The sequence below is a fragment of the Triticum urartu genome, chromosome 4, assembly GCF_003073215.2.
Source record: "Triticum urartu cultivar G1812 chromosome 4, Tu2.1, whole genome shotgun sequence".
NCBI classification, from domain to species: domain Eukaryota; kingdom Viridiplantae; phylum Streptophyta; class Magnoliopsida; order Poales; family Poaceae; genus Triticum; species Triticum urartu.
The window spans coordinates 523,611,340-523,682,688 of record NC_053025.1 but is presented as its reverse complement, the minus strand read 5'-3'; the positions used below and the strand labels follow the sequence as shown (position 1 = coordinate 523,682,688).

Below are 71,349 nucleotides of genomic sequence, written 5' to 3'. Positions count from 1 at the left end.
AAAGAAAGAAAAGGGCGTGGGGTTGCCGAGTCAAAGTACGACCCGGAGAAAGACAGGGACGTGGCCGCAGATTTGGCCCTGGCCCACGATGCTCAAACTTTTTCCTGTGAGCCGGCCGAGCGGACATCTGACTCGCCCGCGCTAAATCACCGCCTTCACCAATCACCACTAGTCGGGGCTGCCCCCGATGTGCCTCCTCTGCCTCGGCCCACACACCTCGTCGCTGCCCCATGGCTGCGCTGCTGCCTCGAGATGCCTCGCCGTTGCTGCTCCTTCTACAAGCACTATAGCTGCACCTCCAGGCACTAGTCAAACTGATGGGTCAAGCCAAGCACGACCCGGAGGAGATCTAGGTCGCACGGAGTCGGCCTCGTCTCCACGCGCCGCATCAAGATATCGCCACGTCTCCGGACTGGGTCCTGCCGTCGCCGCTGCTGCACTTCTGAACCGCCGCTGCACTGGGTCATCTTCTACCATCGTCATTGACCCAAGGGTGCCGCTGCTGCTGCTTTGAGCCGCCGGCCCCCAAACCTCCCAAACCGCCGGCCTCCAAGTGTTGCGAGCCGCCCCGACGGAGTTGCCATTGAGCCACCCCGGCCAAAGTGACTTCGTCTACGGCCTTCACACCTCTGAACCGGCCAAAGAGTATACTACAGTTTGCACGCAGTGGAGATTATACAAACTACGACGAACTCTCGCGAGGCCTTTGAAAGGATCAACACAAAAGTTCTTGGTTACCTACAGATGCCATATGGTGATCATCTGTTGCCTAAAATCAGGTGATATTTATCTTACATATATTGTTAAGTATATGTTGATTTCCTTCGACAAACAACTACTCCGCCCTGTTGTATGTTTTGTACGCAGGACAATTGTGGTTTATACCATGGGTACGGAGCACGTACTTGCAACATTGCGCCCGGTGTTCGTCCGTGCCTCATTACCCAGTAAATGGACGCGCAAGCCGCCACCCTTGCGGCCCGGACTACTTCAACTCACCGGAACCATCCCTGTGATTTACTCATCTGTCCGCGTTGTCTTACAACGCCACGGATGACTCGCCCATCCGCCGTCGTGGCCGGTTCACGTGTCCACGCTAGTTTACAACGCCGTGGCCGACTCGGTCGTGATTAATTTCAGCTTCACCATGGTGATCATCAACTCCATGGTGGATAATCCCTGGCATGATATATCAGGTGAAATCCATCCAATATATTTTATATTACATATTGCCTTCTTTAAAAGAGCAATTACTCCAGTTTGCAAAGTTGTTTAATGCAGGACCCTAAACCGCCATATTGGTGCAAATTTAAAGGCCGTCAGAAAATTTCCGGCTTAAAAAGAAGGATTTCGGTTTAATATCCGGCTCAAGGGGAAGATGTCTCCCACAAAGCTTTGAATCTCTCAATATCCGGTTTAAGAATTTCCGGTTCAAGAAGAATTTATCTCTTGCAAAAAGTTAAAGGTTGCCCAAGAGGACCTGCTGCCCGGACGCGCGGTTCAAACATGGGTATCCTGCCTTATGGGTTCATCTTCATATGATTACTTGGGGGCTTCCTGTTCAAACATAGGTGTATTCACCAAAGAGAACATGGCGTTACTACCTTCTTGATGCGGCTATCAAGATAATATTATCATCAGGGGCCAAAGAGAGTTTGTTGCACATCACAACTCAAACATAGGCACCCGGCGAGCATAGCTCAGAAATATATCACATGGGGGCTTCAGCTTACAAAGCGGAGTCCTATCCATTAATCCGGCTATCACGCCACAACAAAGCTTGGGAGCTTCACACCCAAGGGGCCAAAAGAGTCTTGTTGATACGCACAACTCAAACATAGGCACCCATTGAGCACAGCTCACAAAGTTACTTGGGGGCTCTTTGTGTCAAATACCAAAGAGTTTGAAAGGACCCTTGTAGCTGGGTATCGACCCACGGCTTGGAAGCCTGGTGTATTCACCTAAAACCCCGGGTTAACCTGCCTTCATCAAGTAAGCCACTCCTATCCAGGTAATCCTGGCACGACCCGTCGAACGTTTGACAGTTACTCTCATTGAGACCCTGAACTTGTCAAAGTTAAAATGATGATTGGTTAGTTGGAGGGTCATCTTAAAAGTCTTTGTCAAATGGTTTAACTCAGCGGCCTGGCAGCCCATGAAAAGCCTCGATTTTGGGCCTGGCAGCCCTTGAAAAGCCTCGACTACAAGTTTTCATTTGCTTTTTGTCAAAGTTTTTTCTCCTTTGATATGGTTTTAAGGTAAACCGGCGTCCATTGACCCGGCCAGACTATAAGTCATTTCATCAGTCCGGCATTTCTTAACCCGGCACAAGCTTTCAACTATCAGTTGTTAGTACAAACTCAATTATAAACCGGAGTTTTCTCAACCCGGTTAGGCTGTCAACTATAAGTTGTCAGTACAAGTTACAATCCGGAGATTATTTAACCTTGCCTGGTTTCGACTACAAGTCACCAGCATCGAATATGGATAATCCGGTGTTTATCACAACCCGGTACGGTTTTATCCTAAACTGGCACAATATGGAAGGAGTCATCAGTACTCAAAATTGGGGTTATCACCTTTACTACAAAAAGTTGGTAAAACCAACAATGTGATTCAATGTCACAGGTATGATATATTTCATATTTGATTATTCTTAAGTGCAGCCTTGGTTATAAACCCGGGTTATATGTTGGGCATTATGACCCGTCCGGCGGTAAACCGCCAGGACACTTTAAACTTGTTGTATGCAGAAACAGGTTTGTTAAACCGGCCTGGCTTTGGACCATAAGTCGCCAGTATATATATTTGGATTGCGCCATTGGAATCATGCGCTTATAAATCATTGGGTTATATTATTCAAATAGCCAAACTTGGCTGAATTTTCATTATGATATTCAATGAATAAGGTTTTCATACCGGATTATATTATCTTGAATAGCCAACATGACTGGATTTTTATGGTTATTAATAACCGGTATTATTAAATTTTCAAAGTCGCTTTAGCGCAATGGCTATTATTTTATCAAAGGATATGATTTATTCTACAATGGAAGGAATAGTCCCGAGTCGCTGCAAGCTTAAAACCCGGCACTTGGGGGCTACATTATTCAAATTGAGATTACATGCAAGTCTCATGTCGCTGCAAGCATGCATCATGACACTTGGGGGCTAATGCAAAGTCATTTTTACTAGTCTTATTGAAGACCCGACTCATCATATTATAATGAGCCGGCCCTCGGGGGCTACCAATTGCTCCTGTCAACAATTCAAGGTACACAAGTTTTCGTCCATAATATTGAAGGATCCATTGCTCAGTTGGTAAAGCACAAAGCTCTTAACCTTGTGGACGTTGGTTCAAGCCCTACGATGGAAGCTACATTATAAGATGTTATTTTCATTGAAGTATATATCAAGTCCTGGTTCAGTATTATCTTACTAAGCCGGCCCTTGGGGGCTACACATCACTGCTAAAATCTACATAATTATATTTACAAAGTTCCTGCTCATTATTGAATAATGACACGGCCCTTGGGGGTTACACTGATTGAAGTTTTTATAAGCAATTACAAGTCCCAGGTTGCTGCAAGCATGACAACCCGGCACTTGGGGGCTACATATATGGAGTATTCAGTTTTTAGATGAACAAACCAGATTTGTTCAAGGTTGAAACACTTATTGGAGCAAGTCTTAAGTTATCATTATGTTCTCCTCTTAAGACTTGGGGGCTACAGGTATTATGCATATAAAGGAGGAACATCTTCATTTTATCAGTTTTGAGCAAATCAGGAAGATCAGTTACATGACCCGGCGTCGACAACAATTATGACCCGGTGCCGTCAATATTTGTAAACCGGTAATGATAAACCGGCAAGTTCAAGTCTTAAACCGGCACAGTTTAACATTCTCAAACCGGCAACTTTTACATCTTCAAACCGGCTGAATATCAGATAAGTATTTCAAGACCCATATTTCTTAAACCGGTGCTTTGGGAGCTGAATCAAAGGAGTTATTCTTCACAATATTTCTGTGACAAACCAATGTCGGCAAATTGATTATGAAGCTGGTCTGTTGACCCGGACTTCCCAGAAGGAGGAAATAACAAGGACTTAAGGGTGATCAGGTACCGGTTTACAAGAATTCTTAACCCGGAGCACAACCTGTCAAATTTGTTCTTGTGTTTCTTTTGCAGCATAAGTTTACCATGGATAAATCCAAGCTAAACTTGGGGGCTAATGTCGGGGATATACCCCGCGGCATAAACCGGCCGGAAGTATAACCCGGCCGGACTAGGCGTTTCATTGGTAAACCGCCAGAGGATTGGCGGTTTACGTGTCTGGCGGTTCACTGGTATGACGATTCACGAGCCTGAAGACTCATTGGTGACCTGGCGCGTGTTCCAGATGGATGACAAGGCCCAAGGCCCAACATGCCGGTTTATGATAATGGTGGGCCGGTTTAATAGGAAAGGCATGAGGAACATTTATCTTACAAGGAGTTAAGACCCGGACTTGTATCCGGTTTGTATTAGAGATAGACTAGTCCTAATCCTAATAGGACTCTACATGTAACCCGCCCCTCCAACATATATACGGAGGGGCAGGGCTCCCCAAAAGGGACAAGTTTTACAAGTTCCACAAGTTGGACAAGTTAGGTTTAGACAATAGCTCTCAAGTTAGAGCACTCTTGTAACCGTGATCATCATCATCAATATCAATGAAGCAGGATGTAGGCTTTTACCTCCACCGTGAGGGGCCGAACCTGGGTAAAACATCGCGTCTCTCGTCCCGCTCAACCCCTCTCAAGCTACCACATAGATGCGTTGGCCTCGCGACTAAGTCCTCACACTAGGACATCTGTCGTGACAAATCCACGACAGAGGCCATATCTGCATATGCTAGGCTCGTCAAGTGTGAAGCCCTTAATTCAATCATGCACTAATCATACACGCAAATGTGTATGATCAGGATCAAGGACTCACGGGAAGATATCACAACACAACTATAGACACAAATTAAAATAATGCAAGCTTTATATTACAAGCCAGGGGCCTCGAGGGCTCGAATACATAAGCTTGAATACACAAGTGTCAGCGGAAGCAACAATAACTGAGTACAGACATAGGTTAGGCAAGTTTGCCTTAAGAAGGCTAGCACAAAAGCTACAACGATCGAAAAGGCAAGGCCTCCTACCTGGGAGCCTCCTAACTACTCCTGGTCGTCAGCAGTCTCCACGTAGCAGTAGGCACCCTCGGGGTAGTAGTAAGCATCGGTGGTGGCATCTGGCTCCTGGACTCCACCATCTGGTTGCAACACCCGGAAATAAAGGAAAAGGGGAAAAAGAGGGAGAAAAGCAACCATGAGTACTCATCCAAAGTACTCGCAAGCAAGGATCTACACTAAAATGCAAAAGTATCAAAGGATGGGTTGTATATGTGGACTGGGCTGCAGAAAAACCAGAATAGAGAAAAGGCCTAGTCCTATCGACGACTAGCATCTTCAGCATCTTTGGAGGTCTTGCCGCATTAGAAGAGTGCATATTAGCATAATGTAAGTAGTAGTAGTGTTAACAACCTCGGCCAGAGATCCTTTCTCGACTCCCTACGAGAAAGCTATCCCAGAGCCATACTATCCATTTCTCATATCCATGTCTCATCTCAAGTATCCGGTTCTAGTTGTATCGATCGGGATACAACTCCAAGTGTCTGTTACCGTAAGGCAGGCTATCGATAGATGTTTTCTTCCCTGCAGGGGTGCACCAACTTACCCACCACGCTCAATTAACTCCGGTCGGACACACTTTCCTGGGTCATGACCGGCCTCGGCCAAACAATACGCCGCAACCCGACCTAGGCTTGATAGAGAGGTCAGCACGTCGGACTAAACCTATGTCCCCAGGGGTCTTGGGCCATCGCCCTGGGAACTCCTGCACGTTGCATGGGCGGTCGGTGAGCAGACCTAGCCTCCCTTATACAAGGCGAGACGTTCCAGTCCAACTCGGCGCGCGCCGCTCAATCGCTAACCTCTATTAAGCTTCGGCTGATACATACGACGCAGAACGCCCATACTATGCCCACGTGATGGTTAGTGCTATCAGGCCAGAGGCCCCTCGGATCAAATATCCAAATCGTAGTGGATTAGGAACGCGCGGTAACAAGCAGAGACTCATGAAAGATGTGACCCTGTCGCCCCATCTCGAGGACTTGCGGCAAGGGCTAAGAATGCCCGTCCACGCCTCGTAATTATCTCGCGGGCACCCTCAAGGTCAACCCGACTCCTCATCACTCGCAAATATGCTCGCGCGGGTACCCCTCAGGGCCGACCCGTCTTTAGTAACAGGGTTCAGTGTAAAGTCATAGTAACCATAGTAACCGTGTGTCTAACACCAAGGGGAAAACCCAAGGAATAACCCCCGGTGAATTCCACTCGATGTAATCATCAAGGTGAATGTAAGAGGATCCACCCTCGAGGTTCACACTTGAGGGGTTGCACGACAAAGTCGTATCGGAAGTGGTTAAGGAGGAAATCACCCTCGATGACCTCGACCGATTAGCTACACTACAGAGATCTCATCAGGAGTGATATATGAGGTTCCACCCTCAGCACTCGAAGGTAACTCTGCAGAGTCGAGCAACAAAAGGGGAAGGTGATGTGCGGTGCCGGGGCCTGGTCTTCGATCCCGTTGATCGGGTCTTCGATGATGAAGCAGGGGCAACAAGGACAGGGTGGGGTCACTGATGGATCACTAACCAACCTATACTAAGCAGTTTAGGATAAGCAGGTAAGGTACAATGAGCATGTTACAAAAGCAGGCTATGCATCAGAATAGGAGCAAACAATAACAATAGCAAAATCTAATGCAAGCATGAGAGAATGGAATGGGCGATATCGGGATGATCAAAGGGGGGGCTTGCCTGGTTGCTCAGGCGAGAAGGAGGGGGTCATCGTCGAAGCAGTCGATCACAGGGGCATCAACAGCGGTCTCGGGGTCTACCGGAGAAGAAGAGGGGGAAGAAACAGTAAATACAGAGCAAACAGATGCATGACAAGACAAAAAGCGGTGCTAGGAGTGTTCTAACGCAGTACTACGCGATATAGGTGAAGGGGGAATTCAACCGGGAATGTTTTCCCAGTTCCGGACCTGTGTCGCACAGATGGCCTGAGGGGGAATGTTACATGTTCAGATAGTTGGAGGCATCTGACAGGTAAACGGACTGCGTATTCGGATTCACCTTGTCATTCTGAGCAACTTTCATGTATAAAACTTTTTCATCCGAGCTACGGATTATTTTATATGATTTTTCAAAGATTTAAACAATTTTTGCATTTATTACTAATTCGAAAAAAGGTGAAATTGCTATGTGCACCCAGCAGGGTGCACATAGCAGGGTGCACATAGCAGGGCCACGAGAGGCTGACAGTGGGCCCCGTTGACCAGGTCAACTATTGACCAGTTGACTGGTCAACTGGGCAGGAGACCCACATGTCAGTTTCTGTTAGTGCTAACTAATTAACTAATTAGACTAATTGTGTTTAAATTAATTAAATAATTTAACTAATTTTTTTGTTTCTTTAATATTTAAAGGGGCTGGGCCCCTGAAGTCAGTGGCCCGAGGGGGGCGGTTAGCAGGCGGCGGAAGCAGGGTAACGGGGCGGGTGCCCGCACGAGGGGGCAGACCCGGGCGCAATCGGGCGTACGGGCACCGGAGCGTGCTGGCGACCACGGCGCCTAGCCGGTAGGCAGCACAGCGGGGTCGGGCCGGAGGCCATGCCGGATGCGACCGTGACAGGAAAGACGGGGCAGCGCGAGGCGGTGCAGCAGCAGCTATGGCGGGGGGCAGGGCGCCGGCTGGCGCGCGGCTAGGCACGAGCAACGGGGCGCAGCAGGCGCGGCACAAGGGGCCAGGCGGGCGCGCGGGGAGTGGCAGCATGAGGAGGGCAGCGTGGAGCGGGGCGTGTAGGGGAGGACAGAGGGGGGTAGGTGGCAGCGCGGGCGCGTGGCCATGAGAGGAGGCGTGGGCGGACGAGCAGGGCTGTGGCCGCGGGCGCTCGTGCGGCTGTGTGAGCAGGGGCAGCAAGAGTGTCGCCGACGGGCCCGTGGCCAGGGTTGACAGCAACCAGTAGCTAGGCGCGGAAGAAGGAGTAGCGCAGCAGGGGCGGAGCCAGGGCGTGGTAGAGCACGGGGAGGGGGCCGGACGGGGAAGTTACGCGGTGGTTAGCGCTTGGGCGTGCGGGAAAGTTACGAAAGTAGCTACGACGCACAATGGAAAGCAAGGAGGAGTCAGGGGTTGGCCAGAGGCTTACAGTGGGGCGGCAGAGTAGACTAGCGGGCTCGGAGGAGCACCGAAGACGATGAGGCGACCGTAGCGATCTCAGCCGCCCAAAGTAGAAGACGACGGCGTAGGCGACGCAAGACAACTCCATCGGTCGGTCACGGGCACGTAGAGGACGGAGACGACACCGGGGAGGCCGTAGAACAACCCGTCGAGCCCCGGGGAGGCCGTTGGCCATGGCCACGATGACATGACGGAGGCGGCATCGCTCTATGGCGCGAGTCAAGAAGCGGGCAAAAGGGGATCTGGGCAAGGGGCTAGGCGGAGGAGGAGAGAGGGGAGTGGGGTGTGGGAGAAATATCTCGGGGAGAGGCCTCGGTGGAGGCCTTATCGCCTCCAGCATCGTCGGCGAGGTGGCATGGTGCCGACCGCAGGCGGGAGCGCCCTGTAGCGGCCGAGTCCAAGGAACATGAAGGAAGGGGGAAGCGACGGGGGGGGCTTGGTGGGCCGGCTGGGCCGACCTAGTGGGTCTGGTGGCCAAGCGGCCAAGGGTGAGGGGGGAGGTTTTTCCCTTTATTATTTTCTTTAAACAGTTTTATTAATTTTTGTGCACTAAAACACTTTCAAAAAGTTGGTTCACCACCATAATCACTTATGGAAAAATTTGCCACAGTTTGAACATTTTAGTTTGACATAAGAAAACTTTTATTTTTGACTTTATATAAATTTGAATTTGGACCGGATTCGAACCAACGTGAGTTTAACAACAGTAACCACGGTGACGTGGCATCATTAGCAGAGGATTACTATAGCTTAATTATCCGGGCGTCACAAATCTCCTCCACTACAAGAAATCTCGTCCCGAGATTTAAGGGTTGGAGTAAGGGGGAAAGACTCGGGAAGGACGAAGGTCAACACAAGATAGGTACCTCAACATGGTATAGAGGCATCTCTTGAGTTGAAAATCAAGAAAGTCATCGAGAGCAAGGTAAGAAGGTGCAATAACAGCTTCAACCGGGTGGGTAATCGTTCGATGTCTAAAACAAAGTGTGAAAGGGGCTCAAAGCATCGAGAATAAATAGTGTCTGATACCAGAACAGAATAAGTGAGGGAAGGTGGCTCGAAAAATACATACAAAACCAAGTGTATAGTATACTTCAGAATCAAGGTTGTACAGGAGAGTGAAGTTTCGATCCTGTGGAACTATGGGTTATGGGCCCACCATGTGGGTTAAAAAGTAGGAAGGGTGCTGACATCTTGCACGGTCATGATAGCAAGGCATGTCAGAGGATAGCCTATCAGTTATGTTGGCAACAACGTTGGTACCAAGGGCGAGGGACGAAGAGAACCATTTTCCTGCTCGTTGAAACGAGGCAGACCAATAGGCAAAGTTCTCGTCCATCGGTGGTTACCGGAATGTCAACAGCAACAATAACAGGGTCTTACTGCCAAATTGTGCACCGAAGTGTTTACATAAGCAGGGAATTATCACTGGTCAGGTATGTCAGATTACCAGAAAGGTTAAACAGGAAAAGAAAAGTTATTATCGGATTTAAACAGAACAATGGAAAGGAAAATGGGTATACCCAAGTATTAGGTGTATCTCCTTCCCAAAGCAAGCAGAGCGGGAATAATCTTGACGGGACTACAAGTAGATAACCATCGAGTGAGGGGGGCGAGGAAACTCATGATGTTACCCATACCATGGTGTTTGGATAATTGATCAAGAAACATTTAGCATTGCGCTTTCAATGTTCTTGTTGACAATCGGAGTACCACAGACATGCTTCGGGATATCATTGACATGGTCATCAGGTAAGAGTCAGACTTTTGAATTCGCAAAGGATCCCGCGGGAACTGCTAGAATAGTTTGTACAATTTCATCATTGAAAGATGAGGATGTGGCTGATGGGTTCAGCAGCAATACATCGACATGTCAAAAGGATGTAATGCCAAAATGATATGAACAAAATTGTGTTAGGGGGAAGGCAAGAATGTTGTCGATGATAACCCAAATCATCGAGGGTCACGGGTGGTATTTATCATCATGAATTAAATTGATATCCTGGAGGATCATCAGAATGTTGATGATGATCACGACACATTTGTCGAGAGGTTTCATGAAGATGTAATCGACCAGTGATGGCATCAAGTCAAAGGAATGATGAAGCGAAAGGTTATCGGAACCATGGGTACGACACAAACTTGAAATCAAGATTGTTGTTCAAGGAGAAATGATATGATGAGGAAGATCAACGTAAGCTTAGCTCATCGTCGAAAATTGTGCTCCGGGAAGAAGGAATAGGTAGCGCAGTTAAAATTTAGCACGATAATGATATAGCCGATCAGGCTAGGAATAACTTGAAGGATTATTAAACTCATAAGCAATGAAAATTACTTAGAGTTATTGAATCAGAGTGTGGAATCGATTCACTTATCGACGTTCTCGAGTGACTAACAACTCAAAACCCCGGGAAATCTGAAATTGATGAGAAGCAATACCAGATGAAGACTCGTAGGAAGCAACACGGTTCTTTGTTATTCTCGAGATACTGGAGGGTAATACTCGATGGAAGATCAAAATAGAGGTTACGAAGATGCATTTATCTACAGAAGACAAGTGCTTTAACTTGTCCCAGAAATGGAATCAAAGGGGAGGATACAATTTACCAAAGGCTTTATGTATCCGAGGAAAGGCTCACCAGGTTATTGCATATGAAGGATGTTGTCGGATAAAATCCAGCAAGGGGTCTAGCGGTCCACAACGGAGCTGATGTGAGTATCGGTACTCAACTAGATGAAGAAGAATGCAAAGGCATCATATTATAGAAACATCTGAATAATTTGATGCTTAAAATGCAAAGAAATTATGATTTCGAGATCGGTGTATTAGGATCAGATGCTCTGATTAAAAGATGAGTAAGTTGAATAGACTTAGAGGTGACCTGATGGTGCACCCGATCAAATCTGGATTGGGCAAGAACCAGCTCATATCTGGAAGGATGTCTGAGCCGGAAAGAAAATGTCCAAGGATTAATTGATGATTGCGAGTATTCGCACACATGTTGAATCCATAGGAACAGAATGACAATCACAAAGAATTTTAAAGAATATTGCTAGACATATGGAATTAATCCTAATGCAAGCAGGCAAGGAGAATCAAGAGCAATAGGCTGCAGAGGATTTTGAAAGATCAGATAGCATTTTTAGGTATTTTGGAAAGCATAAGAACAACTGGGGACGAACGAACCCCGGTTAAGTAAATTATCTACAGTGCGAAAAGAAGCTGTAAAGCAGAAGGCACAAAGGATTCTCGGAACAACAGAGAGTACTAGGGGTAACTTCTAACAACAAGAACAACTGGGGATGAAGGTACAAATGGCAACGATGTTATCCATGAGGACTTATTGGTGGTCAGGAACTGCAAAGCAGTGGGCACAGGGTCTCGGGAAACACCGAGGAGTATCCGCAGAATCTTCTGGCGGAGCAAGCGATCATCGGTAATGTCGGGGCTCTCCGGGAGGAAGTGGGTACAAGAACCTAATGTGAGAGTTAGTAAAATGTTTAACCCGAATGGAAGAGAGATTAGAGTCCCAGAGTATAGATGAGGAGTAAAAGATCCTAATACCACCCAATGGTGACATGGGGCCGTAAGCCACACAGCCATGTTAGTAAAACAGTTTTCACTAACTAGACTCAACTTCGGCCAAGGAGTTTGAAAGGGGGATTCCTACAGGCAGTCGGCTTTGATACCAACTTGTGACGCCCTCGATTCAATCATACACGCAAATGTCTACGATCAGGATCAGGGACTCACGGGAAGATATCACAACACAACCCTAGACACAAATTAAAATACTCAAGCTTTATATCACAAGCCAGGGGCCTCGAGGGCTCGAATACACAAGTGTCAGCAGAAGCAACAATAACTGAGTACAGACATAGGTTAGAAATGTTTGCCTTAAGAAGGCTACCACAAAAGCTACAACGATCGAAAAGACAAGGCCTCCTGCCTGGGAGCCTCCTAACTACTCTTGGTCGTCAGCGGTCTCCACATAGTAGTAGGCACCCTCGGGGTAGTAGTAAGCGTCGGTGGTGGCATCTGGCTCCTGGACTCCACCATCTGGTTGCAACACCCGGAAATAAAGGAAAAGGGGCAAAAGAGGGAGCAAAGCAACCGTGAGTACTCATCCAAAGTACTCGCAAGCAAGGATCTACACTAAAATGCAACAGTATCAAAGGAAGGGTTGTATATGTGGACTGGGCTGCAGAAAAACCAGAATAGAGAAAAGGCCTAGTCCTATCAACGACTAGCATCTTCGGCATTTTTGGAGGTCTTGCAGCATTAGAAGAGTGCAGATTAGCATAATGTAAGTAGTAGTAGTGTTAACGACCTCGGCCAGAGATCCTTTCTTGACTCCCTGCGAGAAAGCAATCCCAGAGCCATACTATCCATTTCTCATATCCATGTCTCATCTCAAGTATCTGGTTCTAGTTGTATGGATCGGGATACAACTCCAAGTGTCTGTTACCGTAGGACAGGCTATCGATAGATGTTTTCTTCCCTGCAGAGGTGCACCAACTTACCCACCACGCTCGATTAACTCTGGCCGGACACACTTTACTGGGTCATGCCCGGCCTCGGCCAAATGATACGCCGCAACCCGACCTAGGCTTGATAGAGAGGTCAGCACGTCGGACTAAACCTATGCCCCCAGGGGTCTGGGGTCATTGCCCCGGGAACTCCTGCATGTTGCGTGGGTGGCCGGTGAGCAGACCTAGCCTCCCTTATACAAGGCGAGGCGTTCCGGTCCAACTCGGCGCGTGCCGCTCGCTGACGTCTATTAAGCTTCGGCCGATGCATACGACGCAGAACGCCCATACTATGCCCACGTGATGGTTAGTGCTATCAGGCCAGAGGCCTCTCGGATCAAATATCCAAATTGTAGTGGATTAGGACCCGCGATAACAAGCAGAGACTCACGAAAGATGTGACCCTGTCGCCCCGTCTCGAGGACTTACGGCAAGGGCTAAGAATGCCCGGCCACGCCTCGTAATTATCTCGCGGGCACCCTCCAGGTCAACCCAACTCCTCATCACTCGCAAATATGCTCGCGCGGGTACCCCTTAGGGCCGACCTGTCTTTAGTAATAGGGTTCAGTGTAAAGTCATAGTAACCATAGTAACTGTGTGTCTAACACCAAGGGGAAAACCTGAGGAATCACCCCCGGTGAATTCCACTCGATGTAATCATCAAGGTGAACATAAGAGGATCCACCCTCGAGGTTCACGCTTGAGGGGTTACACGAAAGAGTCGTATCGGAAGTGGTTAAGGAGGAAATCACCCTCGATAACCTCGACCAATTAGCTACACTACAGAGATCTCATCAGAAGTGATGTATGAGGTTCCACCCTCGGCGCTCAAAGGTAACTCTGCAGAGTCGAGCAACCAAAGGGGAAAGTGATGTGCGGTGACGGGGCCTGGTCTTCGATCCCATTGATCGGGTCTTCGATGATGAAGCAGGGGCAACAAGGACAAGGTGGGGGTGAGGGAGTCCTGGATTTGGGGTTCCTCAGACAGCCGGACTATATACTGTGGCCAGACTGTTGGACTATGAAGATGCAAGATTGAAGACTTCGTCTCGTGTCCGGGTGGGACTCTCCTTTGCGTGGAAGGCAAGCTTGGCAGTTCGGATATGTAGATCTCCTCCCTTATAACCGACTCTGTGTAACCCTAGCTCCCTCCGGTGTCTATATAAACCGGAGGGTTTAGTCCGTAGGATAACAACAATCATAATCATAGGCTAGCTTCTAGGGTTTAGCCTCTACGATCTCGTGGTAGATCAACTCTTGTAATACTCATATCATCAAGATCAATCAAGCAAGATGTAGGGTATTACCTCCATTGAGAGGGCCCGAACTTGGGTAAACATTGTGTCCCCTGCCTCCTGTTACCATCCGCCTTAGACGCACAGTTCGGGACCCCCTACCCGAGATCCGCCGGTTTTGATACCGACGTTGGTGCTTTCATTGAGAGTTCCACCGTGTCGTCATCGTAAGGCTTGATGGCTCCTTCGATCATCGGCAACGATGCGGTCCAGGGTGAGGTTTTTCTCCCCGGAGAGATCTTCATATTCGGCGGCTTCGTACTGCAGGCCAACTCGCTTGGCCATATGGAGTAGATCGAGAGCTACGCCCCTGGCCATCAGGTCAGGTTTGGAAGCTTGAACTATATTGCCGATATCTGCGGAGACTTGATCTTCGACGGATTCGAGCCCATGTCAGGTGTGTCGCACAGTCACGACGAGCATGACTTAGCTCTGCCGCCGGACGGTGTTCGGGAGATCGCACCTATGGCTACTCCGGCCCTCAATCCGGAGCAGATAGTGCCGTCCGAGGACGGGTGGATGGACCCCGCCATGGAGGCTGCACACTCAGCGGCGATAGAGCCGAATACTGACTCCACCTCCTATGAGACCTGTGTTGCCAGACCCTTGGATTCGTCCCCGGCCACAGGCTCCGAACCGCCTGCGTCCGTGCCTATCGAATCTGATTGGGCACCGATCATGGAGTTTACCTTCACGGATATCTTTCAGCACTCGCCCTTGGGCGATGTACTAAATTCATTGAGGTATCTCTCCTTGTCAGGATACCCTTGGATGAACTATGTCCGGCTTGAGTGGGAAGCGGGCGACGAAGAAATTCATTCCCCACCCGCCACCCACTTAATAGCCACTGTCGATGACTTAACCGACATGCTTGATTTCGGCTCCGAAGACATCGACAGTATGGATGACGATGCAAGAGAAGAACAGGAACCACCGCCCACAGGGCGCTGGACAGCCACCTCATCATATGATATATACATGGTGGACACCCCCAAAGAAAGCGATGGCAATAAGGCAACGGAGGATAATCCGCTCGAGAAGCAATCTAAGCACCGGCGTCATCGGCACTGCTCTAAGCCCCGCCATAGCAAAAGCAGCGATACCGGCACAAGAAACAATAACGATGCGGACAGTGCCGAAGACAATCCCCTCCAGCCAGGCTTCGAGCGGGAGGATGGGCAAGCTAGCCCTAAGGAACATGCGGCAGACGGAGAATCAGAGGATGACAATTACATGCCTCTCTCCGATGACGAGGTGAGCCTCGGCGACGAAGAATTTATCATGCCTGAGGATCCCGTCGAGCAAGAGCGCTTCAAGCGCCGGCTTATAGCCACAGCAAAAAGCGTGAAGAAAAAGCAACAGCAGCTTCAAGCTGATCAAAATTTGCTAGAGGATAGATGGACCGAGGTACTGGCAGCCGAGGAATACGGACTCGAGCGCCCAACCAAAAGTTACCCAAAGCGTAGGTTGCTACCCCAACTTGAGGAGGAAGCATTAAAGCCTACACCACCAGCGTATGATGCGGCTGACCGGCCACCTCGTGGCCGAGACAAAGCGGCATATCATCCTGAAGTCCAGACCGCAACCCATCGCCAGTCAAACAAAAATACCAAGGCCCGGGGTAACACGCAGGACCTGCGAGAAGTATTGGAAAACAAATCGGGACATACAAAATCGATCTACGGATCACGGGGGCGCGCCCCAACGAGTGACGGCAACCGTCACGCCGGATATACTAAAAGCAAATCCGGCCGGGCCAAATACAGCAGACAAGACTCGTATGAACTGCGTCATGATATAGCCTAGCACAGAGGCACCGCACACCCCCTATGCTTCACGGATGAAGTAATGGATCACGAATTCCCAAAAGGTTTTAAACCCGTGAATATTGAATCATATGATGGCACAACAGACCCCGCGGTATGGATCGAAGATTTCCTCCTCCACATCCACATGGCCCGCGGTATTGGCTCAATAGCCTGTCAAGTACCTCCATGCCATCAAGTACCTCCCATTAAAACTCAAAGAACCTGCTCGGCATTGGCTCAATAGCCTGTCGGTAAACTCCATTGGCAGTTGGGAGAACTTGGAAGACACATTCCTTGATAACTTCCAGGGCACTTATGTGCGACCACCGGATGCCGATGACTTAAGTCACATAACCCAACAGCCAGGGGAATCAGCCAGGAAATTCTGGACTCGGTTCCTAACTAAAAAGAACCAAATCGTCGACTGTCCAGATGCCGAGGCCTTAGCGGCATTTAAGCATAACATCCGCGACGAGTGGCTCGCCCGCCACCTGGCCAAGAAAAGCCAAAGTCCATGGCAGCCCTCACGACACTCATGACCCGCTTTTGTGCGGGCGAGGATAGCTGGCTGGCTCATAGCAACAACACTTCAAGAAACCCTGGCAATTCAGATGCCAAAGATAGCAATGGCAGGCCACGTCGCAACAGACACAAACGCTGCAACAACGGCGACAACACCGAAGACACGACAGTCAATGCCGGATTCAGTGGCTCTAAATCCGGTCAGCGGAAAAAGCCGTTCAAAAGAAGCAATCTGGGCCCGTCCAGCTTGGACCGCATACTCGATCGCTCATGTCAAATCCATGGCACCCCCGACAAGCCAGCCAATCACACCAACAGAGAATGCTGGGTGTTTAAGCAGGCCAGCAAATTAAATACCAAAAACAAGGACAAGGGGCTGCATAGTGATGACGAGGAGGAGCCCCGGCCGCCGAACACGGGAGGACAGAAGGGTTTCCATCCACAAGTGAAACGGTGACCATGATATACGCAACCCACATTCCCAAGAGGGAACGGAAGCGTGCACTGAGGGACGTCTATGCGATGGAGCCAGTCACCCCAAAGTTCAACCCATGGTCTTCTTGTCCGATCACCTTCGATCGCAGGGACCACCCCACCAGTATCCGTCATGGCGGTTCTGCCGCATTGGTCCTTGACCCCATCATTGATGGATTTCACCTCACTCGAGTCCTTATGGACGGTGGCAGCAGCCTGAACCTGCTCTATCAGGATACAGTGCGTAAAATGGGCATATACCCCTCGAGGATCAAACCCACCAAAACCACCTTTAAAGGTGTCATCCCAGGTGTAGAGGCCTATTGCACGGGCTTAATAAAACTGGAAGTAGTCTTCGGATCTCCGGACAACTTCCGAAGCGAGGAGTTAATCTTTGATATCGTCCCCTTCCGTAGTGGCTATCATGCACTGCTCGGACGAACCGCATTTGCCAGATTCAATGTGGTACCGCATTATGCATACGTCAAGCTCAAAATGCCAGGACCTCGCGGGGTTATAACAGTTAATGGAAACACATAACGCTCGCTCCGCACGGAGGAGCACACTGTGGCCCTCGCAGCAGAAGCGCAAAGCAGCCTTATGAGGCAAACCACCAATTCGGCGAAAAAGACCCCGGACACCTTCAAGCGAGTCCGGAGTACCTTGCAAGAGGATCGCTAGGCACGTTTAGAGCTCGCCTAGAAATTCGGCCTCCGTCCTAGTCCCAGTCAAGCGGCGAAATTTGTGCCGCGCGTACATAATTACGCACTCAAGATACCATGGGCATAGGCGGAGGCACGGCCATGGCACGGCCCACAATGCGGTTCAACGGCTTCAGGACCCATATACCTTTAACATTTTCTTCCTTTCACGCCCCTATTCTCCGAAGGCCCTCTCCGATCGTCTGATTATCGGACCCTCACGGGAAAGAAACACCAAGGAAGCAAGAAGCTTTGACGTACAAGGGAATCCTCAGGTGGTCTCTAATAACGATCGATATACCTGTTTTGCATACCCACACGCATCTTGACCTTGGATAGGACATGTCAAATAGTCCTATTTTTTACTTATTGCACTACATGTATGCATACGCTTTGACGTATCATTTAAATAACAATATATAGCATCACTCATTATTGCATCCCTTTATCTTTTTTTCCTGTCTGCTTACTTACGACAAGTTTCACTCGTACATTCTGATACGACCAGTGCGCCAGGGACTGCAGTTTACCCCATAACACGGCATGAAAAGTCCGAACACTTTCGACAATGCGGCACCCCGAACTTATAGCATTATATGCATCAGCTCCGAATCATGTCTTGGGTCAGTAGTTGGGTTTGCCCGGCTCCCATGTTTTGGTACCTTACGTTCCGCTATATCGGCTAAGGTAGCACTGGGAGAACTACTGCGATTGTGTCCCAGTTCGTCCGGACGAGCACCTCAGTAGAGAAAGCCAAAAACTGACTGTCATGATGTGGCGAGAGCTGGTCGCTGTTCGAGAGGTCTCAAATCCTTAAAGATTTTTTCCGCTTCGGGCGAGGAGTCAGCCTTGTCTGATTTAGGCGTACATAGCGCCCCAATTCCGGCCTTCCGAATACTAGGGGCTTCGCCAAAATTTAAAATTGTAGACTTCTATGGCTAAGTGAGAGTGATAAAGCCTTATAGTCCGATTGCATGGTTCGTTGTGCTGAACACCTCCTTCGAAGGACCCAAAACTGGGATAAAGAGTGATCAGGTTTATCCCGAACACCTCAGTACTAGTTACATGGGGGCAGAAGCCGACGACTGGCCAACTCTCAAATTTTATAAACGGCCGCACAGAAGCTAATATTTTAAATTAACAAGCGTTACATACCGCACATGAACTCGTTAAATATTACAGGATCAAAGAGTACATTCATTCAAATATTACATCCTTAGCACATTCATCTGCCACAAGGCGAGCACCCTTCAGGACACTATCATAATACTTTTCGGGGTGGCGATGCTCCTCGCCCTTCGGTGGCCCCTCCTTCACCAGCTTTTCGGCGTCCATCTTCGCCCAGTGCACTTTCACCCGGGCAAAAGCCATGCACGCACCCTCAATGCAAGCCGGCCGCTTTATGACTTCAAGCCGGGGGCAGGCGTTTACAAGCCGCCTTACCAGGCCGAAATAGCTGCCGGGCAGGGGCTCGCTAGGCCACATCCGGACTATGAGGCCCTTCATGGCTAGTTCGGCCGCCTTGTGAAGTTCGACCAGCTGCTTCAACTGGTCGCTCAAGGGCATCGGATGTTCGGTCCCAGTATACTGAGACCAGAACAACTTCTCCGTCGAGCTCCCTTCCTCGGCTCGGTAGAACTCCGCGGCATCCGACACAATGCGGGATAGATCTGCGAACGCTCCTGGAGAGCTCCGAATTCGGGTAAGTAAAAGGAAAGTTTCCTTCACATGCTTGCTTTGCATAAAGAATGCCTTACTCGCCGCTATCTTCCTGACCGCCTCAATTTCCTGGAGGGCCTTTTGGGCTTCGGCCTTGGCATTTTGTGCATTCTCAAGGGCCTTTGCAAGCTCGGACCCTTGTGTCTTAGAGTCACGCTCCAAGGACTCGTACTTCTTGAAAAACTCCTGGAGCTCTTGCTGAACCTCGTCGACTCGGGCCTCTTGCTTCTCGCGCTCGGTGCGCTCCTTGGCCGCTTTGCCTTCGGCCTTAGACAACGCTTTCTTCAGGGTCGCCACCTCGGTCGTGGCCCCTGGCAAGATTCATGACGATCTTGTGATCTAACAACCAGTTTCCTTTTTCTTTATCAATAAATAGACGAGGTATCACTTACCTTTGTTCTCTTTGAGCTGCCTCTTGGTAAGACCGAGCTCTTCCTCGGACCGCTCAAGGTCCCGCTTCAGTGCGGAGACCTCCGTTGTGTGAGCGGCAGCGGCCAGCAGTGAAGCCTGCTTATTCACATAGACATATTTTGATTAGACTCCTGTGATTATTATTTGATCCTCTGTTCGGCCATCCTTCCGAACACCAAACAGAGCATCAGGGGCTACTGTCTATGCTGTAACATTTTCTCACAATTTGATTACTTACCTCAAAGCCTGTTAGGAGGCTGGCACATGCTTCAGTCAGTCCGCTTTTGGTGAACTAAATCTTCTTGACCACCGCACTCATGATAGTGCGGTGCTCTTCGTCAATGGAAGCGCCGCGAAGCGCTTCCAGCAAATTGTCCGATGACCCTGGATGGACAGAGGCCATCGGCACAGACTTGCTGCCCCCGGCATTAGAGCCCATGGGAGTCTTGCCCCTCGTGCGCCCAGCGTTCGGAATGTCGCCTTGGGGCACTTCCGGAACTGTCTCCCCTTGCTTCGGTACCCTTTGAGACAGCACCTCGACGTCGTTCGTAGGGCGGGGGGAGGAGGCGGTCGGGAGTGAATCGTTGTTCATCTCCGACGGGCCCAAAGACTCATCCGAAGAGGATACGTCGATATGGGCTTTGGAGGGGCTGCATGATCATGTTCGCCATGATAAGAAGTAATAAAATAAAACATACCAAGAGCTATTATGGTATCCGGATACTTACAACTTCGCCAGGGGCTTGTCCCTGGGCAACCACTCCTCGTCGCTAAAAGTGGCTGCCATGGAGCAGTCCAGAAGGAGAGTCCTACCCTTCTTGGACCCTTCAGCTTCCCCTGACGGGGCGGCTTTCCTTTTCTTGTCTCCCCCGGCTGGGGGAGGAGAACTTTCCTCTTCCTCCTCCTCATTTTTGTGGGAGGAGGGCGCCTCGGTGTTATCGGACGATGATTCTGATACGGCCTTGCGCCGGAGACCTTTCCTGGTCCCCGTGGCCTTTTTCTTGGCCTTCTTCTCCGGCGCCTCATAGGGTGCCAGAACCAGCATCTCCGTTAAGAGAGCACTTGCTGGATCCTCGGGCAGTGGGGCCGGACAATCAATCTGCTCCGCTGTTTCGACCCATTCCTGTTAAATGGCATGGAGGCTTAGATCCCCCACATGATTATACTGGGGAAAGAAACGTCTTATGAGATATAAGAAGCTTACAGGATTGGCAGGGCGCTTTGCGTTGAGTCCGTGATCCTTGGTAAGGGGAGGAGGTACCTCGGCGGACTTGAACAGCACCCTCCAAATGTCCTGGTGTGTCGTGTCGAAGAGCTCTCGCAGCGTCTGGTGCTTAGCCGGGTCGAACGCCCACATATTGAATGCCCGTCTTTGACACGGGAGGATCCGGCGGAAGAGCATGACCTGGACCACGTTGACAAGCTTGATTTTCTTGCTTATCATGTTTTTAACACAGTTCTGGAGTCCGGTCAGCTCCATCGATGAACCCCAGGATAGGCCCTTCTCTTTCCAGGAGGTGAGCCGCGTGGGGATGCCGGATCGAAATTCGGGGGCCGCCACCCAGTTGGTGTCGCGCGGTTCGGTGATGTAGAACCACCCCGATTTCCACCCCTTCACTGTCTCCACATAGGAGCCTCCGAGCCAGGTGACGTTGGGCATTTTTCCCACCATGGCGCCTCCACACTCCGCTTGCTGGCCGACCACCACCTTCGGTTTAACATTGAAGGTCTTCAGCCACAAACCAAAGTGTGGCTTGATGCGGAGGAAGGCCTCGCACACGACGATAAACACCGAGATGTTGAGGATGAAATTGGGGGCCATATCATGGAAGTCCAGCCCGTAGTAGAATATGAGCCCGCGAACAAATGGGTGGATGGGAAATCCCAGCCCGCGGTCGAAATGGGTAAGGAATACAACCCTTTCGTGGGATTCGGGGGTAGGGACGATCTGCCCCTCGTCTGGGAGCCGGTGCGCGATGTCTGCGGCCAGGTATCCGGCTTCCTGGAGCTTCATAATGTTCTCCTCCGTAACGGAGGAGACCATCCACTTGCCTCCTGCTCCGGACATGTTTGGAGTGGTTTTACGGAGAAAATGCGAACTTGGGTGTTGGAGCTCGAGTGCGCAAGAATGGATGGGTAGGGAAGAAGAAGGCGTGGGTGAAAAGGAGGAGTTCTTGTCCCTTTATAAGGGCGGAAGAAACTATGCGCCTCCCTACCTGCCTGGTAAACTACTTATTCCCCAAGCGCCATAATTGATGGCGCGGTTGGGTTACCCACACCCCTATTGATGGGAATCCCGTGATAAGGGGACATGATCTCTGCTTCGACAAGACGTGCCAAGAAAACCGCCTCGCAATACGTGTAGTAGCTGGTTGAGAAAAACGGTTCAAATAATGACCGGACCATGGTGTGATGTCACCTTATAAAAAGTTGTCAACGGATTAGATTTGTGGAAATATTATACTCTCTACGGTGGTATGTGGAATTTGTTTTGCAGAGCCGGACACAATCCTTGTGTTCAAAATCTTCTATGGAGTATTCGGAGAAGGAACCTGCCGAAGATAATTTGCGCGCCGGACTCATCGTCATTGAAGCCTGGTTCAGGGGCTACTGAGGGAGTCCTGGATTAGGGGGTCCTCGGACAGCCGGACTATATACTTTGGTCGGACTGTTGGACTATGAAGATGCAAGATTGAAGACTTCGTCCTGTGTCCGGGTGGGACTCTCCTTTGCGTGGAAGGCAAGCTTAGCAGTTCAGATATGTAGATCTCCTCCCTTGTAACCGACTCTGTGTAACCCTAGCTCCCTCCGTGTCTATATAAACCGGAGGGTTTAGTCCGTAGGACAACAACAATCATAATCATAAGCTAGCTTCTAGGGTTTAGCCTCTACGATCTCGTGGTAGATCAACTCTTGTAATACTCATATCATCAAGATCAATCAAGCAGGACGTAGGGTATTACCTCCATCGAGAGGGCCCGAACCTAGGTAAACATTGTGTCCCCTGCCTCCTGTTACCATCCGCCTTAGACGCACAGTTCGGGACCCCCTACCCGAGATCCGCCGGTTTTGACACCGACAGGGGGGTTCACTGTTGGATCACTAACCAACCTATACTAAGCAGTTTAGGATAAGCAGGTAAGGTACAATGAGCATGTTACAAAAGCAGGCTATGCATCAGAATAGGAGCAAACAATAACAACAACAAAATCTAATGCAAGCATGAGAGAATGGAATGGGCGATATCGGGATGATCAAAAGGGGGCTTGCCTGGTTGCTCAGGCGAGGAGGGGGTCGTCGTCGAAGCAGTCGATCACAAGGGCATCCACAGCGGTCTCGGGGTCTACCGGAGAAGAAGAGGAGGAAGAAACAGTAAATACAGAGCAAACAGATGCATGACAAGAAAAAAGCGGTGCTAGTGGTGTTCTAACGCAGTACTACGCGATATAGGTGAAGGGGGAGTTCAACCGGGAATGTTTTCCCGGTTCCGGACCTGTGTCACACAGATGACCGGAGGGGGAATGTTCCATGTTCAGATAGTTGGAGGCATCTGACAGGTAAACGAACCGCATATTCGGATTCGCCTCGTCGTTTTGAGCAACTTTCATGTATAAAACTTTTTCATCCGAACTATGGATTATTTTACATGATTTTTCAAATATTTAAACAATTTCTGCATTTATTACTAATTCGAAAAAAGTGAAATTGCTATGTGCACCCAGCAGAGTGCACATAGTAGGGCCACCAGAGGCTAACAATGGGCCCCGTTGACCAGGTCAACTCTTGACTAGGTCAACTGTTGACCAGTTGACTGGTCAACTGGGCAGGGGACCCACATGTCAGTTTTCTATTAGTGCTAACTAATTAACTAATTAGGTAATTAGACTAATTATGTTTAAATTAATTAAATAGTTTAACTAATTTTTTGTTTATTTTATATTTAAAGGGGTTGGGCCCCTGAAGTCAGTGGCCCGAGGGGGGGCGGTTAGCGGGCGGCGGAAGCAGGGTAACAGAGTGGGCGCCCGCACGAGGGGGTAGACCCGGGCGCGGCAGGGCGTACGGGTGCCTGAGCGTGCCGGCGACCACGGCGCCCATCCGGTAGGCAGCACAACAGGGTCAGGCCGGAGGCCGTGCCGGACGCGACCGTGACGGGGAGGACGGGGCAGCGCGAGGTCGTGCAGTAACAGCTATGGCGGGGGGGCAGGGCGCCAGCGGGCAGGCGGCTAGGCACGAGCGACGGAGCGCAGCAGGCGCGACACAGGGGGCCAGGCGGCACGAGGAGGGCAGCGTGGAGCGGGGTGTGCATGGGAGGCCGGGGGGGTAGGCAGCAGCGCAGGCGCGTGGCCGTGAGAGAAGGCGCGGGCGGACGAGCAGGGCCGTGGCCGCGGGCGCTCGTGCGGTTGTGTGATCAAGGGCAACAAGAGCATCGCGGACGGGCCCGTGGCCAGGGTTGACAGCAACCAGTAGCTAGGCGCGGAAGAAGGAGTAGCACAGCAGGGGCGGAGCCAGGACGTGGTAGAGCACGGGCAGGGGGGCGGACGGGGAAGCTATGTGGCGGTCGGCGCTTGGGCGTGCGGGAAAGTTACGAAAGTAGCTATGACGCACAAGGGAAAGCAAGGAGGAGTCGGGGGTTGGCCGGAGGCTTACAGTGGGGTGGCAGAGTAGACTAGCGGGCTCGGAGGAACAACGAAGACGACGAGACGACCGTAGTGATCTCGGCTGCCCAAAGTAGAAGACATCGGCGTAGGCGATGCAAGACAGCTCCATCGGTCGGCCGCGGGCACGTAGAGGACGGAGACGACACCGGGGAGGCTGTAGAACAACCCGTCGAGCCTCGGGGAGGCCGTTGGCCATGGCCACGACGACATGACAGCGGCGGCATCACTCTATGGCGCGAGTCCAGAAGGGGGTAAAAGGGGATCTGGGCAAGGGGCTAGGAGGAGGAGGAGAGAGGGGAGTGGGGTGTGGGAGAAATATCTTGAGGGGAGGCCTTGGTGGAGGCCTTATCGCCTCCCGCGTCATCGATGAGGTGGTGTGGTGCCGACCGCGGGCGGGAGCACCCTGTAGCGGCCGAGTCCAAGGAACATGAAGGAAGGGGGAAGCGAACGGGAGGGCTTGGTGGGCCGGCTGGGCCGACCTAGTTGGTCTGGTGGCCAAGCGACCCAGGGTGAGGGGGGAGGTTTTTTTCCTTTATTATTTTCTTTAAACAGTTTTATTTATTTTTTGTGCACTAAAACACTTTACAAAAAGTTGGTTCACCACCATAATCACTTATGGAAAAAAATTCCACAGTTTGAACATTTTAGTTTGACTTAAGAAAACTTTTATTTTTGACTTTATTTAAATTTGAATTTGGACCGGATTCGAACCAACGCGAGTTTAACAACAGTAACCGTGGTGACGTGGCATCATTAGCAGAGGATTACTGTAGCTTAATTATCCGGGCGTCACATCAAGTTTAACCCGAGTATTCTGCACGTGCAAAACTGGCTTGCACCCGTTGTATGTGAACGTAGAGCTTATCACATCGGATCATCACGTGGTGTCTCCGCACGGCGAACTGTAGCAACGGTGCATACTCAGGGAGAACACTTATACCTTGAAATTTAGTGAGAGATCATCTTATAATGCTACCGCCAAACTAAGCAAAATAAGATGCATAAAGGATAAACATCACATGCAATCAATATAAGTGATATGATATGGTCATCATCATCTTGTGCCTTTGATCTCCATCTCCAAAGCACCGTCATGATCACCATCATCATCGTCTTGACACCTTGATCTCCATCGAAGCATCGTTGTCGTCTCGCCAACTATGGCCTCTACGACTATCGCTACCGCTTAGTGATAAAGTAAAGCAATTACATGGCGATTGCATTTCATACAATAAAGCAACAATCATATGGCTCCTGCCAGTTGCCGATAACTGTGTTACAAAACATGATCATCTCATACAATAAAATTTAGCATCATGTCTTGATCATCACATCACAACATGCCCTGCAAAAATAAGTTAGACGTCATCTACTTTGTTGTTGCAAGTTTTACGTGGCTGCTACGGGCTGAGCAAGAACCGTTCCTACGCATCAAAAACCACAATGCGGTATAGTGATTGCTTTTTGATCTTCAGAAAGAACCATGTTCATTGAATCCGATTCAACTAAAGCTGGAGAAACAGACACCCACTAGCCACCTGTGTGCGAAGCACGTCGGTAGAACCAGTCTCGCGTAAGCGTACGCGTAATGTCGGTCTGAGACGCTTCATCCAACAATGCCGCTGAATCAAGAATCAACTAGTGATGGCAAGCAATATGTATATACCCATTCCCAACACTCCTTTATATTCTACTCGTGCATATAACATCTACGCATAACCTGGCTCTGATACCACTGTTGGGAAACACAGTAATTTCAAAAAAATTCCTACGCACACGCAAGATCATGGTGATGCATAGCAACGAGAGGGGAGAGTGTCGTCTACGTACCCTCTTAGACCGTAAGCGGAAGTGTTATGACAACGCGGTTGATGTAGTCGTACGTCTTCATGATCGACCGATCTAGCACCGAAGGTACGGCACCTCCGCGATCTGCACACGTTCGGCTCAGTGACGTGTCGCGAACTCACGATCCAGTAGAGCTTCGAGGGAGAGTTTCGTCAGCACGACGTCGTGATGACGGTGATGATGATGCTACCGGAACAGGGCTTCGCCTAAGCACCGCTACAATATGACCGATGTGGATTATGGTGGAGGGGGACACCGCACACGGCTAAAAGATCAATGATCAAGTTGTGTGTCTATGGGGTGCCCCCTTCCCCCGTATATAAAGGAGTGGAGGAGTGGGAGGAGGTCGGCCTCCTAGGCGCGCCCCAAGGGGAGTCCTACTCCCACCGGGAGTAGGATTCCACCCCTTCCATGAGTAGGAGTAGGAGGGAAGGAAGGAGAAGAGAGGGGGAAGGAAAAAGGGGGGCGCCGCCCCCCTTCCTAGTCCAATTCGGACTAGAGGGGGAGGGGGCACGCGGCCTACCCTAGCCGCCCCTTCCTCTCTCCACCAAGGCCCATGAGGCCCAATACACTCCCCGGGGGGTTCCGGTAACCCCCCGGTACTCCGGTATTCGTCCAAACTTACTCGGAACCCTTCCGATGTCCAAACATAGTCATCCAATATATCAATATTTATGTCTCGACCATTCCGAGACTCCTCGTCATGTCCGTGATCAAATCCGGGACTCCAAACTATCTTCGGTACATCAAAACACATAAAACTCGTAATACCGATCGTCACTGAACGTTAAGCGTGCTGACCCTATGCGAGAACTATGTAGACATGACCGAGACATGTCTCTGATCAATAACCAATAGCGGAACCTGGATGCTCATATTGGCTCCTACATATTCTACGAAGATCTTTATCGGTTAAACCGCATAACAACACATACGTTGTTCCCTTTGTCATCGGTATGTTACTTGCCCGAGATTCGATCGTCGGTATCCTCATACCTAGTTCAATCGCATTACCGGCAAGTCTCTTTACTCATTCCGTAATGCATCATCCCACAACTAACTCATTAGTCACATTGCTTGCAAGGCTTATAGTGATGTGCATTACCGAGAGGGCCCAGAGATACCTCTCTGATACATGGAGTGAAAAATCCTAATCTCGATCTATGCCAACTCAACAAACACCATCAGAGACACCTGTAGAGCATCTTTATAATCACCCAGTTACGTTGTGACATTTTATAGCACACAAGGTGTTCCTCTGGTATTCAGGAGTTGCATAATCTCATAGTTTGAGGAACATGTATAAGTCATGAAGAAAGCAGTAGCAATAAACTATAACGATCATAATGCTAAGCTATCGAATGGGTCTTGTCCATCACATCATTCTCTGATGATGTGATCCCGTTCAACAATTAACAACACATGTCCATGGCTAGGAAACTTAACCATCTTTGATTAACGAGCTAGTCAAGTAGAGGCATACTAGGGACACTCTGTTTGTCTATGTATTCACACATGTACTAAGTTTCCGGTTAATAAAATTCTAGTATGAATAATAAACATTTATCATGATATAAGGAAATATAAATAACAACTTTATTATTGCCTCTAGGGCATATTTCCTTCAGCATAGGTCAGTTATATCTCCCTCAAAAATAGCAAATGGCATGGTAAACAAATTACAATTGGGCAAATAACTGAATTGCAATATTCATGACTATAATCATTCATGGCATAATTTCATATAGGAATTACGTCCGTGATAAGTAAACTGTTAATCCAACTGTATCTACAACTAATACTTCACCGAAAACTGCTATCCAACATGTATATTAAGGTATTAAGTTTGCAAGAAACATAGTATCGCAATGAGCAAGATGACATAATATAGACAGGAAGAAGTTAATCAATATGGAGAAACCCCGTCGTTTTATCCTTAGTAGCAACAGTACAATATGTGTCTTGGCCCTTATTTTCCTTAGAGCACTGCAAGATTGAACCCACTACAGAGTACCGGCCCCTTTGAATAAAAACCCATCGAACTTGGCCAAAGAAGACAAATAGATCAGATAGCATGCAAAACTATTTATTTATACAACAAATAAATCCTAAAACATCAATTGCTTTCAATGAACAATCTGATCATAAAGTGACAATCCATCATGTCCCAACAAACACATCACAGATTACATCGAATTGATCATGTTCATGTGAGAAGGCTCACGGGAACATGTGTTGGAAATATGCCCTCGAGGCAATAATAAAAGGATTATTATTATATTTCCTTGTTCATGATAATTTTCTTTTACTCATGCTATAATTGTGTTATCCGGAAATCGTAATACATGTGTGAATACATAGACACCAACATGTCCCTAGTAAGCCTCTAGTTGACTAGCTCGTTGATCAACAGATAGTCATGGTTTCCTGACTATGGACATTGAATGTCATTGATAACGAGATCAAATCATTAGGAGAATGATGTGATGGACAAGACCCAATCCTAAACATAGCACAAGATCGTATAGTTCGTTTGCTAGAGTTTTTCCAATCTCAAGTATCTTTTCCTTAGACCATGAGATCGTGTAACTCCCGGATACCGTAGGAGTGCTTTGGGTGTACCAAACGTCACAAGGTAACTGGGTGACTATAAAGGTATACTACGGGTATCTCCGAAAGTGTCTGTTGGGTTGACACGGATAAAGACTGGGATTTGTCACTCCGTATGACGGAGAGGTATCTCTGGGCCCACTCGGTAATGCATCATCACAATGAGCTCAAACTGACCAAGTGTCTGGTCACGGGATCATGCATTACGTACGAGTAAAGTGACTTGCCGGTAACGAGATTGAACGAGGTATTGGGATACCGACGATCGAATCTCGGGCAAGTAACGTACCGATTGACAAAGGGAATTGTATACGGGGTTGCTTGAATCCTCGACATCGTGGTTCATCTGATGAGATCATCGAGGAGCATGTGGGAGCCAACATGGGTATCCAGATCCCGCTGTTGGTTATTGACCGGAGAGCCATCTCGGTCATGTCTACATGTCTCCCGAACCCGTAGGGTCTACACACTTAAGGTTCGGTGACGCTAGGGTTGTAGAGATATAATATGCAGTAACCCGAAAGTTGTTCGGAGTCGCGGATGAGATCCCGGACGTCACGAGGAGTTCCGGAATGGTCCGGAGGTGAAGAATTATATATAGGAAGTGCAGTTTTGGCCATCGGGAGAGTTTCGGGGGTCACCGGTATTGTACCGGGACCACCGGAAGGGTCCCGGGGTCCACCGGGTGGGGCCACCCATCCCGGAGGGCCCCATGGGCCAAAGTGGGGAGGGGAACCAGCCCATAGTGGGCTGGTGCGCCCCCCTTGGCCCACCCCATGCGCCTAGGGTTGGGAACCCTAGGGTGGGGGGGCGCCCCACCTGGCTTGGGGGGCACTCCACCCCTTGGCCGCCGCCCCCCCTAGGAGATCCCATCTCCTAGGGCCGGCGCCCCCCTAGGGGAGCCTATATAAAGGGGGGGAGGGAGGCGCAGCCACACCCTTGAGTCTTGGCGCCTCCCTCTCCCCTGCTACACCTATCCCTCTCGTAGTAGAACGGCGAAGCCCTGCTGCGGTGACCCCTGCATCCACCACCACGTCATCGTGCTGCTGGATCTTCATCAACCTCTCCTTCCCCCTTGCTGGATCAAGAAGGAGGAGACGTCACGCTGACCGTACGTGTGTTGAACACGGAGGTGCCGTCCGTTTGGCGCTAGGATCTCCGGTGATTTGGATCACGTCGAGTACGACTTCCTCATCCCCGTTCTTTGAACGCTTCCGCGCGTGATTTACAAAGGTATGTAGATGCAATCCGATCACTCGTTGCTAAATGAACTCATAGATGGTTCTTGGTGAAACCGTAGGAAAATTTTGTTTTCTGCAACGTTCCCCGACAACATGGCATTCAAGAGACAAAAAGAGAGAGAACCATCTAGCTAGTACTATGGACTCCTAGGTCCTAATGAAACTACCCACACATCATCATGGAGGTAACAAGGTTGATGAAGATGACTCCGACAATGGCTTCCCTCTCCGGCAGGGCTCTGGAACACGCCTCAAGATGGGATCTTTGTGGAACACAGCCTTGCGGCGGCGATAAAATTATTCTGAAAATATGGCGGAGCGTTTCGATATTTATAGGGAATTATGGCAATGGAATCAGGTCAAGGCGGTGCAAGGGGTCCCACATGAGCAGGTGCCCCCCAGGGCATGCAAGGTGGCCGTGTGGTCCCCGGGCAGGTCTTCTCGAGCCGGTTTTTGTTTTTTGTTTTGTTTCTTTATTTTTTATTCTCCATTTTTTCATTCTTTCTTACATTTTGTTTCTTCGTCTTTGGTTTTTTTCCTTTTGTTTCTTCTCTATTTTTTGTTTGATTTTCTTTTTTCTTCTCCATTTTTTCTTTTTTCTTATGTTTGTTTTCGTTTTCACTCTACATTTTCGTATGTGTCAAAAACATTTTTTAAGTAAGTGATCAACTTTTTTGTTTACACGTTCAACATTGTCCGAACGCTTATTCAACATTTTCCAAATACTTGTTCAACATTTTCCAAATACTTGTTCAACATTTTAGTACTTGGTCAACATTTTCAAATACTTGTTCAACATTTTAGTACTTATTCAACATTTTCAAATACTTGTTCAACATTTTTCAAATACCCGTTCAATATTTTTAATACTTATTCAACATTTTGAAATACTTGTTCAACATTTTTATAATACTCGTTCAGCAATTTTAGGACTTATTCAACATTTGTCAAATACCTTTTCAATATTTTTAATACCTATTCAAAATTTTCAAATACTTGTTCAACATTTATCAAATACTTATTTTAACAATTTTTAATGCTTATTCAACAATTTTCAAAAATAATTTTAAACATTTTTTTCAAATGTGTTTTTGAAGAATGTTTTGTTTATACATGTAGAATATTTTAAAGTATAGCGAAAAGTACAAAAATAAAGCAAAAAACAAGAACAGAAAAAAGGAAGAAAAAAAAGGCCGCGGCCCCCCGCGCGGCTGGGTCGGCCCATCTGGGGTCCCCCCAACGCGAGGCTTGCCCCTGTGCTCGCTTAAAGCGAGACATAGGGGCGCCCCATACCCATCCCACCAATCCTCCTGAATACCCCTCGCGTCGCGTGTCGTGCTGATCCAGAACTGCAAAATTCCCCAACAGACGACCATGAAGCTTCGGCTGCGTTCCATGGACGCGCGCGGCGGCGTCGCTGAGACGCACCGCGTGCAGCTGCCGGACACGGCCGTGCTCGCCGATGTGAAGTCCTTCCTCGCCGCCAAGCTCTCCGCCGCGCAGCCCGTCCCCGCCGAGTCCGTCCGCCTCTCCCTCAACCGCTCGCAGGAGCTCTGTTCACCGGACCCCTCAGCCACCCTCGCCGCCCTCGGCCTCGCATCCGGTGACCTCCTCTATTTCACGCTCTCCGCAGAATTATTATCGCAGCCACCGCCTCCTCAAACACTTCCCCGGAACCCTAGCCCGGATACAGCCTCCATCGGGCAAATTGCTTCCGGTTCCCAATCTCCTGGGGAGGCCGGTGGATCCTCGTCACCGCCGCAAAATCTACACATACAGCCTGTCTCTTCGTCGCTGCCGCAAAATCTACACATAGAGCCTATCTCTTCGCCGAGGCCGCGAGCCCTCCACGTGGAGCCTATTTTGCCCGTGGCATCTGATCCGCCCGATGTGGTGATGGCGGAGGCCGTCCACGCACCCAAGAGCTTGTCGAGCCTTGTGATTGGGATTCTCAAGCGGGAGATGGAGGCGGAGGATGCTGGATGCGCAAATGGTACAGTTATCCATCGCCTAGCTGTGTCCCTGCAGGCAGCTCTTGTCGATGCTGGCTTCCTTGCGGAGAATCCGATGGGGTCTCGCCCCGGATTGCTGAAGGACTGGGCCTCGGGTGCAGCGGCAACACTGACCGTAAAGTACACCCTACCGGAGCTTGTCGCCATGCTACCTGAGGGTGAAGAGGGGAAGACAGTGGTTTTGAACTGCTCATTGATGCCAAATTTTGTGATGATATATGGGTGTGTGCCTGGGGCATGCTCAGAAGTGCGCAGATTGTGCTTGGAGTTACCAAAGCTGGCGCCGCTGCTATATTTGGATAGCAATGAAGTGGGTGCAACAGAGGAGAAGGAGATTCTTGAGCTTTGGAGGGTGCTGAAGGATGAGCTGTGTCTTCCACTGATGATATCTTTGTGCCAACTCAACGGGTTGCGCTTGCCGCCGTGCTTGATGGCATTGCCAGGTGATCTGAAGGCTAAAGTCTTGGAGTTTGTTCCTGGGGTTGATCTTGCAAGGGTTCAGTGCGCATGCAAGGAATTGCAGGATCTTGCAGCAGATGATAATCTTTGGAAGATGAGGCTTGAACTGGAGACGAGTCCTTCTAGCAAGGGTTCTGGATGGAGCGGAGATTGGAAGCAAAGGTTTGTGGCAGCTTGGAAGGTGGACAACAGTAGGAGGCATCACAAGAGACCACCCAGCCCAAGGTTTTCGGGCTATGGTTGGGGGATCGGTACACGTAACCCACTTAACTTCCCAGTAATTGGTGGTGATTCGGACCGTCTGCCCTTTATAAATCACAATATCCTTGGGCGTAGTTTTGGAAATCAGCGGAGGAACATCTCGCCCAACTGCAATTTCGAGGGTCATCGCCAAGGGTTTCCTTGATTTAAGTTTTCACTAGTATCTCAAGTATGCAATGCATAGGCTGCCTTGTACATGTTTATAAGTTGCATGCCAGTGCTCTTATCCTTGTGAACTTTTTTGTCTGTATCTTAGATCCTATGTCTTGTCGTTTTCCGGTTATTCCTTGCTATGACACCAAAGTACTTCTGCTCTGATCTAGCCAACGCCATGATCAATTATGTAATAAATAGTTTGGACTTATGGTACTGAGAGCTTAACTTTGCTCTCTATACATGTTTCGGTATCAGCTCTCATCTGACAGTTTAATACTGCCTCCGATCCATATTAATTGTCGCTGATTTAGGACAAAGTTGTACTAAATCAGCAACAATTGATATGGATCGGAGGGAGTAAGTAATTTTATACTACGTTTTATCCCAGAACTAATTATTTTCATCAACAAATCTTGAAATAGGACTCAGGTTGTGTTTATTATTATGGTAAGTGTGTATTGTTACCATAATTATGAGCATAAATGGCATTTAGAAAGTTGTGAAGTACATGAAGCTCACCTGGTGGCTTTCTTAGTAGCAAGAATGGACTGTTTTCTTAGCAAGAACGGAATATTACTCATATCACGTTGGTTTTAAACACTTGGAAGTTGTGTACGCTGACTTACTGGTGGCATTTTGAGTTACAACCTTAAATATATATTGATGTCAAGTTATCCTCGTTTTATGTTGTATTCTATAAGTCAATAGCACTACTGTTCATGTATTATGCAATGCTGTCAGGTACATCTCAGTAGAGGGCTATTCTTAGGTCAGTGCAAATGTAGGTTTCCTTTCGGGCTATCTAGTGTACTTTTAGCTCACAATGAACAGATGGAAGATTTAACACTGTTGGCATTTAGCTCTGTTTTTTCATTTAATATCACTAAATGTACCTAACATCATGCTTTTCAAAGATTGTTCCCGGCAACCAAGAAATTGCTAGTCATTGCACATATAGTATGATCAACCAGTTGATTGTAGTTGTATTACTTATATCGAGCTGCCTTGTTTTCCAGTGAACTATAGTTACCATAACTTTGTATTTCTTTTATAGAAATATGACCTGTTTTTTCATCTAATGAAGTGGTCTTCTGCATGATTCTATCACTGAGTACCTGTAATATTTGGTTCCATGATGCCCTTCTGCATGATTCTATCACTGAGTGATTTTAGAAAGTTAGAGCTTAATATATGAGTGAAGTTCGCTATGATACAATTTCTGTGAATTGCTTCTGGTAAAATGCTTCCAAATGCACTAATCAGCTATACTACAGATGCAACACACATAGTCGAGCAGTTTAATTTCTGGAGGATGATATGTAGAGGAGAATATATATATAGGCCTTTAGCTCAAAATAAACAGATGAAAATTTCAACACTGATCACTAAATGTACTGCAGGTTGTCTTTTAGCTTTGGTTTTTATTTATATCACCAAGTGTATCTAATATCATGGCTTTCAGAGGTTGTTCACTACAACTGAGAAGTTGCTACTCATTCAACATATTATTTGTTAATATGATCAACCAGTTTATTGTAATTGTATCACTTTTCTAGCTGCCTTTTTATATATAACCTGTTTTTTTATCTTTTTTTTTGCGGGTGCTGTTTTTTTTATCTTACTGGTCTTCAATTGTCTTTCTTACTGGTCTTCAATTGTCTTTGTTAAGGTTCATGTAATGTTTGGTTCTGTGATGCCTTTCTGCATGATTCTATCACCTGCAGTATTTTAGAATGCTGGGGCTTAATAGTTAGGACTAGAGTGAGCTATCATACCATTTCCTTGAACTGCTTCTGGTAAAATGCTTCCAAATGAGCCAGCTAATCAGGTATACTACAGATGCAAGGCATATTAGAGTTTTAATTCTTGAGGATGATATATGGAGGAGAATATGCATAGAGGCCTCTCGGTGATGATATGATCAGCAAGAGGGTTTTTTCCTCTTGATTGATGGTGTTACAGGGTGAAAACCTCCACTTTGAAGCTGCAGAGTGCAGATTTATTCTTGGTATCCATAAGCTTACTCTGCAGAGTATCCATTTGTCTGAATTTTGGAGGTATTTTCTGAGCTCCACTCCTAGTCGAAAGCTGGTCAATGAAACTATGAGACTCTGATGCTGTGTGCCCATCATCATTTGCTTAGACCTGTAAAGCATCTCAGTAATCCATGTTTTCCCGCGGCCTATGATGGGTCGAGTGAACCACGGAGCTGCCGTGCTGCTCCTCCTGCATTGCAGGGACCAAAGATTGCCCTAATTTTCTAAGCGAGCTTTTCATTGACCACAGGGGGAAGAAAGGATAACCTTTCCGGTGCAGGCGTGCATCTTCCCGGCTTTGCCCACACATGTCCTGTTGACGATTGGCCCGGTTCATCTTGATGGTAACGTTTTTAAACCATGTGATATCTGTCATGAGATTTACTACTCCTACACCTTTGGGCACCGGGGCTGTGAGCCACCGTTGCTGGTCGCAGTACTCAAATGGCAGCCGTACGGATCAGTCCCGGTGCCCGAGAAAGGCCTCGTCTTTCTGCTCTTTGCTTGTGGTTTGGTGCACTGAAAAGAATGTGGGGGGAGGGAGGGCATGGGAAATAGTTTACAAAACCAGCTGGGCCAAAGCATTGCGGTGTTTTACTGCCAGGAGATCTTGGCTATGTGTATCATGTCATGCAGAGGCTCGGTATTGGCTCAGTGCGGTAGTATCAGCCTCCTTTTTTGTCTCAAAAAAAGTCTGTCATATGCATAGCATTTGTGTGGGTGGGAATCAGAAATTTATCACTCACTACAAACAAAAGAATTTTGTCAGTCTTGTTTCCTTACGTGGAAAAGCTAGTTAAATTTGTGCCAGTGCTAAATATTAATTTAACCCTTTAATTCTTACGAATGCGTTGCTGAACCTGACATGAAACCTCGAGTGTTGTCATGTTCTTCGTTTGTGTTTGGCTACACATTCAGGTTGCCCCAATACATCGCCTGTGCCCGACTAGTTTTCCGTATCCATCTTCAGTTATCTTGGGAACAAGAGTAGCAGGAAAGCCGGATGTGTGCCGCACAAGCGACAGCGGGCCTCTACAGGATTCCAGAGAGTGAGAACAAGAATCCAATTCTCTGCCAACACACGCCCCTGCCAGGATGCTCTGCCCTGCCCTGCCCTGCACCCGCAGGCCTTCAACTTTTTGACTGTATTATTCCACGTCCAGCCCAGCTTCCCTCCCCACACCCGCACCCGCTGCCGCCCAACAACTCAAACAACAGCAGCAGTAGAGTAGAGAGGTGGCCGCAAATGCACACCAGCACCAATATTGATTGATTCCAAGACGACTTCAAGTGAACTGAACCGCTAGCTACATCCACGTACATGGACACCGCCCCCTTTCAGCTTTGCCGGTGCTCCCATCTTGCCACCATTGTTGCATTGTACAGCACAGCAGCTAGTGCTTGTTGGGGCAGGGTATGCAACTAGTCCTGTACAGAGACGGGAAGTACTTCCACTATTGCTTGTACTGCAGCGGGGCGTCATCATAAAACAAGGGCGCTGTGTGTGAAGCCGGTGGAAGAAACAGTTCGTGGTGGCGCCCTTCTCCCCTTTTATTATCTTCCCTCCACATGTCCGCACGCCGCCACTACTACTGCATGGTGAACACTGTTCATTATGCCATAGGCTGGTGAGACTGTGAGGGTGACTGCAGGCAGCGCTGGTGATCGAAAGAAGAGGAGGAGCAGGGGAAGCAGCGGCAGCTCTCGCCTCCTTGCTGGTAACAACATCTACTCAACTCCATTGATGCTCTACATATGCTACTGTGACATCCTCTCTGCTGGCAAGTAGTTTTGAGGCAAATCTTTTCCCTCTGTTTCAAAAAAAAAAACCCTCTCTGCTGGCAAGTGGTTTTGCATAATTGTATTGCATTTCAGCTTTTATATACCAGCAGTACATTTTAGTAGGATATTTTCTTGGGAGGAGAGTGAGCTGCTTCCATATTTTCCCACCTTCCATGAGTGCCAACTATACATGTGTTCTCCAACACTACACTTTGGTCGAATATTTTCTTCGGGGACAGTGAGCTGCTTGCATCTTCTTCCTCCTCCCATGAGTGTCCTCTGCGTGTTTCAACAGTATCATGGGCATTTGTTTACCTCTCTCGAGAAATTGCAGTACAAGAGCATTATTAGCCTAGTAATAAGTGGCATCAGCTTTCTCCCTGGACGATTTCGGGGCTTCATCCTGGCGTTTTTGACTCATGATATCCCCCTCGATCTACACGCTCAATCAAAGGGTGGAACTTTTAACGCCTCCGGGCCCTTGTCCGTGCATCTTAGCTGATTTTGGCTTCTCAATTTGGATTGCCGCTCTTAACGCTGTTCTGCACCGACGACAGCTCACAGCTGAGTCTCAAGGCTCCTGCAGCTTGTGCAAATTCAGCATCTCTCTTCGTATTCATTCATTGTTCTGGCATCAAATTTGGACGGTGGGAGGTGCAGTGCTCAGTACTCGCTGTATGGCGATGAGGAACCCTCCCCTTCTCCACTAGTAACAACCGGCTAAGTTTCTGGCTTTTTTGCCCTCGATCACGGACCCTAAATTTCTTCCATGGTTTGCATTTCTTTTCCAGAACACGCAGGAGATGTTGCTCCCTTTCCTGTTGTGTTTATCTGATTCAGTGGTAGCTAGTTTTTTCAGTGTTATTCATACACTCGCATAGCCGCGTAGTTTGCATCCACCCCAACGAAGGCACTTCCGGAGTTTTCATGTAGAAACACTTGATTTATGTATAGACCAGTGCAGATTGTGATGGAAGGAAAGAAGACTTGAATCAGCGTGGGCATCTCCGTAATGCCACCAAGTGGTGAGGCAATTCTTGAATCTATGGCGCACTTGACTTTTCCCGGTCTCCAGTGCACGATGTTTGCTAGCTTTTCACTTGCAATATGCCTAAAATATAGTAAAAAGATACTCCCTCCAATCTAAAATAAGTGGCATCGTCTAGGTTCAAATTTGAACTAAAACCATGTTGCAAGTGACTGCGCATATAACTTAAAAAGTATTTTGCGAGGCAAATGCAAGGATATTATTTTTGAATATGCATAATCCAATACTTTTGCGCATACCAGTGATCAAAGTTTTAAAACAATGACTGCACATATAATAATGTGACTCGTGTTTGTACCGGGGCGGAGTAACATGATTTCATTTGTGTTAAAAAAGTAGTACTATCATAGCTCTCCCAGTGGAGTTATATATATATTCCAAAGAGCTGACAGCTCCATAAACTAAACTTCCTGCAAAAGAAAGAAGGCCCATAAACTGAAAACATGTACAGGGTTCTCAGAAATCCTGGTGAAGGTGGGGGCAGAGGTTCAGTTTCCGGTAGGGTTTAAGCATGTATAGATCTGGCTCATCCATTGATTAGTCATTAACCTCATTCCGAGCTGGCCCATGCAGTACGTGGATGACAGTGGCATCCGATCCTCGGGCCGGTCTTGATTTCCGCGGCACCACCAACTGTAAAATCTCCAGCTGATCCGCTGAATTCAGAGCTCTTTATATATTCTGATCCGCGGACGTGATCCAGCTGGTACACGATTGTTAGCGCGCGGTACCGACAATTCTATTCCCTGTACTGTGTGTGCGGCTTCCGTCTTTGCCCTTGCGTCTGTCCGTTGCATTAGGCTCGCTTAACTTTTTCACTTTGGAGGACAATCTTTATGTAAGGCTGCAGGGGTTAGTTGTTCCTTGTTGAGCCTTGCAAGATATTGACTGCCAGCTCGCTCCGCCCCGATCTGCTCCTCCGCATTTTCCACCCTTTAAGTAAAGCCCCCTTCACCGCTTGCCAAACCTGGCAATTTAGAAGGCTGGGCATTCCTTAGAATGGTTGCAGCATCACACTGAGATCATCAGGTATCAAGCACAAGGTTTGGTTAATGGCTTTGTTTGTTCCTTGCATAAATGTATTTGTGGGATGTTGTTGGCAACATGGTCGAGATCATGTGAGTGATCATTGTTTTTCTTGGCAGATGTATTCCCCTCCCTGCTCTGCTGCTGGAAGCAACGGCGAGCGGAGCTTCGCGGCCGGAGCCAACCCGCTTGCTTTGCTCGATCATGCCATGGATTTCGACGAGCACGTCCTTTTTCCTATGCACAATGCAGGGATGCAAGATGGAGTTCAGTTCTACAATCCTACTGCTGGTATTTTTCTTCTCCTCGCCTCTCCTGTTGAAGCAGAACAAGGTTCTTGTTCATTCATCTGTGAAAGTTCTCTCTTCTTACTACTGGCATTTCCATGTTGCAATTATCTCCAGGTGGTAGTGGTACTGAGCTGAGTAGAAACATGAGCATGGAGAAGGGTTTGAAAGGCGGTAAAAGGAAGGGCTCCGGCGAGGGCAGTTCGACGATGCATTCACAAGTAATGAAGTTATAGAAATTCTTCCCTTCCCTGTTCTTAGTAGTTTCATCATTTTGGGCTGCATCTCATCGTTTACATATCACACAGCAGGAGGAAACCGGTGGCATGTCTCAGAGAGAGGTCAGCATGGAGCGCGCTGGCGAGAAGGAAGGTGATGCTGCTAGCAACAGAGAGGACTACGTGCATATCCGGGCGAAGCGCGGCCAGGCGACCAACAACCACAGCCTTGCAGAAAGGGTGAGTGACCAATCTCTCCAGTAACATAATTGAAAGGGCTGCAATTTTCTTGCTTGTAATAGCTTGTCCGTCTGAAATGCAGTTTCGGAGGGAGAAGATCAACGAGAGGATGAAGCATCTACAAGACCTCGTCCCAGGCTGCAACAAGGTATCAACATCATCAGCAACTGAAAATTTACTCTTCAGCAAAAGTTTCATAGATTTGCTCATTATAAAATGTTTATGGGTTTACTCACTCTAACCGATGCGGCTGCCTGTGACAAAGAAGATTACAGGCAAGGCCATGATGCTCGACGAGATCATAAACTATGTGCAGTCCCTGCAGCGGCAGGTCGAGGTAAGCACACCGAAACAGATTCCTCAAAGATCACTCACTCTTGGCCAACAATGGCTGAAGCTCCTAGTGTTGCCCGTTTTGGTTTCTGCAGTTCCTCTCGATGAAGCTCTCGGCGGTCAGCCCCGAGCTGAACTGCGATCTCGACCTCCAAGACGTAAGACCAATGGAGACTCTGAACAACAAAGAACTCACATATGTTTATACTGTTAAAAACATAATATTCCTCGCAGACTGACCATTTTGCCTCCGGTTGCTCGCCTCCGCCGTGCAGATCCTTTGCCCGCAGGACGCCCGCTCCGCGTTTCCGGGATACGGCCAGCGATTGGGCAGCGTTCATCCTAACAGCAATATGTACAGGGCGTCGCAGCCGGGCCTCTCGCGTCCTGAACTATACGGGAACGGGATCATCATCCCAAACCCGGCAAATGTTCATATGGCGAGAGCGGCTCAGCAGCTGTCTGCTTTTCCCCAGGTCTGTCTGCATCCAACTCCCTCGATCAAAACATCCCACTCCCTCCAGTGCAGACTACATACGGAATAAAATGAGTAAATCTACATTCTAAAATATGTCTATATCCATCTATCTGTATTTCGTATTGAAATCTCTAAAAAGACTTATATTTAGGAACGAAGGGAGTAGATTTCTAGATGAGAGATTAATATTGTTGTCTCACTGACAGAGGAGCATCGTTTGGGACGAGGAACTTGGCAATGTTGGTCCGGCTGCCTTCCCGTCGGACGTCGTCGGCGCCAGTAGCTTAGAGAACTCCGGTAGGTCTCGCGCTTCTCTCCGTTGCGTTTCTTCTGCGGCTGTGTTGACTGTCGAGTCGTCTGATGAATCTTTTTTTGTGTGTGTTGCAGAGTCGATGAAGGTGGAGTAGCTAGCCAGCAAGCTGACGGTTAACCATGTGCAGAGGCTGCACAGATCTCCTCGGGCTTTAGCGAGTTTAACTGCTGTCGTTGAGAGGACGATTCTCTAAGCGTGCGTGTGTGTGACTTTTGTACAGTTTGACTAAGCAGACGGATGAAAAGCTTGTGGTCCGCTGTGATGTGCCATCTCTGCCTGGACTGAAATTATTAGTGGTAATAATGATTGGGTTTCATGAGTTGATCTACACAAGTTTGTGCATATTACTGATTTTTTCGATGTCCCGGTGGATATAGCGAGAGAGCCGACCTAAACAAAGGTTCTTGTTAAAATAGAATGACTGCGTGTATTTTAGAAAGAATACAACTATAATCGTAAGTTCTTCGTGGTCATTCTGGTCATGATCATTCGTGTGGTTTTTCTTTGACATCATCTACAATGAAACTTTCAATTAAGCGTGGAACTGATTTTGGAGACTTCCAATTAACCGTGGAACTGATTTTGGAAGGATAGAGCAGCTCCAAACAGAAATCTTAGCCAAGTAGTACCAGTAACATATAGGGATAAAATGGGTGCTAAATTTCCCAATTAACAGTGTCACTAGTTCCAAATGTTCCCAATGGCGTAAAGTTTTTGAAACACGCAATCGTTTATAAACAGTAAAAACCCAAATTTAATGTGAAAAAACGAAAAGGAAAAAGGGAAAAGGGGGGCAAACCACCAGCTTCCCTTGGAAGGCTGAGCACCAGCAGCCTCCTCCCATGGCGACCATCACCTGCCACCTCCCCCCTCTCCTCCCTGGCCCAGCCTCCGGGCACCATCGCCACCTCAAGCCCTCCCCGCCCCCCTTCAATCGGCACCTCCGCGCCCCGCCTCCGACCCGTCTCCTCCGCGCCGCCCGCCGCCGCCATCCCGACGCCGTCGTCGTCGTCCCAGACGCGCGCCCCTGGGTCGGCGACCTGTCAGGAGCCGCCTCCTACCGGGACGGGAGGGAGGAAGATGGGGACGAGGAGGAGGACGCGGACGACGACGACCGCAGCCTGGACCTCCTGGCCCGGTTCCTGCACTCGGTGTTCAGGAAGGCCTCCCGCCGCGCGCGCCGCGCCGCCAGGTCCGTGCTGCCGCCCTCCGTCCCCGCTGAGCTGGTCCGTTTCGCTGCTTGCTTTATCAGCCTGAGTTTATCATGCTTGTTCGGGATCAGCGGCATGGAGATCTCCGCCGGATTTGTGCGTGATCTGGTGTGTTCCCGTGTTTATGCGCGTGCAGGTGAAGTTCTCGGTCAATGGCGTGCTGGTTCTCACCTTCTTGTGGATCCTCAAGGGGCTTCTTGAGGTGAGGAATTCCTTCACATATAAGCTGTTTGATGCCCTGTTTCAAAATTGTGGGCAATTACTATTTCTGATTTAGTGTTTCTATGCGCAACAAATGGTTGTGATGCTGTATGATCAAGGGATAGTCACTAGTTTGTGCTCCGAAAAGGCGTGTTCGTGCGGGGTACAGATAGGTACTCTTTGTTGCTATTTGCTTAGGCAGTGAGAGCTGAGGAAGACAGCCAGTGCTTATTGATGGGGCAGTCTTTACTTGTCTGCTTGGGAAGTACTTGATGAAATGCCGATTCAGTGCTCATGTGTTGCTCTTGATATGTATGAACAAAGCGTTGTGCTCCTTGTCTGATTTATTTCTGTTTCTAGAGGGCATGTTGGTTCGGAGAACAAATACGTACTGGTTTGGCTACCGTTTTCTTAAGCAGCGAGCAAGAATTATTGAGTAGTCTTTACTTGTCTGCTTAGAAAATGCTTAACATGTATAGGAACCTTGGTTTCTGAAATTTTGGCATAGTTAGCTAATTTGATGGGCAGCAAAATGGGTGGTTGTTATTGTTGCTGACTCCATATGGTTGGAGCTATATGTCAATTAATTAGCCCGATATACGTGAGGTCGTCACTTTGTTGAGTTGATGGATGTTTTCTAAAAATGGTGAGGGGGTTGCCCTGGTTTTCTTTCAGGCAATCGCTCAAAACTGAACGTTTCAATAGATGTGTAAGACCGCACAGATAGTTAGTCACACCAAGACATAGTGACTTCCTTGTTATCAGCATCGTTTGCTTTTAGAAAATAGGTCCAGTACAAGAATATATATGAGTGCATTCCTCACTTGGAGAGTTTACAAGTGAGAGAGCTCCAGATCTTAGTACAAATAGAACATAGAGCCCCAAAAATTAAGTAGGATTAGCCCAAGGAGAAGCATCAATCACTCAGGGAAGGTGCATTCTTCAGGCCATCAGGGCATCAGGTTGGATCATAGGATGCCAGAGGCAGGATGTTACTGCTGTGCATATAATAGACTGGTGAAATGAGGCCAAAACATTTGTGCAAGACGTGGTGTTTTGCTTATTGGTAAATGGCCCTTCAAATTCCCCACTGTTGATTTCTTTTTAGCCACCAAAGCTATCTATGCTGGTTTAATGCTGTTACGTGTCAGATCAGTAACCCTGTGGTAGGTGGTACAGATCCACCACTCTCAGTTTGCGATAGAAAATGTAAAGTTGCAGCTTATGTATCTGTACTGTTCGATTCTGTGCAGCCAACATTTTCTACCTCAAAGTTCTTTATTTAAGCCTGTCTATTATTTGGTTTGTGCAATCTAACCCCTCTAGCCCATTTTTTTCTAGCACTGTTTTGCTTATTTCATGTTACACAGTAATTCCCTTGTTAGGCCCATTCTATTTTCTACTAGTGACGTGACGGGCACAGTTAAACTGACTGCTACAGGTAGTTGTGGGTTAACTCAACAGAATTAAATCAGAGGGGTCTCTGTCACACAAATTGACTAGTAGATGGGCTTGCAAATTGCAATTAATTTTTTGGAAAATTCTGCAGCAGTTAAAAGTTGCAACCTTATTTCTGTGGGTAGATTAATTTATTGTGATGGAAAAGTGAGAACCTTTTTAAGCTAAGCATGTTGAGCTAGTTAATGAAGAACCCTGTTCTGTTTCTTTTCATCTCTACTTCCCTCGTAACTGATTTGCTGCTGCGGCTCTTTTCCTTCCTGGATTAAAACGCCAAGCTTACAGGGATCATCAACCTTTAAGTTCATGGTCTGTACCACATACACACAGTCCAATTCAGTGACCACCCTATGAGGATTCTACTGAGTCGCCAGCAGGAAACTTTCCTGGCATGCAAATAGTTAAGTATCTTTGGCACTTGCACAGTTAAACTGTACCCACCAAGACATGAAGATGACCTTATGGCTTACGCCATTCATCTCGTGTAATGATACTGTCACTTTCTTAGCTTGTCTATTCTATGTATGGTCCATGGACATGGATTTTGAACCAGTCTTTCCTGTTTCTGCAATTCAGCCTTTTATTTTGCAAGATGTCCAATACTTCATTATGACACCCTTAACGTCTGGGATGGATTCTACTTTGTATTTCTATTTACTGGAATTTTGTTGGATGGGAAACAGTACTCCAAGATAACCCTCCAGGGTGTTGGTTGAGCCTGCGAAAATGCATCTCTCCCCATCAGGGTTAGCAGAGTCCTCACACTATATGGACATGAACATCAATAACATTTTGAAGTGCTGCATGACCGGTTGTATTTCATGTAAGCTAGTTCCAGCCTGTGTTTGTAGTGACTGGTGACAGAGAATCAACCAGAATCAGAAATATGGCTGTAGAATCAACACGTACCCCAGAATTAAAGTTCTGGATAGCAGTTAGGCTGCCATCATAATCTATTGAATTCATACATTTTATGTCATATTTGTGGTTACCTGCTAGCCAAGAAATTGATGTCACGCTGGTAGTTGGTTCGTGCAATCAATACACCAATTAGGGTTACAGCTGCCTAAAACAGAGGCATGAAAAATCACCAGTTGCATTCATTGGCATGTGGGCATTTGTTTTCGAGATATTAATCAAGGTTATATTATTCAGCTTTTGGAAGGTACCCGGCTACCCGCTCACTGCATTTATCGGGCAAGCTAAATGGTTCCACGTAATGTACTTGCCATTGTAGTACCTCTCAAAGCTTTAATTCCCAGAGTTTGCATTTCTGGGAGACACGACAAAGTCCATAGTTGAGATTCATCAGAACCATGAATTACAATTTGTCTGAAATCGCAGAATAAGTTCTTTGAGAATAACATGCCTTGCATTATGTTGCATTGATGCTTGTGGCAAACTCATTTTCTAGTCCTTTCTTTCAGTAACTTGGAAGCATTAGTAACTCAATTTGTCTACAGGTGGTCTGCACATTTGGAAGCATGGTGTTTATAAGCATCCTTCTTGTTCGAGGGATATGGTCTGGAGTAACTTACATCAGAGAAAACCGATACAGCTATATTCAACAGCTCAAGGATGACGACAACCGGTGGAGCAGAGTACAGCCTGCTGGTTGATCGTTTGCTTTCCTTGCTGGCAACATACTCTGATTCAAAGGGCCCATGAATAATCCAGGGCCACTGTTGAGATAGCATGGATGCTCCCAGCTGTGCACAAAATGCTGATGTTTGTTGTTGCTATATAAATTGCTGCTGGAGAATCGAAGGAACCCCCCTGTAGTCTATACAAATAAGTGGTTCTCTTCAACATGATGGTGAAAAATGTTACCGGCGACTGATTGGGTTTTATATCTGGCCTGGCCCCATTACTGGCTGAGCCGATGTTGAAAGACTCGTATTTGTTGTGGTATGAAAATGGTGCGAAATACCTATGGTCAGTACTCAGTACAGTGTAATTCTGTTTCATTTTGATAGATGGAGTGGTCCTGAATATCCAAAGCTAGTATTTTCTCCTGTGATGCCATGAAGGCATGAACTAGCTTGACAGAGTAGTAGTCTTGCTTCTGCAGTGGATTTCAAAATCTTGCCGGGCAACTGTCTTTTGATCTCCAACAGTCTGTCTCAGTCTTGCACTCTTGCTGCTTTTGGCCGTTCGTCTAGATTCTTTGTTTGCTACTCTCGCCTGATCTGATGCTTTGAGTTTGAGATTCCTCCTTTGGCTCTCGCTAGCATTTGGTCTGTTACTTCCAAAAAGGAAGAAGGCCAGAGACAGCGGAAATCCAAAATGATATCGTCAAGACAGTAGTCGTCACTCAGGTCAGGGGCACTGAGGTGTAGTATTACACCAAACCTTGTTTTTTAAACATCAATACAGACACAAGCGCTCATATACACACGCATACATTCATTCCTACGAACGCACACACGCACATCCTACCCCTATGAGGGGCTCCGAAAGACTGAGCCGGCATATCATCTTGTGATTTATGAAGTCACCGTATGTACCTCGTCGTCGACGGAAACATCTCCTCCCACTGAATGCGCATCGTCGAAAATCTTGAAATAAATTCAGGAATAAATGCGAGTATCAGGATTTGAACCCATAGTCCCTCTAATCATAGGTGGTGTTTGGTTCTCTAGTCCTAGGACTTTTTTTAGTCCAAACGAAAAAGTCCCTAGTCTTTAAAAAGTCCTTTCCTGTTTGTTTTCAGAGACTAAAAAGTTCCTAGTCTCTTCCTAAAGGTTATTAAATGACCATGTTGCCCGTAGTATATAGAAAAATAACAGTCAAACAACACCATAAGGTGGCGGGGCAATGGGTGCATGGAGGGGCATTCATTTAGTCCCAAATGTCTAGTTTAGTCCCTAAAAAGTCCCTTCTATTTGATAAAAAAGTCTTTAAGAAGGACTTTTTCTAGTTCCTACATTAAAAAGTCTCTGGAAACAAACACCCCATTAGTTCCTCTAACCATCCAACCACAGGTCATAGGTTGGCTCGCCAAAACCAAACCTTTAATATTATTGGTGGATACGTTATCAATCGATTTGAATGGCCTCGCTTTTGTTCGTTTCAGCCACGCCAACAGACGGAACCGTGGATCCCTATTCTGAGAAAGGCGAGTTAGGCGAAGACAGTAGCATTTCGGCCCTGTCCTAGTTCTCGGTCATTTCGAAGTATTGACACCTTTTGTCATTATTATCACGCGTGCCGACTAGCTACTGCCAACCACTCGTACAACGGTACAAGTGATCCAAATACAGTATTGCTTAGCAGGGACCTTTGTCACAACCATGCTAGCTACCCCGTCAGCCAGTTACCCGTCGCCATCGGCGTATTCATGGCGAATCCCTGGCGACCCACACCTGACCGTCAGATGCGCATCCGACGGCGTCCCGCAGGCCGCCCCGATCTTCTCCGGACCCATGCGCCTTTTATGAGCAAGAGCGACGTGCCCAGCCGTCCCGGAAATGTGGGAGGCGCGCGTCCGTCCACGAGGCAGAAAGCCTGGAGCGCTGCTGCGCCACACGACTCGCGGCACGGCCATTGGTGGAGTGGAGGTGTCGTGTTTTGATCCAAATATTTTTGGCTTGGATGCCTCGTGTTGCACGTAGTACACCTTTCTCTACCAGCCATATCTTGTTGCGGTTGACCGACGCTTAATCTTTGATCGGTTGGCTGATCCGGCGACAAACATTGCATCACACCGTTGGGTCGCATTTACGCCGAATCTGAGCCGGAACAACGATTTCCGCGTGACCCGATCTCGGTGGGCCGCTCGTATGATTCCCAAGCTGCTGACAGTTAACACGCTGGAGCAAATCGTTCGGAAGAAAAAATAAGCTTAGCACTGGCGATCACCACTGGTTATGAGCGAGTACTTCTACTGTTTCGTCGACAGATGATTGAAGCTGTATTTTCTCTTTTGGGTACTGCTAGTCGCTAGGCGCGGTACTACACCGGTACGGTACTGGGCGTAGGGGTGGACACGAACTTAGCACCAGCAGTACTAATATCGAGAAATAAGGATGACAGTCATCCTCCTGGCTCCTCAGCCGTTTGGGATTCCTGACCGTTGGATCGTTTTGCTTGATGCAATCTGGGCCATCGGATCGAGCCCTGGGAGGACCTCGGCCGTCGGATCGAAGAGGTGACCCTGTAGCAATGAATAGTTTCGTCCCGTTCGTGCCACCGCGCATAATTCCGACGACCCGCCGAGGGCATTTTCATCATTTCACATATGGGGCTATAAAATGCCGGCTCCCCATGGAGATAACCCTAGCCGCCTCACTCCCGCATCTCGCGCGTCGCCGCCTAGCTGCTCCCCACGCCGCCGCCTGCGCTCACCCTCACGTCGTCGCCTCCGCTCGCCCTCGCGCCGTCGCCTCCGCTCGCCCTCGCGCCGTCGCCTCCGCTCGCCCTCGCGCCGTCGCCTCGTCTCCTGCTCCCCCGCCCTCTCGATGCTCCGCAGCGCAACACCAGGAGAGCGCGAGCGCGAGCAGCCACGACCCTCTCCTCCTCTCCCACGCTCGTTCCCCTGTTGCCTCTCTCATGCCGCCGCCACCCCATCTTCTCTCGCACTTCCCGTCCTGCTAAGCCCGCCCTCCCGTGCTTCACCACCTGGCCGCTCTCGCTTCGAGGGGTGAAGGACGTCGAGCAGATGAGTCCCACTGTCGACGATGGTGGGGGTGACGCACAACTCTGACGAGCTCATCAGTGGGGAGACCAACGGACGACCCGCGGTCGCCGCTTGCATGAGAAGGCGAGGGAGGCGACCTGATGCGAGGCGCCCACTCAGTGCTTCCCCGCCAAATCCGGCCGCCACCAGCTCGCTTCGGCCTCCTCATCTTCGTGCATCTCTGGGAAGAAGACGACCCAAGCTGAGTCGCCTCCCGAGCCGCAGTGCGAAGATCACGGTGAACGCCCTTTCCACTTCTCCCGTTTCCACTGTCTCTCTCTCAGATTTACCTATTAATCCAGTCGAGATTCGATCAGATGTGTCTATCTGTTCATTTACAGGGGGGCAGAACCCCAAGGGCAGAGTTGCAGTCCTCTACAGCTGCGGGGAGGAAGAAGAAGAAGGGCTCATATATATGCCTCTCTCTGGTGGTGAACACTCTTCCCTGGAATCGAAGATCTGCCTATCCCTGCATCATGTAAAGTGCGGCCTGCAGGTATTGTTGGGGAACGTAGCAGAATTTTTAAAATTTTCTACGCATCACCAAGATCAATCTATGGAGTCATCTAGCAACGAGGGAGAGAGGAGTGCATCTACATACCCTTGTAGATCGCGCGCGGAAGCGTTCAAGATAACGGGGTTGATGGAGTCGTACTCGACGTGATCCAAGTCACCGATGACCAAGTGCCGAACGGACAGCACCTCCGCGTGCAACACACGTACGGTTGGGAAGACGTATCCTCCTTCTTGATCCAGCAAGGGGGGAGGAGAGGTTGATGAAGATCCAGCAGCACGACGGCGTGGTGGTGGATGCAGCAGGATCCCGGCAGGGCTTCGCCAAGCGCAAGCGGGGAGGAGAGGTGTTACAGAGGGAGAGGGAGGCACCAAGAGCAAGGGTGCGGCTGCCCTCCCTCCCCCCTCTTTATATAGGGGCCTTGGGAGGGCGCCGGCCCTAGGAGATGGATCTCCAAGGGGGGGGGGCGGCCAAGGGGTGGCTTCCCCCCCCCAAGCCAAGTGGGGGGTGCCCCCATCCCTAGGGTTTCCCAACCCTAGGCGCAGGGGAGGCCCAAGGGGGGGCGCACCAGCCCACCAGGGGCTGGTTCCCCTCCCAATTCAGCCCATGGGGCCCTCCGGGATAGGTGGCCCCACCCGGTTGACCCCCGGGACCCTTCCGGTGGTCTCGGTACAATACCGGCGACCCCGAAGCCTTCCCGATGGCCAAAACTGGACTTCCTATATATAAATCTTTACCTCCGGACCATTCCGGAACTCCCCGTGATGTCCGGGATCTCATTTGGGACTTCGAACAACTTTCAGGTTACTACATACTAATATCTCTACAACCCTAGCGTCATCGAACCTTAAGTGTGTAGACCCTACGGGTTCGGGAGACATGCAGACATGACCGAGACGACTCTCCGGTCAATAACCAACAGCGGGATCTGGATACCCATGTTGGCTCCCACATGCTCCTCGATGATCTCATCGGATGAACCACAATGTCGAGGATTCAATCATTCCATATACAATTCCCTTTGTCAATCGGTACGTTACTTGCCCGAGACTCGATCGTCGGTATCCCAATACCTCGTTCAATCTCGTTACCGGCAAGTCACTTTACTCGTGCCGTAATGCATGATCCCGTGATCAACCACTTGGTCACATTGAGCTCATTATGATGATGCATTACCGAGTGGGACCAGAGATACCTCTCCGTCATACGGAGTGACAAATCCCAGTCTCGATTCGTGCCAACCCAACAGACACTTTTGGAGATACCTGTAGTGTACCTTTATAGTCACCCAGTTACGGTGTGACGTTTGGCACATCCAAGGCACTCCTACGGTATCCGGGAGTTGCACAATCTCATGGTCTAAGGAAATGATACTTGACATTCGGAAAAACTACAGCAAACGAACTACACGATCTTTGAGCTATGCTTAGGATTGGGTCTTGTCCATCACATCATTCTCCTAATGATGTGATCCCGTTATCAATGACATCCAATGTCCATAGTCAGGAAACCATGACTATCTTTTGATCAACGAGCTAGTCAACTAGAGGCTCACTAGGGACGTGTTGTGGTCTATGTATTCACACATGTATTACGATTTCCGGATAACACAATTATAGCATGAACAATAGACAATTATCATGAACAAAGAAATATAATAATAACCATTTTATTATTGCCTCTAGGGCATATTTCCAACAGGTATCCCCTTACTTCTATGTTGCTATGTGCCTGTTTTGTTCAAATGCATACTGTGTTAGTTGCTACCTGCTGCAAGTATCTCTTTTCTTCTTCTATTCTCAGTCTTCCAGGCCTCTGCTTGCTTGTGCTCTTATTAATGCCATTTGTTAGCCTCGTAGGATTTTTAGTTTCTTCTTGTGGACGATCCTCAGGTCTAGCTAGATCACACATGCAGAATTTTTTGTCTTTATTGTTTTTTGTTACCTTGTTGTCAAAGAGAGATGTTCAGGTCTGTCTAGGTTCCAAAGAAGATATTCTTCTTTGATTTGTTTCTTGTTGTGGAGGAGCCTCAGTTCTAGCTAAATTCCAAAGAAGATATATTTTGGTCTTTATTGTTTTGTTAGTACCTTGCTGTCAAATACAGATCTTTAGGTCTGGCTAGGTTCCAAAGAAGAGATTCTTATTTGTCTTTGTTGTTCTGTTAGCGCTTACTGTGAAACATGGCCTTGGCTTTGCCTGGCAAAATATAATACTCGAGAGGAAATGGTACAGCATGGACGGATCTACGCTGTGGCCAAACCAGAAAAAACGATGGAGATGTGGTTGCTGGAAGTAACCTGACCTTTCAAAATCGCCAATTAACATGCTTACATTCATTATTTGAGGCGGTGGTAGACAACGGCTGCCTGGCAGATAGTTCAAGTCAGGCCAAGTTCTCTTTTTTTGGTTGGATCTTAAGCACCGTCGGCTCTAAATTTGAGTTATCTAGCCCATGTCGAGGAGATCATTAGAGGTGTCAGATCATGTGGAAACTTTAAATCTTTTATCTATGCTGAAAATGTAAATAGGTCATGCATTGTTTCTGGAAAGGTTCTTGCCTGTCTAAATCCTGCTAGGTGTGGGGCTTTTTTTCACATGCACGGTTACTGCTCTTATTCTTTTCTCTAAACTGGCATAGCATGGATCTGCTGTCAGGAAAGTGTATGCAGTAAATTATGTGAGGTTTTGTTTGATCTGGTCCAGTTTCTTCCTTGGATCAGGGTTTGGGTGCAATAAACTATGTGGCCTTTGATTTAATTTGGTGCATTGCAGTTAGAACACTTAATTTGTGTTTGTTTGGTGTGCTTGTTTTTTATTGCCATCTTCAAGTTTGTTTCCTGTGTTAGGTCCATGGTTTGGTCATCATGGCTCCTTTGGCAGCAGTCTTAGAGAGACTGGGATCTACATGTGCCTATTAGTGGTTCTTGCTGGTTACTGTTGCAGCATCAGTTGGTTTTCTATGTTCCTTGTTTTGGTTCTTGTTTTTTTACTTTCTGCTTGATTGTTTGTTTTAGTTTGGAGGTGAGATGTTGAGGCCCTTTGTGCTGTTGGAGGTTGTTGGGTACTGTTGGAGCAGTTTGGTTCATTCATATGGTAAGCACGCCATTTTGCTGTACTTTCTGATAAACTGTTCTGACTATTCATGAATGTTTGTTCCTTTATTTGTTCACTCTATTTGTGTGATGGAGTATCAGGTGGCCTGCTATTTTCATGTATATGAGATGCACGTAAACTGAAGATTTTCTTTTTTACTTCATAACCGAAGAGATTATTTACCTAGCCGAAAGAGAAATTTCTTTGTACATATTGTTTTGTTTACATGTATATGAGATACACGTATATGGCTAATACCTGAAACATATGAACTGAGAGTCGTTCTTTTCTTCCTGGACATGTTGATATCTATCTCCTTTGGTATGGAATATCAGTCTATATTATTTAACAAAATTCTTTGCTACCAATGAAATATTCTAAACAATCTGGAAAATGTATAGCTTGAATGGATAATCGTGTTCTGCTTAATTAAATGGAATGTTAGCCTACATAGTTTTAAGCCTCATTCATGTTCTTGTGTTCTGCTTCTACCTTATTAATGCCAGATCCTGAATGCATTAAGTGAGCAGTAAATACTTGCAACACTCTTACTCTCAAGGTAAGCCACAAATCACTCATTTGTTTACTGATGTTTATAAACATGCTGCTTTGTGCAAGTTACTGGGACTCCCGAAGTCTTAACAATACCACAGACTCTGGAATTAGGCATTTTTAAGTTGGAACAAGCCACAATTCAGTTTGAGTAACCACACCAATCTTTGTGCCTGGATAATCAGTGTAGTTTTTTGTTTGATTGAATGCCGCTCCTTCCATTTTGTGCTTATTATTTTGCATGACATGATTTGAGTTTAAGGGCATTTACAGACAATGCGATGTTGTCCTTAAATTCACAAAGATGAGCAATTAATAGTTGAACTGATTGTAGGCACATAAGGTTGCAAGAGCCACATGGTTGCACATGTAGTACTTGCCTCCTTGATTCTTCCTTACTCTCTTGATTTCCTTACCTGTACAGTGATTCTCTATTTCATTTACCTTATTATGTGTTTCCTTTTCTTATCATGTGTATGTAGGAAAATCAAGTGGGCACTGTCACTGAGGCCATAGAGGCTGTGAAACAGGCAAAGGATGCTCATTGGGGTGTGATGGTGTCGTATAGGTATGGGGACACGGATGATTCTTTCATCGCCGACCTGATTGTCGGTGCAACAGCTGGACAGATCAAAGCTGGTGCCCCCTGCTGTGGAGAGTGCCTCATGAAATACGATCAGGTCTCTGTTGAATGTTTGCTGCCTTTTATGTGGTTACATGCACGAAAGTATTGGTCTAAAGTTATAGTACCATATGGTCATTCTAAATAGCTTCTTAATTTTTCTTGAATGGTCTTTGATGAGCGTGTGCATTGTGTTTGCATCTTCTAAGAATAGAGGGAGAACTTGGAAGCAAAGGGGTTTACGCTGGTAAAAATTGGAGAACTACCCTGAGCTGACTCACGGCTCACTGGATTCCACCGATGCGGTCCGGGGGGTTTCTGTAAAGATGTGTTTTGTGCTGGCTCAGCAAAGATAAAATTGTAGCATTTGTTTGTTAACAAAGGATCCTTAAATTCTCCCTTGAACATCATACCTTGCCCTATTTTGCAGCTCAAGGTTGTAATTTGTCTAGGAGCCCGCTACTGGGTCAGGCATGGTTAATTTTTGTTGCTCTTTTTCAGAAATGTTGCTTGTTCCTCAGTGTCTAGGACGACCAGTAAAAAAATTTGCTGTTGGTAGTTGTCACAGCTCACAAGTAGATTTGGTGTACTGCGCTGTTGGGTTTCGTAGTAATTTCAAAAAATTTCCTACGCACACGCAAGATCATGGTGATGCATAGCAATGAGAGGGGAGAGTGTGATCTACGTACCCTTGTAGATCGACAGCGGAAGCGTTAGCACAACGCGGTTGATGTAGTCGTACGTCTTCACGGCCCGACCGATCAAGCACCGAAACTACGGCACCTTCGAGTTTTAGCACACGTTCAGCTCGATGACGATCCCCGGACTCCGATCCAGCAAAGTGTCAGGGAAGAGTTCCGTCAGCACGACGGCGTGGTGACGATCTTGATGTACTACCGTCGCAGGGCTTCGCCTAAGCACCGCTACAATATTATCGAGGATTATGGTGGAAGGGGGCACCGCACACGGCTAAGAATATGATCACGTGGATCAACTTGTGTTTCTAGGGGTGCCCCCTGCCCCCGTATATAAAGGATCAAGGGGAGGAGGCCGGCCGGCCCCTATGGTGCGCCAAGGAGGAGTCCTCCTCCTAGTAGGAGTAGGACTCCTACTAGGAGGGGGAAAGAAGTGGGGAGGGAGAAGGAAAGGGGGGCGCCGCCCCCCTCTCCTAGTCCAATTCGGACCAGGGGGGAGGAGGCGGGCGGCCCACCTTTGGCTGCCCCTCTCTCTCTCCACTAAGACCCATATGGCCCATTACTCCTCCCGGGGGGGTTCCGGTAACCCTCCGGCTCTCCGGTTTTCTCCGAAATCACCCGGAACACTTCCAGTGTCCGAATATAGCCATCCAATATATCAATCTTTATGTCTCTACCATTTCGAGACTCCTCATCATGTCCGTGATCACATCCGGGACTCCGAACTAACTTCGGTACATCAAAACTCATAATATAACTGTCATCGAAACCTTAAGCGCGCGGACCCTACGGGTTCGAGAACAATGTAGACATGGCCGAGACACGTCTCCGGTCAATAACCAATAGCGGAACCTGGATGCTCATATTGGCTCCTACATATTCTACGAAGATCTTTATTGGTCAGACCGCATAACAACATACGTTGTTCCCTTTGTCATCGGTATGTTACTTGCCCGAGATTCGATCGTCGGTATCTCAATACCTAGTTCAATCTCGTTACCGGCAAGTCTCTTTACTCGTTCCGTAATACATCATCTCGCAACTAACTCCTTGCAAGGCTTATGTGATGTGCATTACCGAGAGGGCCCAAAGATACCTCTCTGACAATCAGAGTGACAAATCCTAATCTCGAAATACGCCAACCCAACATGTACCTTTGGAGACACTTGTAGAGCTCCTTTATAATCACCCAGTTACGTTGTGACGTTTGGTAGCACACAAAGTGTTCCTCCGGCAAACAGGAGTTGCATAATCTCATAGTCATAGGAACATGTATAAGTCATGAAGAAAGCAATAGCAACATACTAAATGATCGGGTGCTAAGTTAATGGAATGGGTCATGTCAATCACATCATTCTCCTAATGATGTGATCCCGTTAATCAAATAACAACTCTTTTATTTATGGTTAGGAAACATAACCATCTTCGATTAACGAGCTAGTCAAGTAGAGGCATACTAGTGACACTCTGTTTGTCTATGTATTCACACATGTATTATGTTTCCGGTTAATACAATTCTAGCATGAATAATAAACATTTATCATGATATAAGGAAATAAATAATAACTTTATTATTGCCTCTAGGGCATATTTCCTTCAGTCTCCCACTTGCACTAGAGTCAATAATCTAGTTCACATCGCCATGTGATTCAACACTAAGAGTTCACATCACCATGTGATTAACACCCATAGTTCACATCGTCATGTGACCTATACCCAAAGGGTTTACTAGAGTCAATAATCTAGTTCACATCATTTATGTGATTAACACCCAAAATGTACTAAGGTGTGATCATGTTTTGCTTGTGAGATAATTTTAGTCAACGGGTCTGTCACATACAGATCCGTAAGTATTTTGCGAATTCTATGTCTACAATGCTCTGCACAGAGCTACTCTAGCTAATTGCTCCCACTTTCAATATGTATCTAGATCGAGACTTAGAGTCATCCAGATCTGTGTCAAAACTTGCATCGACGTAACTTTTTACGATGAACCTTTTGTCACCTCCATAATCGAGAAATATTTCCTTATTCCACTATGGATAATTTTGACCAATGTCCAGTGATCTACTCTTAGATCACTATTGTACTCCCTTGCTTAACACAATGTAGGGTATACAATAGATCTGGTACACATCATGGCATACTTTATAGAACCTATGGCTGAGGCATAGGGAATGACTTTCATTCTCTTTCTATCTTCTGCCGTGGTCGGGCTTTGAGTCTTACTCAATTTCATACCTTGTAACACAGCCAAGAACTCTTTCTTTGACTGTTCCATTTTTGAACTACTTCAAAATATTGTCAAGGTATGTACTCATTGAAAAAACTTATCAAGCGTCTTGATCTATCTCTATAGATTTTGATGCTTAATATGTAAGCAGCTTCACCGAGGTCTTTCTTTGAAAAAACTTCTTTAAAACACTCCTTTATGCTTTGCAGAATAATTCTACATTATTTCTGATCAACAATATGTCATTCACATATACTTATCAGAAATGTTGTAGTGCTCCCACTCACTTTCTTGTAAAATACAGGCTTCACCGCAAGTCTGTATAAAACTATATGCTTTGATCATACTATCAAAGCGTTTATTCCAACTCCGAGAGGCTTGCACCAGTCCATAAATGGATCGCTGGAGCTTGCACACTTTGTTAGCTCCTTTTGGATCGACAAAACCTTCCGGCTGCATCATATACAACTCTTCTTCCAGAAATCCATTCAGGAATGCAGTTTTGACATCCATTTGCTGGATTTCATAAAATGCGGCAATTGCTAACATGATTCATACAGACTTAAGCATAGATACGAGTGAGAAACTCTCATCATAGTCAACACCTTGAACTTGTCGAAAACCTTTTTGCGACAATTCTAGCTTTGTAGATAGTAACACTACTATCAGCGTCCGTCTTCCTCTTGAAGATCCATTTAATCTCAATGGCTCGCCGATCATTGGGCAAGTCAATCAAAGTCCATACTTTGTTCTCATACATGGATCTCATCTCAGATTTCATGGCCTCAAGCCATTTCGCGGAATCTAGGCTCATCATCGCTTCCTCATAGTTCGCAAGTTCGTCATGGTCTAGTAACATGACTTCCAGAACAGGATTACCGTACCACTTTGGTGCGGATCTCACTCTGGTTTACCTACGAGATTCGGTATTAACTTGATCTGAAGTTACATGATCATCATCATTAGTCTTCCTCACTAATTGGTGTAGTAGTCACAGGAACAGATTTCTTGTGATGAACTACTTTTCAATAAGGGAGAAGGTACAATTACCTTATCAAGTTCTACTTTCCTCCCACTCACTTCTTTCAAGAGAAACTCCTTCTCTAGAAAGGATCCATTCTTAGCAACGAATGTCTTGCCTTTGGATTTGTGATAGAAGGTGTACCCAATAGTCTCCTTTGGGTATCCTATGAAGACATATTTCTCCGATTTGGGTTTGAGCTTATCAGGATGAAACTTTTTCATATAAGCATCACAATCCCAAACTTTAAGAAACGACAACTTTGGTTTCTTGCCAAACCACATTTCAGATTGTGTCGTCTCAATGGACTTAGATGGTGCCCTTTTAAACGTGAATGCAGCTGTCTTTAATGCATAACCCCAAAACGATAGTGGTAGATCGGTAAGAGACATCATAGATCGCACCATATCTAATAAAGTACGGTTATGATGTTCGGACACACCATTATGCTGTGGTGTTCCAGGTGGCGTGAGTAGTGAAACTATTTCACATTGTTTTAACTGAAGGCCAGACTCGTAACTCAAATATTTTACCTCTGCGATCATATCGTAGAAACTTTTATTTTCTTGTTACGATAATTCTCCACTTCACTCTGAAATTCTTTGAACTTTTCAAATATTTCAGACTTGTGTTTCATTAAGTAGATATACCCATATCTGCTCAAATCATCTGTGAAGGTCAGAAAATAATGATACCCGCCACGAGCCTTAACACTCATCGGATCTCATACATCAGTATGTATTATTTCCAATAAGTCAGTTGCTCGCTCCATAGTTCCGGAGAACGGCGTTTTAGTCATCTTGCCCATGAGGCATGGTTCGCAAGCATCAACTGATTCATAATCAAGTGATTCCAAAAACCCATTAGCATGGAGTTTCTTCATGCGCTTTACACCAATATGACCTAAACGGCAGTGCCACAAATAGGTTGCACTATCATTATTAACTTTGCATCTTTTGGTTTCAATATTATGATTATGTGTATCACTACGATCGAGATCCAACGAGAACTATTTTCATTGGGTGTGTAACCATATAAGGTTTTATTCATGTAAACAGAACAACAATTTATTCTCTTACTTAAATGAATAACCGTATTACAATAAACATGATCAAATCATATTCATGCTCAACGCAAACACCAAATAACACTTTTCAGGTTCAACACTAATCCCGAAAGTATAGGGAGTGTGCGATGATGATCATATCAATCTTGGAACCACTTCCAACACACATCGTCACTTCACCCTTAACTAGTCTCTGTTTATTCTGCAACTCCCGTTTCGAGTTACTAATCTTAGCAACTGAACTAGTATCAACTACTGAGGGGTTGCTATAAACACTAGTAAAGTACACATCAATAACATGTATATCAAATATACTTTGTTCACTTTGCCATCCTTCTTATCCGCCAAATACTTGGGGTAGTTCCGCTTCCAGTGACCAGTCCCTTTGCAGTAGAAGCACTTAGTCTCAGGCTTAGGACCAGACTTGGGCTTCTTCACTTGAGCAGCAACTTGCTTGCCCTGTTCTTCTTGAAGTTCCCCTTCTTCCCTCTGCCCTTTTCTTGAAACTAGTGGTCTTGTCTACCATCAACACTTGATGTTTTTCTCGATTTCTACCTTTGTTAATTTCCGCATTACGAAGAGCTTGGGAATCGTTTCCGTTATCCCTTGCATATCATAGTTCATCACGAAGTTCTACTAACTTGGTGATGGTGACTAGAGAATTCTGTCAATCACTATCTTATCTGGAAGATTAACTCCCACTTGATTCAAGCGATTGTAGTACTCAGACAATCTGAGCACATGCTCACTAGTTGAGCGATTCTCCTCCATCTTTTAGCTATAGAACTTGTTGGAGACTTCATATCTCTCAACTCGGGTATTTGCTTGAAATATTAACTTCAACTCCTGGAACATCTCATATGCTCCATGACGTTCAAAACGTCTTTGAAGTCCCGATTCTAAGCCATTAAGCATGGTGCACTAAACTATCAAGTAGTCATCATATTGAGCTAGCCAAACGTTCATAACGTCTGCATCTGCTCCTGCAATAGGTCCGTCACCTAGCGGTGCATCAAGGACATAATTCTTCTGTGCAGCAATGAGGATAAACCTCAGATCACGAATCTAATCCGCATCATTGCTACTAACATCTTTCAACACAATTTTCTCTAGGAACATATCAAAATAAACACAGGGAAGCAACAACACGAGCTATTGATCTACAACATAATTTGCAAAATACTACCAGGACTAAGTTCATGATAAATTTAAGTTCAATTAATCATATTACTTAAGAACTCCCACTTAGATAGACATCCCTCTAATCCTCTAAGTGATTACGTGATCCAAATCAACTAAACCATGTCCGATCATCACGTGACATGGAGTAGTTTCATTGGTGAACATCGCTATGTTGATCATATCTGCTATATGATTCACGCTCGACCTTTCGGTCTCCGTGTTCCGAGGCCATATCTTTATATGCTTGGCTCGTCAAGTATAACCTGAGTATTCTGCGTGTGCAACTGTTTTGCACCCGTTGTATTTAAACGTAGAGCCTATCACACCCGATCATCACGTGGTGTCTCAGCACGAAGAACTTTCACAACGGTGCATACTCAGGGAGAACACTTCTTGATAATTAGTGAGAGATCATCTTATAATGCTACCGTAAATCAAAGCAAGATAAGATGCATAAAAGATAAACATCACATGCAATAAATATAAGTGATATGATATGGCCATCATCATCTTGTGCTTGTGATCTCCATCTTCGAAGCACGGTCGTGATCACCATCGTCACCGGCGCGACACCTTGATCTCCATCGTGGCATCGTTGTCATCTCGCCAATCTTATGCTTCCACGACTATCGCTACCGCTTAGTGATAAAGTAAAGCATTACAGGGCGATTGCATTGCATACAATAAAGCGACAACCATATGGCTCCTGCCAGTTGCCGATAACTCGGTTACAAAACATGATCATCTCATACAATAGAATTTAGCATCATGTCTTGACCGTATCACATCACAACATGCCCTGTAAAAACAAGTTAGACGTCCTCTACTTTGTTGTTGCAAGTTTTACGTGGCTGCTACGGGCTTAAGCAAGAACCAATTTTACCTACGCATCAAAACCACAAAGATAGTTTGTCAAGTTGGTGCTGTTTTAACCTTCGCAAGGACCGGGCGTAGCCACACTCGGTTCAACTAAAGTTGGAGAAACTGTCACCCACTAGCCACCTTTGTGCAAAGCACGTCGGGAGAACCGGTCTCGCGTAAGCGTACGCGTAATGTCGGTCCGGGCCGCTTCGTCCAACAATACCGCCGAACCAAAGTATGACATGCTGGTAAGCAGTATGACTTATATCGCCCACAACTCACTTGTGTTCTACTCGTGCATATAACATCAACACATAAAACCTAGGCTCGGATGCCACTGTTGGGTTTCGTAGTAATTTCAAAAAATTTCCTACGCACACGCAAGATCATGGTGATGCGTAGCAATGAGAGGGGAGAGTGTGATCTACGTACCCTTGTAGATCGACAGTGGAAGCGTTAGCACAACGTGGTTGATGTAGTCGTATGTCTTCACGGCCCGACCGATCAAGCACTGAAACTACGACACCTCCGAGTTTTAGCACACGTTCAGCTCGATGACGATCCCCGGACTCCGATCCGGCAAAGTGTCGGGGAAGAGTTCCGCCAGCACGACAGCGTGGTGACGATCTTGATGTACTACCGTCACAGGGCTTCGCCTAAGCACCGCTACAATATTATCGAGGATTATGGTGGAAGGGGGCACCGCACACGGCTAAGAATATGATCACGTGGATCAACTTGTGTGTCTAGGGGTGCCCCCTGCCCCCGTATATAAAGGATCAAGGGGAGGAGGCCGGCCGGCCCCTATGGTGCGCCAAGGAGGGGTCCTCCTCCTAGTAGGAGTAGGACTCCTACTAGGAGGGGGAAAGAAGTGGGGAGGGAGAAGGAAAGGGGGGCGCCGCCCCCCTCTCCTAGTCCAATTCGGACCAGGGGGGAGGAGGCGGGCGGCCCACCTTTGGCTGCCCCTCTCTCTCTCCACTAAGACCCATATGGCCCATTACTCCTCCCGGGGGGGTTCCGGTAACCCTCCGGCTCTCCGGTTTTCTCCGAAATCACCCGGAACACTTCCGGTGTCCGAATATAGCCGTCCAATATATCAATCTTTATGTCTCGACCATTTCGAGACTCCTCGTCATGTCCGTGATCACATCCGGGACTCCGAACTAACTTCGGTACATCAAAACTCATAAACTCATAATATAACTGTCATCGAAACCTTAAGCGTGCGGACCCTACGGGTTCGAGAACAATGTAGACATGACCGAGACACGTCTCCGGTCAATAACCAATAGCGGAACCTGGATGCTCATATTGGCTCCTACATATTCTACGAAGATCTTTATGGTCAGACCGCATAACAACATACGTTGTTCCCTTTGTCATCGGTATGTTACTTGCCCGAGATTCGATCGTCGGTATCTCAATACCTAGTTCAATCTCGTTACGGCAAGTCTCTTTACTCGTTCCGTAATACATTCATCTCGCAACTAACTCATTAGTTGCAATGCTTGCAAGGCTTATGTGATGTGCATTACCGAGAGGGCCCAGAGATACCTCTCCGACAATCGGAGTGACAAATCCTAATCTCGAAATACGCCAACCCAACATGTACCTTTGGAGACACCTGTAGAGCTCCTTTATAATCACCCAGTTACGTTGTGACGTTTGGTAGCACACAAAGTGTTCCTCCGGCAAACGGGAGTTGCATAATCTCATAGTCATAGGAACATGTATAAGTCATGAAGAAAGCAATAGCAACATACTAAACGATCGGGTGCTAAGATAATGGAATGGGTCATGTCAATCACATCATTCTCCTAATGATGTGATCCCGTTAATCAAATAACAACTCTTTTGTTTATGGTTAGGAAACATAACCATCTTCGATTAACGAGCTAGTCAAGTAGAGGCATACTAGTGACACTCTGTTTGTCTATGTATTCACACATGTATTATGTTTCCGGTTAATACAATTCTAGCATGAATAATAAACATTTATCATGATATAAGGAAATAAATAATAACTTTATTATTGCCTCTAGGGCATATTTCCTTCATGCGCATCATATATAAATGCTGCCTGTAGCCAAAGATTGAGTACCTCTAGATGGATAGATTCATTTGATTGCATGACCTGAATTTATGATACTCATTTTATAGTACAGAAGATGCACGAGGCATCTGTTTTTGTCATAAAAATGCATAGGACCATTTCCCTTTTCTTGTATTGTCACCCACTTTGGAAGAGTAACATGTTATTGTGATGAATCATGTTGTTATCGTGCTGAGGATGCTATGGGAAAACAGCGACATGTTTGATCTTGTTATCAGTGATGTGCACATGCCAGACATGGATGGCTTTAAGCTTCTTGAGCTTGATATGGACCTCCCTGTCATCAGTAAGTTCAAAAAAATTATTCATCTCATAGCTGCCCAATTTTTTATCGGTCTTGGTAGTATGAGCCCATGAGGTACTTCTGTAAAGTACATACAAAGATGTACTATATATGTGCGAAGTATCAATTCAGTACACCGAATCCTATGACTTGTGTAACTCTAATTGAGGAGGGGGGAATGTCAAAGCAGTTAAAATAATCCTAAACAATCTGGAAACATATAACTTTGAATAGACATATATTATTTTGCTGAAGAGTTCAGTCCATGCATGTTTTTGCCATCTAATTTTATGTTATGGGCTGTATGGAGGTGATACTTCTAAGTCCTATGATGATTAACAGCTGGCGCCCCGCTATTTTGTTATATTAGATGTTCTTCTTTGGCTAAATCAGATAAAGGCTTTAAGCATATTCAGTATAAATAATGACAGTCTTAATTTGGATAAAAGAAATAACAAGAGCTTTAGACTAATGTGGAACAATTGGTAAAAATAATAATTTTTTGTTCTTGCCAGTTTAGTTAGTGGCCTATATGAATTCGATTTGGCCCACAATATTTTTGTACGGTTATTGATTTGATAGCGTATATTTTAAACTTAATTTTGTTACCTCCTATCTGGCGTCCTATCATACCTTTGCATATGTCGCAAGCTTACTTTGTTCACGAGAGTTTCTCGATGTTTATGAAGAAAATATTTGGGTTCAGAGCACCTTCGGTTATAAGAATATGTTTTCTAATTTTTGTTGGTCAGTCACAAAGCGTTAATTTTTGTTTGCTTTACAATTTTTCATGAGTAATGGAATGTTAATTGGCTGGTGGCGGCATGTTCAACTATGGGAAATGATGAGCTCCTACTTTTATGCCACCTCTATGCCGTAGGTGAGCTACGACTTTCTACCCCACGTGTTTGTGATAATCGGTTAATCTCCAGAGGGAATTGTGATTGTGATTACTGATTAGTATATTTAGACATTGGCCATATTCGTTAGTACTCACCGCCCCTTTCATTTCTCCTCATTTCTTACATGTATTGGCCTCTGTATATACAACTGAAATTGATGTGCCAAACAACAAGAAGAAGTAGCTATATATTGCAAGGTTTTGAATGCCATTTTATTAGAGTAGTTCTGAAATGCTTCCTTATTTTTTTCCATTCGTGTTGTTTCTCATAGTTTTAAACTAAAAGGAGGAACTATAAAAATTGTCTTTTATCTTTCATATTTTTTTATGTTGAAGCGGCTACGTAATATCTGTCCAAAGCGATTCTCTTTTAGATGCGATGTCCGATGTATTCCACTTCCAGCTTAGTAGATGATACAAAGGTGTTATCCCTGTCTTATTTGTTTCATGATAGTTCACAAGATTCTCTTAATTAACATTTTGAGTATAGTCTCCTAAACAATCTGGTTAGAAGAAAAACTGGGATGACTCTATGGGGTATCCATTAACGTCTGAGGTTTCACAAGGAAATGAGTTTCTTGCATTCTCATGTTGAAAAGAATTAAAGAAATCTAGCAGAATATGTTGTCAAAGTTTTTAGTTCTTATTGGGTCCGTCCACCTATCAAGGTTTGCCGAAAGTTATCAACTTGCTATGAAGGCTTTGCATCATGTATCTTTGTTTGTGCAAGAAATCCAATTGGAATTTGTCTGTTGTCCTGCACATGTACTCTCTTTTATAGCTTATATATTTCAACCACTTACTTATGTTGTCTCTAAACCATTTCTTCCGACTCAGGTTGACCATACTATTGTGAGAATCTCGGCCAAGATCATTCTTTATATTATGTTGGTTCATCTTGGAATTCGTAAGGCCGTTTACCGTCGAAGGATTTACACACAGAACACAATCAGTGTGATTATGCTTTTTTACACTTCTGTCCAGAGCAATGGATATGTATTTTGTATTGTACGACTACCCTCTAATGCACTACTCAGCCTTCAATCTCTGTATGTACAAATGACTTGATCTAATTATTATGAATGACCTGTGGAGTGCGATGCTTTCTATATAAATGACTTGTTCTAATTCTGATTTATCATATTGCATAGCTTTTGACCTATTCCTTTTTCCAAACTTGATGCATCAAACTTTGAGCTGCTATATTGACAGCAAAGGTAAGATTCCAATGTACTCTCCTTCAACATGTACATGTTCAGCTGCAGCATGGTCTTATGAACATGTTGAACTTGATGTTGCCTTATAATCTTGTGCCGATATTGAACTCCATTATGTCTTCTATCACAAACAAATGTTTTTTCTTCACTTCATTTTGTTATCATGTTTGAATGCGTACGCTAAACGTAGATTCCTACTAACTTGGCACTACTTGCTTCACCAAAACGTTGGGACCGGCACCCTCGCGCCATGGCCCGACCCCGATCTAGTACTACTAGTATAATTGAAGAGCCCTACCATTTTGGTCAGGAGCGCACATGCTGCCGAACTCTTTCTTAATTTTCAAAAGTAGTCGGACTGTGCAGTAGCTTGGACCGCATTTCGTGGTGTGATATGTTAGACTAAGATATACCCCCTCTATAAAAAATATAAGATTGTTTAGCACTTTTATATCTTTTTTACAGAGGGAGTCGATCGGGAGTGCTTTCTCTAATTTAGGGTAAACTGATAACGGTAGAGCCTTCCTGCACCATCCGTTAGTTATCGATAACAAGTAGGGAAAGTTCATGAAGGCGCTACCTATTTGTAGACTTGCAGAAACAGACAACACATCAAACTCAAGCCCTTCGTGGAGTGCTACATGCCATGACATTTACCCAAGAAAATGCGTGCCTCTTTTTCTTTTCTTTTTTGTGAGGGAGGAAATTGCGTGCCTCACAAACCAAACCACCAACGCCATCAGTGTGTTGGTCCATGCCATGAGTATTCGTGGTACCCCGTATTACATGGTTGGGATTTCAAAATCTAGGAACGATGCAAACAAACGATTATTTTTCTTACCCCTACGTGAACGAACGGCGTATGACTGGAGCGAGTGGTCAACCAGGCCACACCTCCGCTCACCCCAAAGGCCCAAACCACCGATCTCGCACGGCAAAAACGAAGCAGCCGGCTGCTACTTGGTTTTCCAAACATAAATTATTTTGAAACAGCTTTTTTAAACAGCAAACATAAATTAGGAGCAGTCGCCACTTGCGAGCAGCCGTGGACTGGCTCGAACAACTCTCACTCCTGCTAATACATATCAAATCCGCAAAAAAAAAACATATAAAATCCGTGGACTATACCCTTCTATTTTTTTTTTGAGTCAGAGTTGTGTCAGGACTATGAGGCTTTGTTGATTCCCAGGAGTTTGAACGACACGACATGAGTCAAAGATGACTTTAGTACTCAAACTTGGGAAAATATCAAGTGATACGGGAGGTTAAATGCCCCCATGCTGCAATGTGATCTTGGTCGTTGGATCTCACATCCAACGGTCAACGTCGGTGGGATGTAGACCAGGGCGTGATTATGGACTTTCTGAAGGGCCCTTCTGAAAATGCTCTGGGTCTCCTAGGCCACCGTTGGATGTGAGATCACATCGTGGCATGGCCGTATCACGTGATATGCACTCCTCAAACGTTGCCTGGTTCGCATGAACTGCGCCTAAAATTCAAATTTTAAATTGGATTTTGGAAAATATGATTGTTTTGTATTTTTAAAATATATCATTTTCGCACACACTCATTGTAACACCCACGATGCGGCTATATCTCCCACGTGTCGGAGCACGACTTAGAGGCATAACCGCATAGTAGGCATGTCGCAAGAGGGGTAATCTTTATACATTCCATGTACTGAATAAGAAAGTGATAAAGAGTTGGCTTACAATCGCCACTTCACATAATACATAAATATAGCATTACATCATCCAGATACAAACAAGGTCCGACTACGGAACCAAAATAAAGACAACCCCAAATGCATAGGTCCCCGATCGCCCCAACTGGGCTCCACTACTGATCGAAAGGAAAGGAAACAATACAACGGACACGATCTTCATCGAACTCCTCCTTGAGCTCAGTTGCGTCACCTGCATTGGTATCATCGGCACCTGCAACTGGTTTTGGAAGTAATCTGTGAGTCACGAGGACTCAACAATCTCACACCCGCGAGATCAAGACTATTTAAGCTTATGGGTAGGAAAAGGGTAGTGAGGTAGAGTTGCAGCAAGCACTAGCATATATGGTGGCTAACTTACGCAAATGAGAGCGAGAAGAGAAATAAAGCACGGTCGTGAACTAGAAGTGATCCTGAAACTACGTACGTTCAAGCATAACACAAGAACCATGTTCACTTCCCGGACTCCGCCGGAAAGAGACCATCACGGCTACACACGCGGTTGATGCATTTTAATTAAGTTAAGTATCAAGTTATCTACAACCGGACATTAACAAATTCCCATCTGCCCATAACCGTGGGCACGGCTTTCGAAAGTTCAAAACACTGCAGGGGTGTCCCAACTTAGCCCATCACAAGCTCTCACGGTCAACGAAGGATATTTCTTCTCTCAGGAAGACCCGATCAGACTCAGAATCCCGGTTACAAGACATTTCGACAATGGTAAAACAAGACCAGCAAAGCCGCCCGGATGTGCCGACAAATCCCGATAGGAGCTGCACATATCTCATTCTCAGGTCACACCGGAGGAGCCAGACGTCGTGTTGGCATAGACCCAGGTTGCCCAGGGGGCACCGGACATCGCTCAGGATGGACCAACACTTAGAGAAGCACTGGCCCGGGGGGGTTAAAACAAAGATGACCCTCGGGAGCGCGACTCCCAAGGGAAAAGTAGGTGGTGATGAGGTAAATGGTAAAAACTAAGGTTGGGCCTTGCTGGAGGAGTTTTATTCAAAGCGAACTATCAAGGGGTCCCTATAACACCCAACCGTGTAAGGAACGCAAAATCGAGGGACATAACACCGACATGACGGAAACTAGGGCGGCAAGAGTGGAACAAAACACCAGGCATAAGGCCGAGCCTTCCACCCTTTACCAAGTATATAGATGCATTAATTAAATAAGATAGATATTGTGATATCCCAAACATATCCATATTTCAACATGGAACAAACTTCATCTTCACCTGCAACTAGCAACGCTATAAGAGGGGCTAAGCAAAGCGGTAACATAGCCAAACAACGGTTTGCTAAGAAAGGTGGGTTAGAGGCTTGAAATGGCAATATGGGAGGCATGATAAAGCAAGTGGTAGGTATCGCGACATAGCAATAGAGCGAGCAATTAGCAAGCAAATATAGAAGTGATTTCGAGGGTATGGTCATCTTGCCTGAGATCCCGCAAGGAGGAAGAACGAGTCCATGAAGAAGACAAACGGACGTAGATGAACAGATTTAATTATTCATGGCAAGGAAAAGTGCACAAGCAAAACTACAAGTTAAGTGGAGCTCAATATGCAACGAGTTGCATATTGACGAAACACCACAACAAGTTATTTAGTTCGATCTCGTTTATGTACCCAACAATATTAAATGTTGATTAACATGGCAATAGGTGAAGCAAATGAAAACTACCTATCTAGGCAAGTTTAAATGAGGTCGCAACAACAAACAACAAGTCCGGAAACTCCTCATGTGCAAATTTTAAGGTTTGGTACTGTTCTGACCTAAACCATATTTTAGAGTTTTTAAACATGCAAAGTAAAGCCACCATGATAAACTAGGAATTTTCTACCCCATTTACATATAAAGTTTGTTAAGTTTGGAGCTACGGTTATTTAGTTATGAAATAAAGCATTTTAACAAGGCATAGGAGCAAATTTAACCAAACAGAATTTTAAACATTTTAAACATGGATGAAAATGACATATTATGAAACTAGACGAAAAACTAAGCATTTTACATATAAAGTTTGTTTTAATCCGATGCATGGTTTGTGAGTTATTATATGCATGAACTCTAGGGACTTTTTCTGCAAATCTGCAGTCTCAGGATTAATATCAAAACGATCTGCGAAAAAAAACATGTCTCGGGCCACATCTGAAACAGCCCACTTGGCGGCTTGCAGCTCACCTAGCTGGGCTCAGCCCAGGTCGGTGGAGGCGGCCCAGGGGGCGCTGGAGCAGGCCGCTGGAGAGGGGTGGTGCTGGGCCTGGCAGCTCTGGGCCACGGCGGGGCCTACGAGCGGAGCGAGCAGCTCCTGCCCACCATCCTCATGCCCCCGCACGAGCAAGGAGAAGGAACGACAGTCATGGCGGCGGACGACGGCGGCTCACCAATGGGGAGGCGCAGAGGAGGACCTGGGGCGCGGATCCGGGCGTGGAACAGCGGGAAAGGATGGATCCACCTCGGATCCTACGAGGCAGGGCGTCCATGGCACGGACGGGGCTCCTCCTGTGAAGATGAGAGAGAGAGTTCATGAGGGAGAGGGAGCAGAGAGGAAAAATGAGAAGAGGAGAGGGAGCTGGATCGTCCTAGGAGGTCCTCCGGTGGAGCTTGACGGCGACGGGATCTCCAGTGGCCGCCGGCGACGTTGACGGGGTGCGGCGCAGATGCGAGGTGGCGCTCGGGGCGGAGGCCGTTGCCTCGATCCAGATTGGATCGAGCGCTATGGGAGGAGCAGCGGTGCGCTTCGGGCGGAGATGGGCTTCCAGGGCCCCGATCCGGGTCCTGGCGGGCCCGCGGGCTTGACGGCGGCGCGGAGAGACCAGGGGCGACGTGGAGGCGTGGGAGCGGCCCTGAGCGGCGGCGCAGGTGGTGGCCGGCCCTGTGGGACGGCGCCAAGTGGCGAGGAGGGGCTGGAGCGGCGCGGAAATTGAGGGGGAGGGGGCTAGAGGTAGGTGGAGGGCTAGGGATGCCCAAAAATGGCAAGGGGACTGTTTAAATAGTGTAGGGGTTAGGGTTTGGTGGGTTTGAGGCCGTTTTCGGACCCTCGGATCGCGATCGTGCGGCTCCGGGCAGAGGAGGACTAGATGGACTGCAGGTGGGCTGGGCAGAGTGCGATGAGCTGAGAGGAGAGAAGAGAAGGCAGCTCGGCAACTGTTTCCGAAGACCGAAAACGTCCGACGTTTTGACCGACTATAATGTCGCTATAGTTATCCGTTGGGGAATCAAACGAACTCCGAATGCGATGAAACTTGGCAGGCGGCTTACCTACAACATAACAACACCGCATGCCAACTTTCAACCCATTCCGAGAACATTTTCCAGCCACTTATAAAATAATATTTCGGACGTGCCGCGGGCGCGTGCAAGTGTGTCTGGGCTCAGAACGGACAACGGACGGAAGTGGGGGAACCCGATGCAACACGCAAGCAAATGACATGGCAACGATAGCGAATAACTGGAAGACACCTGGCGCATCGGCCTCGGGGCGTCACAACACTCCACTACTACGAGAGGATCTCGTCCCGAGATCTAGGATGGCACCGGGGAGAAACGGAAAAGAAAGAGGTAAAATAAAGTTGCTTCTTTGACAAATGAGTGAGACCAAGAACCTTGAGAGGTTAAACAATTTTAAAGAAAGAATACAACGAAGATGAACGAAGTTGAAAACACTCCGTTAGATAAGAGAAACAAGGAACCTTACTAGAACCTTGTAGGTTGAAAGACGTAAGAAATGGGTTGCAATGGACAAGAAGTACATGCAAGAACTCCGATTAAAACGAGATGTACAAGGAACGATAAGGATGAATTACGTCAACACTCCGGTTAAAACAAGATAGAGAAGGAATAAGAATGATATAATTTGGACAGCACTCCGACTGAAAATGGAAGGAATAGAACAAGATTTTGACAAGATGAGAGGATACTTTATGAAATCAACAACACACTGCCTCCGGAACTATTGAAATAATGGAACAAGGGGTAAGAAAGATTCTAGACAGTACTCCGGTTGAGAAGGGAGGCAAAACTTGATAAGATGAGAGAGCTCGAAAGAAAACACGACACTCCGGTTGAATGGATAAGCAAAGGAAAGAACATGATCTTCACAATACGAGATGATGAGTGAAAAGAGCATCTTCACAATGCCTCCGGAAGAAATGAAAGAATGCAAAGAAAAGAACGGAGAATAAAACAACATGTTCTACCTCAAATGAATTTGAGAGAGCATCCTTAAAAAGAAGGATTGAACGAAGTTGTTGGGAAATCAACAACGAAAAAACAGGCTTGTCGAGGGCTTATGGAAAACATCTCAAAAACTTGAGGTGAAAACCTGCCACAAACGAAAACAATTGCTTGCTTGAGAGCGACGGAGAGATGAAAACATATTTCATCGCGAGAATAGGAGGAAACTTGGATCATCGATAAACACCATAAATAGCAACATTTCTTAGGGAAGGTTTTAGGTGAAATATAACCCAAGATAACTCCAATGAAGAGATTGATGGATTTAAGATATCTCATTCTTGACAACATGTGAATCATGAAACATGAACTCAAATTATGAAGAATGACATAGCACCACCTCAAATGATACGGTAGAAAGAATTGCACTTCGGAATGCAAGATGAAGAAGGCTTGAACTCCTCAAACAAAACATGTGTTGGGCACCATGTTTATTTTAGAGTAATATCTTGGCAGATCTTAGCTCCGAGAGAAATCTTGAAGAACAATTGAAGAATGAAAAGTATCCTTGCAAATCATCATGTTGAGCCTTCGTGAAGAACTCCGGTAATAAAAGAATGATCAAAAGGAAGTGAAAGATGAAAAGAATAAGATTGAAGCCTTGCAATGATTAGATGAAGCTTTGAAATGATATAATTGAAAGAGCTTGGAACTCCGGAAAAGGAAAAGATGGAACAAAG

The 71,349-nt window shown here is 46.8% G+C and overlaps 3 protein-coding genes and 2 long non-coding RNA genes across 9 annotated transcripts; 4 read left to right on the top strand and 1 right to left on the bottom strand.

Annotated features, from left to right (window-relative positions):
* The first annotated feature begins 31,441 nt into the window (after window positions 1-31,441).
* On the top strand, window positions 31,442-33,294 carry LOC125552420 (F-box protein SKIP22-like). Its single transcript, XM_048715969.1, has one exon. The coding sequence runs from the start codon at window positions 31,527-31,529 to the stop codon at window positions 33,027-33,029; it is 1,503 nt and encodes a 500-aa protein (XP_048571926.1). The 5' UTR covers window positions 31,442-31,526; the 3' UTR covers window positions 33,030-33,294.
* Window positions 33,295-33,438: 144 nt separating this feature from the next.
* LOC125552421 (transcription factor bHLH78-like) lies at window positions 33,439-41,129 on the top strand. Of its 4 annotated transcripts, none has more exons than XM_048715971.1 (10): window positions 33,439-36,794; window positions 39,052-39,223; window positions 39,337-39,440; window positions 39,528-39,677; window positions 39,760-39,825; window positions 39,946-40,014; window positions 40,106-40,168; window positions 40,286-40,486; window positions 40,695-40,785; window positions 40,876-41,129. In XM_048715971.1, exons 2-10 carry the CDS (start codon window positions 39,052-39,054, stop codon window positions 40,893-40,895), a joined length of 936 nt encoding a protein of 311 aa, XP_048571928.1. In that variant the 5' UTR covers window positions 33,439-36,794; the 3' UTR covers window positions 40,896-41,129. The 4 variants fall into 4 exon arrangements, with proteins under 4 accessions (XP_048571928.1, XP_048571930.1, XP_048571929.1 ...); XM_048715973.1 differs by lacking the exon at window positions 33,439-36,794 and adding an exon at window positions 36,803-38,949 and having other exon boundaries at window positions 39,531-39,677; XM_048715972.1 differs by lacking the exon at window positions 33,439-36,794 and adding an exon at window positions 36,804-38,935.
* Window positions 39,453-40,460, bottom strand: LOC125552424. Its single transcript, XR_007303585.1, has 3 exons — window positions 40,251-40,460; window positions 39,914-40,186; window positions 39,453-39,815 (listed from the first exon to the last, which is right to left on the bottom strand). It is a non-coding gene; the product is annotated as an uncharacterized LOC125552424 (long non-coding RNA).
* Window positions 41,130-41,565: 436 nt separating the features above from the next.
* Window positions 41,566-45,671, top strand: LOC125552423 (protein SHORT HYPOCOTYL IN WHITE LIGHT 1-like). Of its 2 annotated transcripts, XM_048715975.1 has the most exons (4): window positions 41,566-42,027; window positions 42,149-42,214; window positions 43,957-44,071; window positions 45,135-45,270. In XM_048715975.1, exons 1-3 carry the CDS (start codon window positions 41,644-41,646, stop codon window positions 44,023-44,025), a joined length of 519 nt encoding a protein of 172 aa, XP_048571932.1. In that variant the 5' UTR covers window positions 41,566-41,643; the 3' UTR covers window positions 44,026-44,071; window positions 45,135-45,270. The 2 variants fall into 2 exon arrangements, with proteins under 2 accessions (XP_048571932.1, XP_048571931.1); XM_048715974.1 differs by lacking the exon at window positions 43,957-44,071 and having other exon boundaries at window positions 41,567-42,027; window positions 45,135-45,671.
* A 17,700-nt stretch (window positions 45,672-63,371) lies between these two features.
* On the top strand, window positions 63,372-64,643 carry LOC125554052. The gene is made up of 2 exons (XR_007304302.1): window positions 63,372-63,464; window positions 64,323-64,643. It is a non-coding gene; the product is annotated as an uncharacterized LOC125554052 (long non-coding RNA).
* Window positions 64,644-71,349: the final 6,706 nt, after the last annotated feature.

Coding starts and splice junctions, on each gene's coding strand:
- LOC125552423 (XM_048715974.1), top strand. CDS start 41,644: ATGGCGACCATCACCTGCCACCTCCCCCCTCTCCTCCCTGGCCCAGCC. Junction 42,028..42,148: donor CCTCCGTCCCCGCTGAGCTG/GTCCGTTTCGCT, acceptor ATGCGCGTGCAG/GTGAAGTTCTCGGTCAATGG. Junction 42,215..45,134: donor TCCTCAAGGGGCTTCTTGAG/GTGAGGAATTCC, acceptor ATTTGTCTACAG/GTGGTCTGCACATTTGGAAG.
- LOC125552421 (XM_048715971.1), top strand. CDS start 39,052: ATGTATTCCCCTCCCTGCTCTGCTGCTGGAAGCAACGGCGAGCGGAGC. Junction 39,826..39,945: donor TCGTCCCAGGCTGCAACAAG/GTATCAACATCA, acceptor GTGACAAAGAAG/ATTACAGGCAAGGCCATGAT. Junction 40,786..40,875: donor CAGTAGCTTAGAGAACTCCG/GTAGGTCTCGCG, acceptor TGTGTGTTGCAG/AGTCGATGAAGGTGGAGTAG.
- LOC125552420 (XM_048715969.1), top strand. CDS start 31,527: ATGAAGCTTCGGCTGCGTTCCATGGACGCGCGCGGCGGCGTCGCTGAG.